A 69,017-nucleotide genomic window follows, 5' to 3' on the forward strand; every position below is an offset into this window, starting at 1 on the left:
CTAGAGCTAATTGTGATTGTGATATGGGGCACCACAAGGAATTAAACTGAGAACATTCTTAATTAGTTCATGAAAATGTCAATATTTACCGATAAAACAAATAGGAATACATAATTATTATTGGGAAGAGTTATCTACATATATAATTTTATCTTTCACATCTATCTAAATTTTTTATCATTGGATCAAACGCATTGAAAAAATCAATGGATAAAAATTAATAAGGGTGTGTGGAAGATAAAAAGGGATGTGTGAATAGCACTACCCTTACTATTATGATTATACACGCATTACCTAATTATGGCGACTAAGCAAAGAGGCCTTTCCACTCCCTTATAACCTAAAGTTGACATTGTTTGACGAGAGAAAACTTAAACTTGTCATTGTCCTAATGTAAACAGACTTGTCTTCGATAGTCCAGCCTATCACGTAGTCCGACTTTTTAAATAATCTTCACCGTTTGATTTCTTAGAATCAATCTTCACTATTTATTTCTCAAACTATTGAGCAGTCCCAAGCTATTGAAGAAAACTTGCAATGTTAACTTGTTTAGAAAATCTCCGAACTATTTTATGCTACTTGTGAATATCATACAAATAAAAATAAATAAATTGTGAGCAAAACGTTGCAATTGCAGTCAAATAGCTGGTGATTCTGCTTGACTGGGGCCACGGGCAAGGTGAAATTCCCCATAATCTCTCCGGACCAGAAAGAAGTAAATAATCGTGGCTTGCCACCAGTTGGGAACTCCCCCCACCTCTGGCGGCCTTTTTTTTTTTTTTTTTTTTGTAAAAAAAAGTATCAAATAAATTGCAATGGAGGAGTGCAAGATTCACTAAATCAAATCAGGCTTCAATTAGTCAATCAGTGGAGATTTGATCTCTGGAAAATCCAAAACTTGTAGATCAATTTTTACTCACCAGGTTGATGTGGCCCATAAAATGGCAAAGACACATCATTGAGAACAAGCCATTTATATAGAATTACCCCACTCTAATTATCACCGAGACCTTTTGGATTACAACCCCACACCTGACGAATTGAGCAGGTGGCCAAGTGGAGACAATATTGATTTTGTTGGAGTGGGCTCATGGCCCGTGTACCTGAAATTTAAGATAGCATCAGAGCCAGGGGATGGGCCCGTACATCCACGTGAACAAGTGGGTCCCCCTTGACCCCGTGCAAATGGGTGAGCCCCGACTTGGCTCCACGTAGGCCAAAATACGCCAGGTAGACGGGCCATGGGCCCATTCCAACAACACCGATATTGTCCCCACTTGCCCACCTGCTCAATCTGTCAGGTGTGGGGTTTTAATACAAAAGGCATCAGTGATAGTTAGAGTGGGGTGATTCTATATAAATGGCTTATTCTCAAGCCTTATAGCCGATGTAGGACAGAGGAATTCTAACATTCCCCCACACGTGAGACCCCATTTTATGGGTCACACGTGAAGTTCCACATATTGACAACCACATGGAGCCAAGTTGGGGCTCACCCGGTCCCGCGGGGCCAATGGGGACCCACCCATTCATGTGGCATCTCTTGGCCTACGTGAAGCCAAGTCGGGGCTCACCCATTCGAGCGGGGTCAAAGGGGACCCACCCGTTCACGTTGATGTACGGGCCCATCCCTTGGCTCTGATACCATCTTAAATTTCAGGTAGACGGACCATAGGCCCACTCTAACAACACCGATACTATCCCCACTTGACCACCTGCTCAATTCGTCAGGTGTGGGGTTTTAATACAAAAAGAATGCCACCAGACTGTAGTACTAAGTGACAACACATCATCTTTTTAATTATTTGGGATGCGCCCGTGTAGTACTAAGTTGCAACGCATCATCTTTTTAATTACTTGGGGTGCGCCCTTGAGAATATTTTTATGTCTATTGGTTTCACACGACAGTACATAATGTGTTTGGAATACAAACTCATAAGAAATTGTTTCTCTTTTGTAAGTAACTTTCTCTCGCTCTCTTTGGCAAGTGCTTGCGATATGCCTTGTTCAACAGTCGATCCGGGATATAAACATGGGTAACTTTTCGAATGAAAAGGTCTTAAAAGGGTTACAATTTCATTACACAAAAAGGACACTACAAGACTTATATTGGCCAAGACACATCTGTTGGTTTGGGGGCTGCATCCAGGGATAGAAAGTTGGTGGACCTAGAAATGATTGAGGGTCCAAACATTGGTGTCATATATGTGATGAGGACCTGTTTGGTTTGCGTTTGTTCGTTAATAAGGGCACTTGGGCAGCTAAAATACAAAATGTGCCCTGCTGTGTATGATATGGACGGTGAAACTGAATTCTCTATGAAGATGCGAAATACCAACGGCTAGATAGTAAGATCTCACGCACCTTTACTATAGCTTCGCAGTGACGACCGTAATCAAATGTGTAGGATAGGTGGGAGGTAGAGACGCGCAACAACCAATCATAAGGGACCACTCTTTCGTCTAAAGATGCTTAACTGATGCATCGATAATTTGCATAGGAGAAGGAGGTGGTTGGATGTGGACAAATTCAAGATAGAGCTTCTCAAGCATTTGTGCATCCTCGTAAGTTCCATGGGTAGGGAAGAAGCACAGTTACGGAATTACCCATAACTTTAGCTTAGATCATAAATATTTCATATTAGGTCACATTTATCATGATATTCGAACTTTAAACATTCTCAAATTTAGATTTGTAATATACAAAAGGCATGTAATTTATAGAATATTACTTACCATTACATGAAACACCTCTCCAATGTCTTGGGAGTTCAACAGAAAAACCCAAATTTCGATCTATTTATTTGCTGATATAAATAGTTGAAAATTTATTTAAATTTAACAACATTTTCTGAATAAAACGAAGACAAATAGTAACATGTTGAGTCAACGTTCAACGTTCACGCGGTAGATGAAAGAGCATGCTCTATCTTCTTTGCCATTGATTGGAGAATAGAGCCACAAAAAGATAGAAAGTCTTCAAATCTCCACCCTTCAATCGGATCACAAACAAATGACCAGTCGATCTTACAACTGGCACAATCGCGGTCATTGACAGACAGCACTTGCATGGTTCCAACATACGACTTGAATCCCATATTATTATCAACGATCTCATAGCTCAAGCACCGTTCGATCGGATCGATCGCTAGTAGCTTCTCTGTGACGCACTTGATGGATCTCTGATCATCGGCAGATAATGATGTTTTACCAAAGGCATCGGGATAGAGTGAAGCGTACCGGATCACACCAGGTTGGTCGGGGACTCCTACTTGATAACAAGTGTCAAGAATTGGGAACCATTTGTGGAAGTTGCAAAAATCTGCCAAGAGAGGCCAAACTTCATCTGCTGCGGGGCCTTGTAGCTCAACAGAGTTTTACCTTCCCATTTGGATTGTTGGATGTGTGTTTCTTCTTCCATGAGAGGCTCATTGATAGCAAGCTTATTAGTGAGCACCCCTTTGAAGGAGAAATTTAGCTTATTAGTTCATGTTAATAGTACGTTTATAACACTACTATATGTTATAATATTAGTGGAGGTAGAGACAAGTGGGGATTATGACAGGTGGTGGAAGAGACAACATAAAGAGCTTGAGGAGGCGAGGGTGGAGGTAGAAGGTGACGGCAACGGAAGAGGATATAGACCATCTTTACAGGAGCGCTAAAACAAGAGATAGCCGGTGCGTAAGTCATAAATTTGATAAACATAAGGTGGAAAGAGAAACAATACAAGATTATCTTGAGTGAAACGAGCAACATATACAGCAAGTTTTTACGTAGAAAGGGGATGAGGAAAACACTACAGGTATGAAACCTAAAAGAACTTACATAAGGAGAAATGTTATTGGTATGAGAGATGGACATATTCTCACCATTGAGGATATGTAGTACGTCTGGGAGAAGGAAAATGAGGGATGTATTTGGGCCAAGCTGGTGCATAGTCTACGGGGGCAGAGAAGGCTGATTGCTGAAAACCCCATGGCTGAGTTTCGGGCTGCTGTTGGTGAAATCCCCACTGCTGGGATTGGGGATGTTGCCAGCGTCAGCCACCGCCTGTATGAGTGCTCCCATTGTTGCGATAATTACCACCTCCGCATCTGAAATGATTTCCACCAGTACTACGCCTTAACGAGGAGTTGTGAGAGGAAGCTTGGCCCGCGGGAGAAGGAGCGGATGCCATGAGAAGAGCCTGCCCGGAATTCAAGTTAGCAGAGGGCTTGGTGTTTTGCTGCTCCAATGAGAAGAGTTTGTGGCGAAGATCTGCAAAAGTAGGGAGCGGGCCATTGATGATTGCCGTGTTGAAACATAAATTAAGAGAGGAATCTGGAGATGAGTTGCAAAGTGAACCCAAAAAAAGAACAAAAATTTACTACTATTATATGAAAAGCCTCTCCAATGTCTCTGGAGTTCAACAAAAACCCCACCAATTTTCAATCTATTTATTCTCTCATTTATTGCCAAATTTTGCATCTTAATTCATAGACATAAAGAAAAAATATTACAAAATTTCCAAGAAGGGTTGAGACTGAGACTCAAATTCATAATCCTTATCCCATTAGAAAAACTTAAATACCTAACCAAAAAACCTTAATAAAATTATAAAAATAAAAAATAAATAAATAAAAAAAAATAAAAAACAAACATGTTACTAACTTGCTAACTTACAAACAAAACACAATCTCCTAACCGTATTATTTTCCAACACAACCCTATTGCAAGAGGGTTGTGAAAGCAAAAGTATAACAGTCCTCCTCTCCTTATAATTTTCATTTCATTCACACTCACCGTACTTGAGGGATACAATATTGTTGTCCAAGTCATATCCAACATTCACGTTTTGTTGTTGGTACATTCCAAAAATGGTATAGTCTGAGCTTCCTTCATTTAGGCTCATGGCCAAGCAGAGATTTCCCTCAGAATTCACAATCCAAGTGTTCTCGTCGCCCAACGGAAAGTCTAGTCCTGTGAAATGGAACACAATTTCCGGCGTTATATCCAATCTGAAACCACTACGATAATTGTAACATAGTGGGAAAAGTCCATCCACATCTGTCACTGGTTTGAAATCCGACAAAGCATTCATCATTCCCAACTTGAACTCAATAAAAGCATCAAATGCAAGCAAAGTAAAAGTTGTTGCTGAATCCATGAAAACTCCTCCTCGGTCTGCCGTCATGTCAAACACTGACCTTGAAATATTGAGCAGTGTTCCATCAATACTAATCCCTTCTAAGCTTAGCTGGTACAAACCATATTGACCGCTCAAAAGCGAAGTTTGCGTCTCTTCTTCCGTGATTACTGCCGCTGAACCAAATCTCACAGAGCTATGGTTACCTTTATCTTTAGAAGGTATGCAATATGAAATACGATGTAATGGAATCTGGCTAACAAGTGAAGAAGGTTGTCTACTTAAACCGACAATTCCCGGTGCAGGGTATCCTGCAGTTGTGTCAACATTAGAGTGACCACAACCAATGATTATATTTTGGAAACTAATGCTACCACTTAATCCATCATCTTCAAGCGTGACGGTTTCTGTGGCAACGTCTCCTTCGGTGAATGATCCGTCCATATAGTTAATCTCATACTTACATTCGCCGTTTGGATTAGGGCAGCGGGCACCTGAGGCTGTGTTGCACACAATCGAGCCACACATTGCCTTCTCATAGCTTTGTGAGCTTGCAGGATTGTATATTGGTATGGTTTGACTGAAACACTGGTCACAAGGCTCACACTGCAGCCAAGTCAAGTGGCTGCCAGTGTCAAAGACTCCGAAGGTGTCAACTTCCGGGGTGCCGACTTTAAACCTCATGATGTAATCTCCTGGGCTTTGATCAATAGGCGCCCAGACGTAACTGCTTGAATAACCGCTCCACGTTTTATTTGACATTAGCCAGTTGAAGTAGTTCTGTCTCGCTATGGTTCTGCGGCCGGATGATTTTATGAGATCAGCACGTGTTGCCCTAGGGTTGTAGAGCGGAGATGCGGGGGAGTCGCGGTGAATGAGACGCGCCTCAAAGCCTTTAACGGATGCTTTAGGAGAAGACATGGAGGAAGGGACGGTGATGATTGAAATTAGTGCAACGAGGGAGAATATTAGTGTTGATGCCATGGTTGGTAGACATGCAGGTCTAAAATTTTAGAGCATTGTTGTATAGCAGGGGGAGGTAATATATAGGGTTGGATCAAGGTCTGTAAAGTGTAATTGATATTTGCTTCAGTGTATGGTAATTGGAAAGAAACCTAGATACGTAGTAGATCAAGTAAGTATTGTGTATTAACCCTATTTAAAGTTATCTTGTACTCCAAGACATTTATATTTCCTTAAATGTATCGAGTAATTGTTTGTAATTTCTTATAAGAATCGAGTAATATTTGTGTAGTGGCAGATGTGGAATTGGGAGAAATCAGTTTCGTTACTTGTAGGGCAAGATGTTAGGATTCTTGTATTAAAAATACGTTTAGTCCCTTCTTCAATTTTATCAATCAAATAAATATTCGGCCAAATCAAACTTAATTAGTCACATGTTTATCTGAAGGGGAAAGTCACATGTTTATTCGGATTTGTCAATCTACAAGTTATAGCTTGTAACGTTATGGAGGACATTGCTATTGTCTACGGATATAAGCTTATTTGATGAATTTCTCAATTGAAGTTGTGTAGTTGTAGTACTATATGCGATGTTCTAAAAATCGCAGGCGGTAATCAGTGGTGGCAGTTTGGGGCTAAGCATTTTTTTTAATTTTAATAAAATTTATTTTATTAATATATAAATAAGTTTATTTATACTTAAGAACAAAATATATATACTTGGGGAACATAAAATGCAAATGAAAGAATATATAAATTATAAAGGGGGTGTGTGGATTATATAAATTATAAAGGGGGTGTGCTATACAAGCATATGTTTTTTTATTTTTCTCACATCTCTTGTTAATTTACGTCATTTGATTTTCTTCAATTCATCTGATCCGACGGTTGAAAATTAAATAAATATAAAATAAGTAAAAATAGATGTGTGGATATCATATCTCATTATAAAGTACTACGGTTTATTGAATAGATGGATATTGAAGTGACCATGGCAAAGAGACGCAAGCAATCGCATGGAGAGAGTGTTTGAGTTCCCCTTCCTTGCTTGATGAGAGTGGGTCATAACCGTAAATTACTTATAAAAAGAATTCACTTAGCCAGTCTAGGTACCCAATGCAATTTTTTTAAGTACTTAGGTATTCGAGCCAACCATCTAGATTGTGTTTAGAACACTAACCATATGCTGCATATAAATAAGGAAAAATGTCTAATATTACTTGGAGAAAATAGGTAGATAACAATTCAGATATCTCATGTTACTGTTGAAGATGGTGGGAGAAAGGACCTTGCATGAGTTTATAAGTAGGATTACCCTCTTTATTGCCAATAAGTTTTATGGTAGAATCTCAAATTTCTTCATTTACAAAGATGATGCCAATGAAAATTACAAGTACCACATATTTAGGTGCCATCATTACTAATAATCCCTAATAAAGCTAGAGTCCCTGCCTATGTGTGTAAATTTGTCCCACGTTTTTAAGTATACCGACATAAATTTGTACACTTGAAGGATGTGACGTTGTTAACTGAAATCATACCCAACATTCACATTCCAGTGCTGGTACATTCCAAAGATAGTAAGACCTGCAAAACTCAAAATAGCCAGTCAGTAGTGTCCTTGAGAATTCACAGCCCAAGTGTTATCCGCACTTACCGGAAACTCCAGTCCCGTGAAATGAAGCACAATTTCCGGCGTTTTATCCGCTTGAAACCGGCTATCATCGTAACAAATTATGAAAATGCCATCATAATCTCCCACTCTACGGAAATCTGATAAAGCATATATGATTACCTTCTCAGCTTACTAAAGCTCCAAATGCAAGCATAGTATGAGTTGTTGCCGAGTCCATGAAAACACCTCCCTCCCCACCTGCGGTCATATTAAAAACTGAACTCGAAACATTGAGCGTTGCGCCATCGACGCTAATGCCCTCTAAGTTTAGATAGTACTAACCATTTTCACCGCTCAACCAAGGTGTTTGAGTTTTTTGCCTCAGTTTCAGTGACCACTGCCAGCCGGTAGTAACCCAATTTTCACGTTGCTGTTATTGTAGATGCCATTATTTTTGGAAGAAATGCAATACGAAAGGTGGGGGTACGAAATCTGACCAACAAGCGAAGAAGGCTCTCTCCTAACTCCTATGTCCCACAACTCCAGGTGGGTGATGACCTGCTTTTGTTTCGACATTGGTGTGACCTCAACTGATAATCATGTTTGTTAAGTTAATGTTACCACTTAATCCATCGTGTTCAAGCATGATTGTCTCCGTGGCAATGTCTCCTTCGGTATCCATCTTGGTACGCAATTTTGTACCGGCATTTGCCTTTCGGATCAGGGCAATGGGCATCTGAGGTTGTATTGCACTCGATGGAGCCGCACATTACCTTCTGATAGCTGTCTGAGTTTGCAGGATCAAATGTTGGTATGCCTTGTTCGTAGCATTTTTCACAAGGCTTACACTGAAACCAAATTAAATCGCTGGCCATGTCGAAAATCCCAAAGGTGTCAACTCTTGGGGTGCCAACTTTGAACCTCATGATGTTGTCTCCATGGTCTCTATCAATCGGCGTGCTGAATGGAATTGCGCCGTGTTTTACCTGACATTAGCCATTTGAAGTAGTTTTGTCTAGCTATGATTCTGCGGCGAGCTGATTTGATGCGATTGGTAGGTGTGGCCTTGAGGTTGTAGAACGGGGATTGAGGAGAGTCGCGATGAATGAGACGTGCCTCAAAACCATGGACCGTTGTCTTAGGAGAAGACATGGACGATGGAGGTATGGTGATCTTGATTGAAATTAGTAAGAGGAGGAGGGAGAATATCAGAGTCGAGGCCATGGTTGCTAGCCCCCGCCTAGCCCTAGGTGTGGAGTTTATAGGGCAGGTTCAAGGTTTATAGTTGGTAATTTTTTGGGGTTGATCTGTATACGATGAAGCAACCTAAGATTGGATGAACTGGTATATAATTACCATACAAGAAATACATTGTATTCTCAAGTTTCTAAATGTGGGGAAAGTATAGATGGTAAGACAACCTAGACATGAATGAATTGTGTTGTGATGACCCCTAACAGAAAAATATGTGTGCACCTGCAATCCTTCACATGAATTTTGTCATCGTCAGTTGTCCATATGAGTAGAAAAATTTAACTTTTTTACATTGTGAGCGTTACATGCATAATTTTAACGAGAAAAACTTGCATGCAACGGAATGTCATTGTGACGGTATTCCAAACTAATCATGTAAACGATTATCAGTAAATGATAAACTTAAAATATCGCTACAATATTAATCCCGTTATATGTAAGTACTTACTACTACTATTACTTCTCCGCATATGTGGCATACTAATGTGTAGAGCATCATATTTGTTCACCCAAAAAATGCTAGCTTTTGAAATCTTTAATTAGTACGACATATGTTACATGTCGTTCTCCTTCATGAACGACGTGTCATAATATACCAACTGACAAATACTGAAAAACCCCTCCAAAATCTCCGCGAAAGCTCTGAATGTAACCTCTCAATCTTCATCCATGGAGGTTCTCTCTCTCACATCACCTTTCCCTTCCAAATCTCCCGTCAAATCTCCGAACAAGAAAACCCCATTTCGGTACAACATTCGCACCTTCGATTTCCACAAAAACCCATCATTTTCCATCTATTTACTCTCCTGTAACAGCAGAAAGTTTCGAGCTTTCGCTCAGTTCGGTGGGCCCACCAGCCGCAGAAACTCGCTGAGGAAGAAGCTCACTGACGGGCAAAAGGTGAACCAGAATTCAATTCCTTTAAACCCAAGTTCTGAATTTCAGTTTTTGAATAGTAATTTTGTTGATTCTGAGAGTCAATTTAGCAATTTGGTTTCTGATGATGGTGCGAAAGAGAGCAAATTTGGTAATGGGGTTGCTGATGATAGTGTAGCTGAAACGGGTAATGTAGAAGAATCGAATTCGAAACGTCTTGGTGATTCGGTTTTGTTGAGTAAATTGGAGAGTTGGATGGAGCAGTATAAGAGGGATACTGAGTACTGGGGCATTGGTTCGGGTCATATTTTTACTGTTGTCCAAGATTCTGATGGTAGTGTGAAAGCAGTTTCGGTTAATGAGGATGAAATCTTGAGGAGAAGCCGGGTTGAGCGAGAAGAATTGGAGGGCTCGGCGGAGGTGAACCTGAAAATTTTGCAGGCGGAGAGTTTAGCTAGAGAGATGGAGAGAGGGAACAATGGGATTCCGAGGAATAGTTCCATAGCCAAGTTTGTTAATGAGGGTGAGGGTGAGGGTCTTGTGAAGGCGATTCAGGGTTTTACTCTTGGACCTGAGTTGATACCAAAGCTATCTCGAGTTGGGAGATTGGTGTTGTATGGTGTCATTGCGTTGTGGGCATTGAAGAAGTTATTCACTTTTGGAAATAAAGAAGAGCGGTACTCGGAATTGGAGAAGGAAATGATGAGGAGAAAGATCAAGGCAAGAAAGGAGAAAGAGATGTTAGAACCGAGCAGTGTGGAAGTTGTTCAAGCAGCTCCAGAACTGCCACTGGGTTCCTTTAAAAAGCCTAGCCTTGACAAGCAAGAACTTATGAAGGTTGTTGTGAGAGAAAAATCATCAAATGGTAACCTGGCTCTACAAGTTTCTCCAAGTTCCATGACTGCTGCTGTGAATACAGATTTTGATGATAAAGTTCATGAAATCAGAAATATGGCCAGGCAAGCGCGAGAAATTGAGAGCAGGGATAGGGATAGAAACGATATTCAGACTCTGAATGATGAAATTTCAGATGGAACTGTGAATGAAAATTCGGATGAAATAGAAACTGTCAAACGGCATGGAGAAGGGGAAGCAAATATTCTAACCAACCTTGTAAATGGAGATTTCAGGCAAAGTGAGGGTCGTGATGATACTTCTTCTATTAAAAAGTTAGACTTTGTTGAGGACGGGCATAATCAAACTTCTAGTATTTTGAATATCGAAGTTTCAGATGATAGGGAAAGCACTAACCGGGATGTAACAGACTGTAAACGGAATTTGCAGTTACCAGACAATGCTCCTTTTAGGGAGTCCAGCAAGTCCAGCAATGGTACCCGTCAAGTCAAACCAAGGGTTATAAGATCAGTGAAAGAAGCTAGGGAGTATCTTTCCAAAAAACATGACAAAACAAAGCTAAATGAAGAGCCCCGATTTGAACCTGTCCCCAGAAGTGATGTTCTTGGAAGGCTACAAAGTGATAAAGACTTTGGTAACAATGGAAGCCAGGGAGGGTTCGTGGTCAATAATGTTTTAGCTCATGTGATTCCAGATGAAACATCAGATCCTCCATCTACCGAAAATGCTTCTGAAGATTATGATCTGAAGGATGAAAAATTTGAAGCTATAAAGAGTGATAAACCTGATGAAACCGAGAAAAGACACTTCATGGACGATGATCAAAAGGAACAGGTTTCTTTAGATCATGAAAGTAGTAACAGTGATTCAATGACAGAACCATCTGTTAAATATGAGAAGTGGATGGAGGAAAACTTTAAGGAATTTGAACCTATAGCTAAGAAGATTGGAGTTGGTTTTAGAGATAATTACATGGTTTCAAAAGGAAAAGCAGATCAAGAATCAATTATGAGTTCGGACATGACTAAGCTTGGATCTAATGAAGAAGATGACAGTGAACATGAATGGATGAAAGATGATAGTCTTAGGGAAATTGTGCTTCAAGTCCGAGACAATGAATTGGCAGGACGGGATCCGTTTCATATGATGGATGCTGAAGATAAGGATGCATTCTTCAAGGGTCTTGAGAAGAAAGTTGAGACAGAGAATAAAAAGCTGACGAAACTGCATGAGTTGCTCCATGCGAACATTGAAAACCTCAATTATGGTGCAGGTAATTTTTGGACACATACCTATTGATCTACTTTTCAGAAAGGGTCAATTTCATTGTACAGCATTCTCACTATGGTGAGATATTTCAAGTTTTTACTGCAACCAGTTCGATAGGCCTCATAGGTTTTCTGGTGGTAGTTTACTCTTCTCTTTGTATTTGTTAGCTAAACCGGTTCCTTACATAACTAGATCCATTGACCGCTTGTTAGGCCGACTATTTGTTAATATAATCTTTCTCTTGGACATGGAAAATGGAGGGCTGTAGTTATGGTAGCTTTTAGGTTTAAATCTTTCCAACTAATGAGAAGATTGGATATTTGATTTTTCTTGAATACATATTTTGCTTGGACTAATATTTTGCTTTCCTTGTAGATGGTATCAGCATCTATGATTCACCAGAGAAAATTATACCCCGCTGGAAAGGTCCCCCAATAGAAAAGAGTCCGGAGTTCTTGAATTATTTGCAAGAGCAGCGGATGGCAATTTTTGCTGAGAATAGTGAGATTTTGGTGAATAAAGATGAGCAGAACTTTCTTCAGAACTCAACAGGATCCCAATCCCATGAGAGTATTGCTGCTACTTCCATAACCAATGACCCAAATAAGAAGGATATTAGCAGTTCAAAGACAATTATAGAAGGGAGTGATGGTTCTGCTAGAACTGGCAAAAAATCAGGAAAGGAGTTTTGGCAACACACGAAAAAATGGTCTCAGGGGTTTTTGGAATCCTACAATGCGGAGACAGACCCAGAAATTAAATCCACTATGAGGGACATGGGGAAGGGTTTAGATCGATGGATCACTGAAAAAGAAATACAGGAAGCTGCTGATCTGATGGACAGAATGCCTGAAAAAAGTAAGGAATTCATGGAAAAGAAACTCAGCAAGCTTAAGAGAGAGATGGAATTGTTTGGGCCACAGGCTGTAGTGAGCAAATACCGTGAATATGCAGAAGATAAGAAAGAAGATTACTTGTGGTGGTTAGATCTGCCTTATGTGCTGGTAAGCTAGATATGCGCTTCGACTTTTCTGCAATTTTTTAAGCTTGATTTGTGCTGTCAGTTCATTCCCCAATAGTTTCATCTTCTGGAATTAGTTGTCATCTAACACTATATTCAAGTTCCAGGAGGTCCTGGGTTTCAAACCTCTAATCCTTATTCCACATCTATTTGGTTTTTAACATCCGCCTTGATTTTAAGCTTTATGTAGATATTTTTCCCCAATACTCAACCAGTAGTTAATTCTCTCTGTACTTACCAGTGCATTGAGCTGTACACAGTTGATAATGAAGAACAAAGGATTGGATTTTATTCATTGGAGATGGCTGCGGATCTTGAATTGGAACCGAAGCCGTACCATGTGATTGCTTTCGAGGACAGTAATGATTGCAAAAATCTCTGTTATATCATCCAGGCTCAAATGGAAACACATGGGAATGGCCATGCCTTTGTTGTTGCCCAGCCACCGAAGGTAAAGAATTAATTTGTTTTCAGTTCTGAAGATCATCATTCTTCAGTTGCAGCTGTTGAAAATTTCTTGCAATTCATGGTCTTAGCAAATTATATTCTCTCAAGAGAGGCCAACTTGGGTGGAATAGCCATTTTATATTTTCAATATCACTCAGTTAACAGGACTCGTAATGTTTTTTCATTTTAAGACGACACTTGAGATGTGAGACTCTATGGTTTTCATAGGTTATCCCACTCACAAATTAAATCTCTTTCCCGACTGCTGTTCAATTGTTCCCCTTCAATTGTTCAGTCTAATCTTTATTGATCTGTTGAGGTGGGTGACCGATTTATCTGAACCGTCCACTTATCTCCTCTCCAGGATGTTTTTCGGGAAGCCAAAACAAATGGCTTCGGTGTAACTGTCATTAGGAAAGGAGAGCTTCCGCTCAATGTGGACCAAACTTTGGAAGAAGTGGAGGATCAGATCAGTGAGATTGGGAGCAAAATATACCATGATAAGATCATGCAGGAGCGCTCTATGGATATAAGCTCGTTGATGAAGGGTGTATTTGGGTTCAGCGGCAAACCTATTATGAAGTAATTTCTTAACTTTAATAAAGTTGTTTCCATACAATACTTACCTGGTTTATGGAACATGATTTCATTGTATTCTGTTTTCGAAGTAGTCACATTTTTGCATCCTGACTATCTTGATCACAGAAAAAGACCAACACAGACGATGAAGAGTGCAATTGGTTTCAGCGGCAAGCCTGCTAAGAAGTAAGTCCGTCAATCTGATGGAGTTGTTTCCATGCAATACTTAACCAGCACGGAACACCAAAGCATTGATTTGTGTTATTTTACCATAGCATTTTATTTTCTTAGTACGAACATTTTCTTACGTCTTGATGTCTTTGATTGCAGAAAAAGATCGAAGAAAATGCTGAAGAAGCCCAGCAAGAAAGAAAGGTGATGCTTCATATGCATGCTCCGAGAGACAACAGTAATCGAGCATGTAAGAAGTTCATGGTAATGTCAAACTCCGCATGCTTATTCCGGTCGCTGCACAAACGCTGGACAAACTCTGTACAAGTACCCGGAGCTCCATGATTTGGTGCCAAGCATTTACCTTTCAGGTTACCTTTTACCGAAGTCACCGTCTCGTGCATTCTTACACCGGCGCAGAAGTTGCAATAGTCAATTGTGCATGTTGCCCATTCTTCTCACCCAAAGACTAGCCATTGCAGCAGTTCGGCTAGCTCCCAATTCCGACTCCGAGTGGTCACTTGCAACAACACATCTTCGGAGCTGGTTCCTTAAATATTAATTCCTATATATTTGCTTTAATTTGTGAATAATTTCCAACCTCATTGGATTTTGCCCTTTTATCTTATTGTAATTCCAACTTAATTTAACAAGCTGGAAAATGCATCGACTGAGTGCACCGGAGTATTAATGGAGTAGGTGGAAGTGACGAGTGTATACGATATGTTTCACCGTAGCATTGGATGCAACGTGGTATTGTAGATTTTGCCCACAGTACATGTGAGTTTCAACGTACCTGATGTGTCCAACAAATCAAATGGCTCATTTAATTCATTAAAACCGAAACAATTCCGATTGTATCAACCACCAATGCCAACAAGTTGCCATTTTCCTATTTGATTCTTAAACATTTATCAAAATATAGTTGTCTGATATGCATTTTTGGAATATGCAGTATCCAGAACAAAAAAAGCATCCCAAACCTAACAAATGAAATTTTCTGTCTTCAAAACAAACTTCAGAGCTATTACAAATGGATTAGAAATTGTCACGAAATGAACCACGAACTTCACTACAAGTCAACCGAAACTGGATTTTGGTCTGTAAGGAAAAGCACGAATACAAAAGAAACTGCGGTCTATAATGAAAAAACGGATACGAAATTGAAGGTGTATGGGCAAAAGGAGGGCTAGTCCTCTTGCTATACAAACATATGTACGCTGATCACATGGTCATACACACTTTATGTACCTATGTTCTCCACATGATTCAGCATCCCGTTACGAAGGTGATCTTGCAATCTCATCAAGGTGACGGTCCATAATTTGGGACACGGCCTCAAGAAAAGCATCTTCACTTGAATCAGGGAGCACAGAATCCTCTGCTTCTTGCACTATCTCCTCAATGACGGATTCCTTGTTCAAGCTTTTTCTGCACATTATGTTTCCTATGGCAAAGGGAGTGAACTGTCTCTCTGCCCCTTTCTTCAACAGCATGGTTGAAATGCGCAGTGTGCGAGCACATTTGCGGGGCATGTACCATCCATGGAACTTCAAAAGGGCAATATCTTCTTCTGCATCCAGTGATTTGATGTAATCAATGACCTCGTCAGCATAAGGCTTGCGTGCTTGTGGCCAATACAACCAGTCAAATGTAATGTCTTCAAACTGCAGGAACAAGACAATGCACATGAAATTAGTATTACAATATCAGAAAACAAAAATGAAAATAAATCTCCTAGATAATGTCATGGCAATGAGCTGATGACTATATGATGCAGATAGATTTCAGGAAAACGAGAAAAGAAACGCCAAAAACAATAACAAAATGACAACAAGGACAAATCACTGCCAGTTAATAAAAGTTTAAGTGAATGTACTTACCGTTTCAGGTAAGCAGTACCCATGATCAATTGGAATCAGCACAGTCCGGCCATCTTCACCCTCTTTGCCCAGCAAAATGTTTCCTGCATGCCTGTCCGCATTTGCCAATCTGATATCCAAAACAGAAATCTTATGCACTTCCTCAGTTGGGAAAGCTGCAGGGCCCATGTCTTCACAACTTCCACTATTCTCCATGAACTTCTGCAAGGACCCGACCTTAACAGTTGCATCCCCAGGATGGTTGAACACTTTATGAAAGCACTTGACAATAAATGTTGGGGGGACCCCAGCAAAGCCCTTTGCATTACCAAACAGCATGCGATGCCCACCCAATGGATGATCCAAGAGGTAAGCAGCCACTTCTCTAAGTGCTCCTTCTCCAACTCTTGTTCCCCTTTTCAATCCTTCACCATCCAATGACAATGGCAGCCCCCTCGGATTGTTTTGAGCCATAGGCTCCTCATCAATTGGCTTAAAAACAGATACATGCTTTTGACCTGAAGAGTCTGGCATAAAATACGCTCCTCCAGTACCCTCCATGGACCTAATTGGATAACTCCCACTATGTAGTCCGTCAGACGTGTCATTAACCATGTCCCAAATCTGGGAAGGTAATTCAATCTTGGAGTTAACAATGACAGGCTCCAACCAAAAACCCCTGTCAGGAGGTTTTCTCGGCACAACTTCATAACCTCTCTTAAAGTCATGCTGACCAGCTTCATACTGTCGCTTCACATTATCTCCACCAACTTCATAATTTTTTCCATCATCCAACTGTGATGCCACAACTGACAATTCAAAGTTCTTCTCAACTGGTCTGGCCCTAACTTTTGCAGACTTCCGAACCAACAGATGTAAGACAGCATCATTATGTTTACATAAGTCATCAATAAGTCTCTGATCTTCAAGTAGTTTCCCATCACACACAACTTCTTGTTTTTCTAGATCAACAAACTCTTTATTCTTCTTTGCAATCTTTTGTTTCACATATCCAACATCTTTACCACGTTCGACATGGAAGGTAAACTCTTTCCCACAAGTTGTTTGGACATTGATCTCTTGAAGGTCAGAAAGCCTAAGGACCAAATGTAGAATATTCCCATCCGTTACCCCGTATTCCCGGAGTATGGAATTGCTCCTAGCCAGTTCTCTACCTCCACAAACTAACTTTTGCTTCTTAGCAACAAACCCTTTGTAGGTTTGTATCCTAAGCTTCACTGACTCAATAGAGTCCGATTCCAAAACACTCATGGGAGTAGTTGACCCAGACACAGAGAGATATATCAATATCGATTCATCCAAAGACATACACGGTTGGGGAAACCCGGGCTCACTGTGAGCCGGAGTAAGAGTAGCAATACCGGCGGACGACATTATGCTCTTAATTCGAAATTTTCCAAGAAGGTCAAAAAGCTCTTCAAATCAATGCAGAACTTTCAAACCCTAGGAAAACTATACACATATTTACAAGAATGCAGCCATATCTAACCCTAAATTGACCACCCGATTAATACCCAGATGATCAAACAAACCCTAGATTCAATTTTCACAAACTATACAACAAAAGGAACAAACTTGAATACCCTCCTCCCCTCCAAAAGAAAAGGGAAAAAGTACCCACAGATCCAACCCCTATAAATCCATCACCTACAAACCGAAATTACAGAACCCAAGTAAAAATCCAAGAACCCACAAACCAATCGGCAAAACAAAATCCTACAAATTGGAGCCAGCAAATTACCAATAACAAGTTACAGGGGCAAATCAATAACAAAGATCACGATTCTTACCGAGAAGGAAGAACCGGAAAGAAGGGAGTGACTGAAGAGAATTCAGCTCGATTGCGATTTGTCGTGTAGCAGCTTAGGGTACGTAATTCGGGGGAAAATGAGAGAGGAAGAGGAAGGAAGAAGCGTGTAGACGGTGAGATGTGAGGAGTGGAGAGAGGAGAGGTGAGGTGTTGGATTTTGACGACGAATAAGTAATTTATATTTTTAATTAATTAATTAAATTGCCGTGGGAATGTTCGCAGAAGCAACGCGACAGACAGTTGAAGTGCTGACCAAGTTAAGGAGAAAGACGGTGGGAAAAGTTAAACGCCCTTTAAGCAGCGTGGCTTGCCCAATTAGGAAAAGCCACGTGTCTAATTGCTGATTAATCGGTGATTAATTTTGTTTGGAATTATTAGAAATGACTGAGTAAAAAAAAGAACCAGCCTTTTCGACCAAACAAAAAGAATATTCTTTTTTGTTGAATGAAAGAAAGTAAGGATCCGATTGCCACATTTTGAAATTTTAAAAACTCAAATGCCAAATTGTAAAGGAAATATTAGAATATAATTTTTTTTTTTTTTTAACAAGCGATATTATCCAGACTAGGGGATGAGTTTAACCTTACAATATGCTAGTAATAATATAGTTTAAATTCGTATTCTGCGAGAATCAAACCTAATAAAAAATTAGATGGCTTAATCATCCCGCTGGTTCACAGAGACCAGCATGGCTTGCAATTATTGAGAAAATTTTTTTTTTTTTCCGAAAGTTTTAAAGATGATAAAGTAGTTTTTATTCTCTAATTCTTGTATATGTGGCGCTTTTTTTTTTTTTTTTTTTTTTTTTTTCGTATTCTGAAGTTTTATTCCATGTGATATTCTTCAACAAGATTTTTTATCGAGCTCTGTATTTTTAGGGTACGATGTTGGTCTATTTGTGTTGTTGTTTTGGATTGCATTGTATATATTTTGTTTTATATGTATTTTTTCTTGAGAATTGTTATTGGTACTCTAAAATTCTTATTTTACACTCCAAACTTTCTATATTTAGAAAGAAAAATACATTTGTGAGGAGTGTAAAATGAGATTTTTGGAGTACTAATAACACTTCTCTTTTTCTTTTGTGAACGAGCGATATTATCTACGCTAAAGGGGAAGAAGGTGGGCTTAGTCTCACAATGAGCAAGTAATAATTTGTCTAAATTCGCTTTTAGCAAGAATCGAAACTAAGACCTTTGTTTTGTTTTGTCTCATGATAACTTATTTAGGAACATGTCTTTTTAAGACGCAACTTTTATTCCTAATAGTTACGTTTGAGTTTAGGATAACTTTTTATTTTAAAATTTCTACTCTTTATTGGTGTTTGAATAAAACATTTTTTCCAAACAAAAAAATTGGTATAATTACCCTTTTGGACTTCGCAATCAAGGCTAGTTGAGTCGTATTGGACCGATTTTGGAAGGTTGGGCTTACACGAAGCAACTAAGACACTCGCTCTGCTTCCCTTTCAAAAAGTCTATGTGAAGAGAGAGATCAAAAAAAAAAAAAAAGAGAGGAAATACTCCTAATTAGATCCAAAATTTAGTTGTTTCCGTCCTTGTTTCCATCTCAACATGTGGTCTCACGACTTTGTAATAACCTTCTTAATTCTATTCTAAGCATTCTCGAATCGGTATCTTTACCTTTAAACTTAATTATCTATAATGGTGCATATCTCTTTACACCTAATCACGTGACGAGAGAGATATAGAAAGGGCTGTGTGCCCTTGTTAAACCCGAGGTTTTGCCATCTTGGACACACTTCCAACACACAAAAATTGTGTTTGCATTATTCGTAATGCTTTCCATTTGAAAACATCCTAGTATGACCTTACAAATAAGTGAACTTCAACAATTAAGGCAGACGGAACAGAGCAATTAGAACCTCCTATATCCATGGTGTTAAGCATGCCGCCAGCGTTCATCCTAAAGCTGGATCGAACTCTCCATGAGATTCATGGTTGCATTGTACAGTTTTTGTGTTCGTATACAAAGCGGACTCGGAATAGTCTTCCACTCAAGCCATGACTTGTAGGCTAACAGATATGTTCAGCACAAAGCTAATTTTTTCCACACTCCAAGCACGCTTCTGCAAATTCTCTATATTTCCTGCAGGAAGCAACCTTTCTGGTTTCTTGCCTATTTTAGGTCATGGTTTAGATCTTTCTGCTTTATTGTTCAGCACAAAGCTGGGAAATGCTAGAGTTATGTCCCTGCAGAGAGAACGTACGCATACGGACATTGTTAAAAAGCCAAGCAAAACCAAAAACTTCTTCGAAAACTAGAACACCAATGAACCGGCATATCAGACACATGCTTGTGGTGCAAGAGATAACGAGGATGACCTAAAATATGCGATACTTGTTCAGCGATTTACAAAACACTAACTAAAGTTTGCAGAACGCAGGTTTAGGTTTTAGGACTTACATTAAGTATGGAAGAGTCATGTTTTTCAGCAAAGAAGGGTTTTGTGCTGCGTATTCCTTCCACTCTTCCTCGTCAATTTTACCATCCGCTTTTCCATCTGCATCCTTGATTGTCCGAAACATACAAGAAAGTTACAATCATCGAGATCACAAACTGGGGAAGTGCAATCATCAAAGATAAACGGAGTCAAAATCCTTACCTTGTCCACAATCATTTCGACAATATCATCTGAAAGAACGAGATCAGACTCGTCTAAAAGCGCCAGCACCATCTCCTTCAACTGTTTTAAAAATTGTATCATTTGAAGCAAAATCACGATTCATGAAGGAGCAAACAAGAACTTAAACCTCAAGGACTTTTAGCTAAAGGAGAAACCAAGTCGAGTGGACTTACCTCTTCGTGCTCGATGTAACCAGTGCGCCTCAGATCATATAACTTAAAAGCATCTGCCATATCAATGTATGTATCAATTTTAGTGCCTACACATTTAAGTTAAGACATGCTAATGCTACTGCCAATTGAAAACTGAAAATTTTCGAACACATGGGAATTGGCGAATGCATCACGAGTCGAGTTCTTACATGTAGTTTTGACTGAGTCAGAGTTTTTGGGTGGAAAACGCTCAATATTTGCAAATACGGCCATTGTCGTCGACATAAAAAATATCAAATATCTACAAAGCATGGCAGAACAAAGAAATTTTAGGAATTAGAATCCTAATGCAAACACTTCAGTATACATTAGCACATGAAAAATCAAAATCATGCTTTTTTTTTTTTTTTTTTTTAAATGAATACAACATTATTTACAAAAGGGGAGGGGAATAATTTAAGCTTCACACTGAGCTTGCCATAATAATACTTTGACAAGAATCGAACTTAAGGTCTCTTACTTACAAGTGAAGAAGAATATCATTAGATCACAAAATCATGCATGTTAAGAGAGTGAATTAATTTAAGACCACATATTTACCTTGTCTAAAAAGAGGTTCCTCTTTTTGTGATTTTGGAAATGGGCAAGCCGGAGCTCTTCCTGTTGATAATAAGCATCAAATTATAAAAGCAGTAGAAAAAAAGGTCAATTTTTCCAAATTATTCTTTAGAATTAATGCAAAGTAAAATCAAATATTAGTAAACAAATACTTCAAATTCTGAAGAAAAAAGAGGGAAACAGACCTTGTGTATGAGCCCGTCTTTAACTTCAGAACTGCCCACTCTCAGAAACTGCCATTTCCCAAAACATCAGTACAACATCAGATTATCAAACTTAATTCTAACAAAATCAACCAATATATTTTCCATCGATGAATGTTTAAATTAAGAGGCTGTTTGATAACCATTTCGTTTTCAATCTGAAAACTTATTTAGTTACCAACTTCAATTACGAAAACTTCAGCTCGATTTTTTATAACTAAAAAAAAACGCTTTTGGATTTTGGTTTTCAATTTTCAAAAAGAAAGTAAAAACGAAAAGCTAAAATGGTTATCAGGCGCATGGGGTTTGGGAAGCAAGAACAGCATGATGCTCGTCCAACCCAGATGATCCTGAACTGGCACGTTGGCCAGCTTTTGCTCTCCTTTTCTTTGAGATGGAGGAGCCCATTAAAATAATGGAACTTCCTCTTCCTCCTCTTCTTCTTGTTTTACTTCTTCCTGCAGTTTCTGGATTTCAACCTTTGGTTTTTATTTTCTCGTAATTTGACTTGGAGAAAATATCTGTAGGGTTCTTCAAATTTTCGTATGGATTAAGAGGCAAAGATGGAGCCGAACAAACAATTACAGGTTTCTTGTTCGATTCAATCTAAGGTTGTAAGCAAACGGTAATCGAACTCGTGTCAGCTAAATGCGAGGATCACGGCTTCCTCATCATCAAAATATAAAGAACAGAGAAATGCCAAGAGACTACGAGAAATGGATTCTCAGGATTCTCCGCCACTTCACCGTTTTATATTAACTTTTTAGGCTAATAATATAAATTATTGTGTCAAAAGTATGAGATGGGAGAAAGTTCCACTTTATAGAAAATCTCTTTAGCATTTCTCTAAAAGATAAAAAATAATATGAATCCTCTCCGGATCCTCTTTATGAGAATCTCAATGATCCATAAATCATGTCCGTTCATTATATATCGTGTGATCATAAATTATTTTTAAAAAAAAATTATTTAAAATTAAATATAAATAGTACTTGAAGAAAACTAACCGCACGATGTTCGATGAACAAACACAATTTATGAATTCTCAAAATCCTTACAAAAAAATCCGAAGATGATCCTTTCTCGACAAAACAAAACCCAACTCTCAAGTTATTTGATATCTTATGTTTCGAGAATTTACGCTACCATCACTCATGTGCTCTTTCGTGATGTTTATGATAAGCGATATTACTATTGTTACACTGTAAGTTGTAATAAGAAGAGAAGTGAGCGTTTAAATTCGAGATGCAGTAAGTTAAAGAAAAAGACCTAACTCAAACAAGTCTCGCTAGTAGCTATAGCTCGAACGAAATAAAATCAAATGCTTGATTAATTACTACTTTGATCCATTTTTCGCAAAGAAGAAAAAATGTCAGCCGTGTTGGTTGAAAGGTAAAATGAAATAATCTTGCAGCTTCTTCTATGGAGACAAAGCCAAGGTCGTCAACTATTCACAGAATCATACACAGATTGCTTACAGAGTTACAGCAGTCCCCGTTCAAGCCAAATTTCAGGCCAACTTCTTGGGAATCCTGAAACATCTTACAACAAATTTCCGGCCCTGTGAATACATTTCTGAAATTTGTTCATAGTCAGTGAGGGCCGGGGATCGGTTTTGCGAGGGACAAAATAACATTGCTATCATCAACTTTTTGAACCAACGTCTCTCTGGTTTTGAATGAAGAATTAAAGTAGAATGACTTATCTGGCCATGTCAACACCAGAATGATGTGTGTCAACAAAAATCCGACCGAAATTACCTGCAAGGTCAGTTCAGGAGGCAACCAAGCTGCCCTGACAACAAACGCAAGCGACCACAATGCCGAGGAGAGCTCCACCAATAACCTGGGAGGGAGTGTGGCCAAGGAGTTCCTTGAGCTTTTTCTGGCTGATGGGATGCCCTTCGAACAAGTACTCAACGACTATGTTAAGGACCTGTGTCAAAAGAATTAAAAATATATATGAAAATGTATACAACACGGCAGCAGGAAGTAATAACTATCAAAGCCCAACATATATGCACAGAGGGTTCTCTGGCGAAAAACATATTGAAGGGTTCAAAGATGACTAAAATGGCAAGAGATTGCTCGAGATTACAAAGGATTGTCCCCTCATTCATACATACTATAGATATTAATACCGCCTTAAATTTCTCTTTCAGTTCTATGAGAAGTTAAAAAAACGAAGGTTTCCTAGTTATTGAACCTGACCTAAAGCTACATACACTCCCCAAAAATAAACTTCGCCGGAAGTAAAGCCCAAAAGTTCAAGTTTTCTATATTGTTTCAGCTTTCAAATAATTTTTAGGATCAACTGGGAGCTGCAAAAAATTCTCACAATATGCCCATATTCCCTTGTTTACAGATGATCAAAGCGTAGTATTCAAACGCATTGCACACTCAACAGGCCAGGCAGAGAAGTAATAACTGATATAACAGAAATATAGTTAGAGGGGCATTATTGTAAGTAGGTTATATGGCTATATAAGGGATTGTATAGCTATCATTTCCTTAAGTTCATTTGTATACATTTTCTTCATTCAATCAAATACAATCTCTCTGGTTTTCTCTCTATCAATTTCCTCTTCCTTTGTACCAACTTTATCTTTTGCAATGTAGTTAATATGGTATCAGAGCCACCAAGGCTCACGCCATGGATCTTGGTGGTCGATTGCTTTCTATCTTTCTGCATTACTCTCTTTCGTTTCCGCGTTTTTCCGTATTCGTAATACAATAGCTCTTTCTTTATTTCTTTCTCTGTAAACTTCTCTGAGATTTCGCATAGGTTTCCTTTGATTTCATCTGGGTTTCACTACAAATTTTGACTGGGGCTTCGAGCTAGAGCAAATTGGGCTGCTGAAGAAAGATTTTCCTGGAAGTGATACAGGGCTGCTTGATCTCTACTCCGAGAGTTGAACCTACTTCCTCGGCTTGGCTAGTCAGACAACTGTGGGCCGCTTGATTATGTTGTCGAGCATGGCAGCGTCCATCACTCCCTGCCTCTGCGATGCCATTCGATTGGGTTTTCAGATCCTCCCTCGAACGGCTCGGATTTCTCCTTGCAAGAAACCAGAAATCCCAACTGCGAAAAAGGGTTGGTCTGATCCTTGGTGATCTTTCGTTCTTCCGTCGCATGATTTGTAGTTGATTAGTTCTTGTGGATGATTTGATGTTCTTGGTGGAGTTTCTTGGTGCTAGAATTACAGGGTTTCAGTAGAGCAAAGGTCTATGCATTCTACCTGTTTGTTGATTTGCATCAGTAAGAATTTTTTTTTTTTTTTCTATTTGATGAATTCCAAGGCCGATTGTCATCGTCAACTAGCTTGCTCATCGGTTTCTTGAAGAATTGTTGATTGTGGAGGCTTAAAGATTTGGTTTTGGTTCAATTTCTAGTGCAGATCAGGTGATTCGGTTCTTCGAATTGATGCTTATGTCTATAATATTTTTCAAGTATTTTTGGTTGTGGCTTGTGTTGCTTTTGGAAGTATATTTGTTCAAGATTTGGGTATTCTATTTGTGTTTCTGTTGTGCTCCCATTTTCAAGAATATTGTTGGATTATGTAAAATGGCGCTACCAGTTGGAGTTTTCTTTGGGTATTCAATAAGGTGAATTGTCGTGATTTGTGCCTTGGTGCGATGCGTTTTGAAGATGAGTTCTGATTGCAGCTTATTTTGTGTATCAAGTATTTTGGGTTTTGAAGATGAGTTTGTTAGCATTGTTTCCGGTTTTTGTGAGTGGAGGATGTTGTTGCCCGTGCAGAGGATGAAAGTACTAGTTACATATTACCAAACAAATGGATCTGAACTTCTGTTACCTGGTCAGTCTGTCAGCAATTCGACTAATGGTGATTTATCTGTAGTTTCACCCACTCTTAGCAGTATAAAATGGAGTATGAGGGGTTTGCATTTTGTGCCTCTGAACTTGTAAGAAATGGACAAGGCAACTCTCCTGAAAGTGGCAGTCCCATGCTAGTGAATCTTAGGCAGAACAGTGTGCCGGGGTAAAGCAGAGAAGCAAGCAACAATGCCTGTTTACTGGTCAATTCGAGTGCTGGGTTTCTTGAAGATTTTGCGCTTGGAGTTATGCACATGTTCGATCTCTGGTGTAAATCAGGTGATTTTGCTCTTGGTATCCCTATGCAAATCTATAATGTTGTCTGAGAAGTTTACTGTGATTTGAGAATTTGGAGCTCTCTGATATGAAAAATTTGTGCAATATCTACAATTTCTGTGAATTGGACTTTCTATGATTTCGTTTTGTGTGAAGAATGAAGACGGTTGTTTGATTAGTATACTGAGGAGTATTATATTTGAGATTTATGTAATTTGAGAAAAGCAACGGAGTGTCAATCTCTGGTGAAAAGTGAAAAGGAGTATCAATCTCCTATGACAAGAAAGTGTCAGTCTTTCTTGGTAGAAATCAGTATAATTTTTTTTTTTTTTTTGTTAGGTTTCATGTCAGCAAAGTGAAAAGGAGTGTCATTCTCCTTGGTTGATTTGGGTTCTTGGAGTGTCATTCTCCTTGGTAGATTTAGTTTCTTGGAGTGTCATTCTCCATTGTTGATTTGGTTTCTTGGAGTGTCATTCTCCAAGTACTTAGTGAGTTCTTGGTTGCATTCAAGGGAATTCAAGAAGCACATCACCGGTTTGCAGCAAATCAGAGGTTCCAAAAAGGGTCCAGTCACAGTACCTTAATGTCAACAACTCCAGACTATTATACACTGCTCCAAACTGCAAGAGACAGGGGTTGAAGCAGTGCAGACATCTTCGTTTTCGTAGTTCCAGATCAGTCTCAAATACCTAGTTAGCTCAAACTTCACTTGGATCCTCCAAGTTTAGTTTGAGGGGGGAGTAATAACTGATATAACAGAAATATAGTTAGAGGGGCATTATTGTAAGTAGGTTATATGGCTATATAAGGGATTGTATAGCTATCATTTCCTTAAGTTCATTTGTATACATTTTCTTCATTCAATCAAATACAATCTCTCTGGTTTTCTCTCTATCAATTTCCTCTTCCTTTGTACCAACTTTATCTTTTGCAATGTAGTTAATAAGAAGAAACTATTAAAACTTGCTGAACTTGTGAATGCATTGCAGGAGGACTGCAACTCGAACGTGAAACAAAAAAGAGGAAGGATGTTGCATTGTGCTTTGGCACTGCGCTTCATGAATTGTTCACATAGATGATTGCTTGAACACTACCTATCAGCAACCTCATTAACTCTAAAACCCCAATAATCTAAAACCAAGGTCATCCCCGATCCTATCCAACTAAAGGCCAACCACACCAACGTCTTAATCGATTAACCTTAAACCTCCATACTCGATAATCACATTCAACTGTATGATCTAGATTCTAGTCACCCTTAATCCTCAGTAAAATATTAGCTCCTAATTTGTAATTATATTTCATTAACTTCATTGTACTCACCTCATCCATTGGGACCACTAGAAGTTCCATAACTCCTTCCTACCAATATGCAATATTACACTAATCAATCATACCAAAAGTACCTCTTGAAACCAATAACATCTCAAATAAATTACAGATATATGCAAAAAATAAAAAACTACATGCACAACACTGGGAACAAAAATAGAAAGAACGGAAATTTACTGCTTACCTCTGCTTGCATACCAGCATGCCGTCGAACACCAATAGCATCATACATAACAATGAGACTGAACCCCAAACTAACCGGAAAAAGCGAGTCCGCGACACCGTGACAGAGCGCCACAGACGTCGTCAATGCCGTGCACAACGCCGAGTGCGACGACGGCATACCTCCGGAGGAATACAATATTCTGAAATCCCACTTCCTCTCCACAAAGAAGTTCAGCAAAACCTTCATTGACTGCGCCATAAACCATGCGAAAAACCCCGAAACAAAGGTCGGATTCGCAGCCAATTGCGCCACGAAAGGACTAATTTTCACCTTGGCATTGGTCGTCACGCTCAGCAGCGCCACCCCAATCCCGCTATTGTGTAAAAAGTCATTGCTTTTTGCTTCCACGAAACTCTCTGGCCCTCTGTAAGCCTGCAGGAAAGAAACCCACTTCTGGGTTCGTGAGGAGGCCAAGACTCTGATGCTTTGGAGGACCGGGACCAAAACCCAGAGGGGATTTCGGGGGAAATTATGAGAATCCCATCTGGGTTTTGGGTATTTTGGATTGGAAGGCGGTCTGTGGGAGCAGGAGATTGAAGACGTTGAAGTTCTGAGTTTTCTGGAGTGAGAGAATCTGAAGAAGGAGAAGGAGGAGGTTGCTGCGGCGGTGGTGGATTGAAAGGGGCTGAGATTAAAGGAAGTGAGAGAGTGTTTCGTTACAACTGAGTCCATGAGAGGATTTGGGTTTCAGTCAGCATTTCACAGAGAGAGAGAGAGGATGTGAGAAGGTGGTGGAAGCAGAGTCTGGGAACAGTGAAGGAATGGTGAATTTATATGGGAAGAGAATTTGTGGCGGAGAAGAAGGCGTATGGGTTGATTTTACGGTATTGCCATTGGACGTCCAAATGGGGAAGGAATATGCTAGAGAGTCTTGAGTACCATTTTTTCTCTTAGGTTTTTATTTTGGACTTCTTTGGAAATTGATACACGAATGTTCTCGCACTTACGTCCTGTCCACTCGCACTTACGTCCTGTCCACTCTCACTAACGGGTAATGGGACCAGAATTTGAACTTGTACAATACTTTTGTTCACTCAATTCTAAGGCCATTTTGTCAGTATGTCGGGAATACAATCAATACATTAAGAATCATAATTCAAGTAATTAGATGCTTAAATAAAATGTTTAATTATTTGTATTATGATATTCGATGTACTACGTCATACTGAAATAGAGCCAACGCACTAACTTAACCAGTTTGCACAAGGTGGAGCCCAAGCACAATGTTGGCCCGTACCTACAAAGTAAACTACATTTGGCAAGCCCGTTAAGTATATTGACATTGGAATTTTATTGGAGATTCCCGATTATGATGAGTTTAGGATGAAAACGGGACATTTTGGGTTATTTGGCACTCCATTAAAAGTGGCCGAATTAAGATTGTTTTTCTATTATTATTAAAGGATTGCTTTTGCAAACCAAACTGGAAATTACTAGTCTTTTGTATATATCGAACAAATCGACAGTTTTTGCAACTAGTAAATTTTGAGGATGAACCATTCAATTATTTAATATATGTAAATAATAAAACGATCTCAAACTTGATTGATTTTTCTTGCAGAGAACTAAACATAAATGGTTATAATTATGACATTTATATAATAACAATACGTTAATCACATGTGGATGGACAAGAAAATGTGTTATCCTTTCTTAATTCTTATTTAATCAACTAAAGTGGGGTTGAGACTTAGAACATGTGGCTTTAGTGATAGAGAGCAATGTGGGACCATGATTTTTTAGGGCCGAAGTAAGATAGATTGGGAATGGTCATGCACCTAATAGTTCCAATCGGATTGAGTTGCTCAAACGGACCAGCGATGCCACCATATCTTGCTATACTTCATAAAGGTAAGCGAAGTCCACCTACTTGTTCTTTTACAGGTAATCGGATTTGCCTAGCTTCTCTGTCTACTATAGTGTGCAAATTTGGTTCCGACAAGCACTTATACACTCGATATTATAATATATTTATACTACAATATATTTACAATAAGGGAGAGATGACAAATAAAATTGAAACTGAACTCATAAAACCTGTCACGTACAAATAAAAAAAAATATCACTAGATTGTAAATTTTGAATAGACCATTGAATATGGAGACGAATATGGGAAAACCAAATTTTGCCAGGCGGTTTTCGATATGGTTAGGAGTTGGGCTTAAAAAATGAATTCGGTTAAAGCCCATAAAAAGGTTTAGATCCGGTAGAATCGGTCCACGCATCTCTTTGGGCTTTTAATCTAAAACTTGCCCAATTTTCAAACTTTGGACGCATCGGAAATTTTCGCACCAACGACCCGGAATTCCACCACCCCTCCAAAATTCTGTTATTTCTATCTCTCTCTACGCTGCCACCTCCTACCGATCCTCGAAACGACTCGACTCAGCGATCCGAAACGTCCGTCCGATGGAGAATCTGATATCGCTGGTGAACAAAATACAGCGGGCGTGCACGGCCCTCGGCGACCACGGCGAGGAGGGCGCCATGCCCACTCTCTGGGACTCCTTGCCCGCCATCGCCGTCGTTGGCGGCCAGGTCTCTCATTTCTCATATCTCCCTCTCAAATTTCACGCTTTCTTGAATTCAATCTCATCGAGTTTCTCGTTTCTCGTTTCTCGTCTCTCGTTTCCTTTCTTGATTCGACAGAGCTCCGGCAAGTCTTCGGTGTTGGAGAGCGTCGTAGGCAAGGACTTTCTTCCTCGCGGTTCAGGTACTGCATGAAACCCCGTCGTTTTGGGTTTCTAACGTGAACGCATTGGTTTTCCGGTTCGGGTTTTGATTCGAATACGTTGCGTTCAGGAATTGTTACGCGGCGTCCTCTGGTTTTGCAGCTGCATAAGATCGACGAAGGAAGAGAATACGCTGAATTTATGCACCTCCCGAGGAAGCGGTTCACTGATTTTGGTAATTTCCTTCTTCTTCTTCTTCTTCGTTGTTCCTGCAAATTGTTTCGGTTTCTTGACCTGCGTTGCAAATGTTGATCTTGTTTCTTTGTGTATGTGTAGCTGCCGTGAGGCAGGAGATATCTGATGAAACCGACAGAGAGACTGGCCGCTCGAAGGCAATTTCTACCGTTCCTATCCATCTTAGTATCTTCTCCCCTAACGGTGAGATAGAATTGTCGAAAACTTTGAATCGTTGGATTTGACATTCACAAAAATCAGAATGTAGCTAATCGGTTTGATCGGTTTGATCGGTTTGGAGCTCACAAAGTTTTTCTAGTCGTTTTAGTTCTCTTTCACTAAGTTTTTCGCAGTCATCTTTACTATTTGTTTAATCTTGGCAGTTGTGAACTTGACATTGATCGATCTTCCTGGGCTCACAAAAGTCGCTGTTGGTGAGTTAAATTCCTTTAAGAATTTTCATGTAGGGTTGGATAAATTCCCTTGGAAGTTGGCACCTTATGTAAGTTGACATTGTGTCGATTTTTGTGGTCTTGTAGATGGTCAAGCGGAGAGCACAGTGAAGGACATTGAGGATATGGTTAGGTCCTTCATCGAGAAAGTAATCTTCTTACTGTGTTGTTAAGAACATTTATGAGCTATTAGATTACGAGACTTGTATGTTGGTGTTTCTATGAGATGTTCAGTGAGTTTATGTTTCATCTCATGAAATATGCTTAACTTATTGGAACAATATGCCTTTTCTTGCCAGCCCAACTGTATTATTTTGGCAATTTCCCCTGCCAACCAAGATCTTGCTACTTCTGATGCAATTAAGATCTCTCGTGAAGTCGATCCTAAAGGTAAGATTGCTACATGGTGGGGATGATTAATAAGCCTACTTAATTCCAAAAATTTAAAAAAATAAAAAAAATAAAGAATAATAAGATTGAGCAGGTGAACAAATTTGACAAGTTGTAAACAGGAAGGGTGAAGATGTGAAAACGAACGAAAAAGATAAGAAGATGAGTTTTAATTTGTAGCAGTGAGGTGAAAGCAGGATATCAAGATTTCATATGTTTAAGTTTTGTTTCCTCTGGTTTTGAGAAATGCTCTCGTCTTCGGATGACCAAAACATATGCCATTTCAAAAGTGGCAGATTTCACTAATTAGGAGTATTTTCCATGTACACACATTTATTTTAAATTTGGTTCCATTTCTCAGGGGAGAGGACATTTGGAGTTCTGACAAAGATTGATCTTATGGACCAGGGTACAAATGCAGTTGATGTAAGTCACTTCTGAATTCATAGCCAAAAGAGGAAAAAGGAAGAGAAAAAAAGAGCACAAACCTGTTTGCCTTTAAGATGTGGAATCAAAGCAGTTTACCTGCTTGGTGACATTTTATTGTCTTGTTTTAGGATCCCTTGTTTTAGGTCTGTGAAACCTAATGTTATGAGTAAATTGTAAGGGCGATGCTCTGAGATCATCAATGCTGCACGCATGTTTTCACGATCTGTTTTGTACTCAAAAAGTCTCATTACAGTATCGTTATGGCTGCCTACATGAGAGTTTCCAGTTCCTAGGGTTTATTTTACTTTTACTTTTCAGATTTTGGAAGGAAGATCATATAAGCTACAGTTCCCCTGGATTGGCATTGTCAATCGCTCCCAAGCTGATATAAACAAGAGTGTTGATATGATTGCTGCTAGGCGTCGAGAGCGTGAATATTTTTCTAGTAGCCCAGAGTACAGGCATCTTGCAAACAGGATGGGCTCTGAGCATTTAGGCAGGGTGCTTTCTAAGGTATGCAATTTGCTCTTATAGATTATAAAGTTAGAGAAGCATACTTAAGAGATCCAGTCTGCTTCCTTTTAATGATACATTTGCAATGGTGGTCAGTTTTTTTTTGTTTTTTTGTTTTTTGTTTTTTGTTTCACTGATAAACTTCTTACCTATCACTCAACGTAATCAAACTTTCAGCATCTAGAAGTTGTCATCAAGTCTCGAATTCCAGGCCTTCAGTCTCTTGTCAGCAAAACTATTGGTGAACTAGAGGCAGAACTAAGCCGACTCGGGAAGCCTATTGCTGCTGATGCTGGAGTAAGGATATACATATACATAGTTCCTTTTGTCTTATCCTTTCCTTTTTTCCATGATAAGTAATGTATACCTAGCCAAGTTTTCTTGGGTGGTCTATATTGTTGTATTGTATGTATTACAATAAGCATTGTTAATGTCAGTTTGATCGTTTTTTTTAACATGCAGGGAAAATTATATGTGATCATGGAAATCTCTCGTACTTTCGATCAGATATTTAAAGAACATCTGGATGGCGTGTATGTATTGTGCTATCATTGTCTTTTTTGAAGTTAATTGGACAGTTTGTTTTCATCTCATTCTGGTTTCCCTATTCAACCTTGGGATTTATGATAATTTTCAATTTCTCCAGGCGCTCTGGTGGTGAGAAAGTTTATGGAGTCTTTGACAATCAATTTCCAGCTGCTTTGAAACGGTTGCAGTTTGACAAGTATCTTTCAATGGATAACATCAGAAAGCTAATCACTGAAGCAGATGGATACCAGCCTCATCTAATTGCTCCTGAACAAGGTTATCGTCGCCTTATTGAATCTTCCTTGATTTGCATCAGAGGTCCTGCAGAGATGGCTGTTGATGCGGTATGCATACATATCTTCGCATGTAACTCCTTAGGCAATTAAACCATGGGAATGTTTTTCTCCATATAAAACTGATACTGCACAAGTAAGCTATTGCCCTAGTTTCCATGTGGCCAAAAGACTTTCTTATCTGAGGCAAAAATGCTTCTTTACAGCATGTGATGCGCGCACGAATGTGTTAATAATATGAGATGTTGATTTTTGTATTTGCATTCGGCACTATCTTTCGTTTGTTTTAATTCTCCAACTGTTAATTCCAGCGCTGGTGCTAGCATCAATTTTTTCCATTACAAACATGTATAATGTGTCAGTGCTTCGAATCATTTTGCTTAATTGTCTCTCATCATGATTTCAGGTTCATGGCATATTGAAGGATCTGGCTCAGAAATCCATCAACGAGACTACGGTAAGTTCATTACCTTGTATTCATGAATTCTGTCTGTAAATTAGGAATCTAGGATATTTTGTCAGCATTGCTTATCATTCCTCATTTGTCCCTAAACATGACTAATCTTTTCTCCTAATATATGGTTCTTCTTTGGTATGTAGGAACTAAAGCAGTATCCCACTTTAAGAGTAGAAGTTGCGAATGCAGCATTTGAGTCGCTGGAAAGGATGAAAGAAGAAAGCAAGAGAGCAACTCTACAGCTAGTAGATATGGAATGTGGTTACCTAACAGTTGACTTTTTCCGCAAGCTTCCTCAAGATATTGACAAGGGAGGAAATCCGACACACTCACTCTTCGATAGATACAATGATGCATACCTCCGGCGGGTTGGTGAGTTGCTCTCTAACTCTAAATACCTCTATAATCATATCCAAGATTTGAATCACTTAAGAAGAACTGGGAGATACAATTTTAAAACGATACATATTCATGGCCCGTTTGACAACCATTTCATTCTACCGTCACTTCATCATTAGATTTATCAGGTTATGTGGTTGCACTGATGATCACGGGTTTTTTGTGTTTGAAACAAACAGGACACAATGTGTTAAGCTATGTCAACATGGTTTGTTCGAGTTTAAGGATTGCTATTCCAAAGTCCATCGTCTACTGTCAAGTACGAGAGGCCAAACGCTGCTTGCTCGATCATTTCTTCGCAGAGTTGGGTGCAAAGGAGGTGAGGATTGTTCCCTACAAGCGTGAAATTTTACAAAAAGCATTGAAAAGAACAAAGAAACTAAGCTAGGTTGAATTAGAATTATGCTAATAAGATTTTCAAAACTATTTACTTTTCGTTGCAGACAAGACAGTTGGCCAAATTGCTGGACGAGGATCCGGCGGTAATGCAGAGGCGTACATTGCTTGCAAAGAGGCTAGAGTTGTACAGAAGTGCCCAGTCTGAGATTGAAGCAGTTGCTTGGTCCAAGTAGGAAGAGAGAGAAAGAGGAAAGGTGAATAATTTCTTTGTTAGGAGTTAGAATTTAGTAATTAGGATGGCAGTAGTTCTTTTGATTCATGATTAGTTACTAATTCTTTTTTCATTAATTACCATGAGGAGTGAAAAAAAGAGCGATTAGCTTTAGCTTTGTTACCTTTGCTTCGTGGCTTAGGTAATTTCTGTCATCACCTTAATGACGCCCATTCTAATTATATTGGGTTAACTTTCTTGTTAAGAAAGAGCTTATTAAAGGTTTCTTATCATTTTCTATTCAGCGATATAGTTTAGACAATTTTCTGCAATTAAAGTTAAGTTAGACAAACTTAATTACATACGAAAAATTATCAAGTCAGATACATGAGTACCGTAATTATGTCCTAAATATGCAAACTTGTCTGTGGTCGTATTAATTTCTCAATAAAACAGAATTAAAGGGTTTCATGAGCATCGTGAATTTTTGAAGTGCGAATAACAACACTCATGTAAAATGCTTGTACTATTTCATTTGTCTCCTTTTAGATTCAACTGCACGAAAGGGTCTGAAGGGGAGTTCACGCAATATAGGAGGGGTCTCAAGAGGAATTCGAGCATTGCTTGAGAGGCTTTGTCGAGAGTATAAATCTTTTGCTTATAAGAAGTTGTGTTACTCTCCAAATTGTCAATTGGTTATGGTGGAACTTTAACTTCTTGCATGATCTGCACGTTTCTCCATGCCACTTAATTTGTGTTGTCCACATGTTACTCCTGAAAATTCACCACATGCGAGCAAGTGTATTGAGAGTATGAATCTCTTGCATGTGCTTATAAGAGTTGAGGTACTTTTCATATTGTCAATTGATTTTATGACGGAATCCCAACTTGCTTCAACTCCAACACTGCTCAAGGGAGAAACCTGTTGCGCAACTAAAATGGGAATTTGAGATGAAAGATCCTGGGAAAACTCAACGCTACTTGGTTTGGAGATAGAGCATTGTTCGAATGGTATTCAGGTCCATCAATTGAACTACACCAAAAAGGTGTTGCGACTGTAGATGCAAAATGAGAACAATTTCGTCCTAAAAATGAGGATGAAAAGGTCTTGGAACCCGAAGTTCCATACTTAAAGTGCAATAAAAGATTTATTGTACTTGGCTTAATGCACTAGACTAGAAATCTCCTTTGTGTGAATCTTTTGGCAAGATACAATAGTGCGCCTACACACAAACACTAGATAGTGTTAATGACATCATGCATTACCTTACTGGTACAATGGATATAGACTTATTCTGTCCCTACACATCACCGAGCGGATCAAACCCTCCTAATCCTTGGAATAATATCCGCCTTGTTGGTTATATATTGACGTTGGTTATATATTTGACCCACACAAGGCTCTTCCTCAAACGAGTTATGTCTGTAGCATTGGATGTACTGCAATATCTTAGAGATCAATCAAACAACAATTGGTTGCTACGTCTTTAAATCACGATGAGATTCTAGCCCTACACGAAGCATCGCGTGAATGTTTCTATAGGAGGGGCCTGATTGATCACATAAGAACCTCATGCGGTTTTTCTTCCATTGTTGATGTTCCAACAACAATTCATGAAGACAACGTTGTAGGTATTGACCAATTAAAGAAAGGATACATCAAAGGCGGCAATACCGAGCATATTGCCTTGAAGTTTTTCTTCGCTCATTAACAACAAGAATATCAGAAGATCGAAGTCAAGAAGATCCGATCCAAGGACAACCTTGTTAACCTATTCACGAAGTCACTGTCAAAGTCTACTTTTCATAAACTTGTTCAAGGAATTGGATTGCGTAAGCTTTCAGATTTGCATCACCGGTAGCTCTCTTGGGGAGTTTTATTGAACTTTGGGGGAGTTCCTAAAGCATACTCACATGACCTTATAGCACTCTTTTCCCTACGAACAAGAGCATTTTTTTCTATTGAGTTTTTGACATCTTGATGAGGTTTTGACAAGGCACCTACTTTGGGTTAGTCGTACGCATGTGTTTGTTGATGATCATCTTCGAAATGTGAGACAACAACATCTTGCATTAACTCAAGGGGAGTGTTATTCATGAAGACTTGATGCAACTATTTCTTAAGTTGTACACACTCAAGGGAGAGTGTTGTGAATAATATTATTAATTAAGAATGTAATTGTGTAAACTTAAAGTAGAATCTCAAGGGGGAGTGTTATTGATGAAGACTTGATGCGACTATTTCTTAAGTTGTACACACCCAAGGGAGAGTGTTGTGAATAATATTATTAATCAAGAATGTAATTGTGTAAACTTAAAGTAGAATCCCAATTGGATTTGGAGATCAAATCCTCATACGCTTTGTATTACATGTAAGGCAAGTAAGCCCATCATGATTAATATAAATAATATCCGCCTTGTTGGTTATATATTTGACCCACACAAGGCTCTTCCTCAAACAAGTTATGTCTGTAGCATTGGATGTACTGCAATATCTTAGAGATCAATCAAACAATAGTTGGTTGCTACGTCTTTAAATCACGTTGAGATTCTAGCCCTACACGAAGCATCACGTGAATGTTTCTAGTTGAGGGGCATGATTGATCACATAAGAACCTCATGTGATTTTTCTTCCATCGTTGATGTTCCAACAACAATTCATGAAGACAACGTTGCAGGTATCGACCAATTAAAGAAAGGATACATCAAAGGCGGCAATACCGAGCATATTGCCTTGATGTTTTTCTTCACTCATTAACAACAAGAGCATCAGAAGATCGAAGTCAATAAGATCTGATCCAAGGACAACCTTGTTAACCTATTCACGAAGTCACTGCCAAATTCTACTTTTCAGAAACTTGTTCAAGGAATTTGGATTGCGTAAGCTTTCAGATTTGCATCATTGGTAGCTCTCTTGGGGAGTTTTATTGAACTTTGGGGGAGTTCCTAAAGCATACTCACATGACCTTGTAGCACTCTTTTCCCTAACAGGAACGTTTTTTCTACTGAGTTTTTGTTATCCTGATGAGGTTTTGACAAGGCACCTACTTTGGGTTGGTCGTATGCATGTGTTTGCTAATGATCATCTTTGAAATGTGAGATAACGACATCTTGCATTAACTCAAGGGGAGTGTTATTCATGAAGAGTGCGACTACTTTTTAAGTTGTACACACTCAAGGGAAAGTGTTGTGAATAATATTATTAATTAAGAATGTAATTGTGTAAACCTAAAGTAGAATCCCAATAGGATTTGGAGATCAAATCCTCATACGCCCATCATGATTAATATAAATAAAGATACAAGGCCTCGAGGTGAACATAAAATTCTCATACACCTGAGCCTTTCTCTCTTCGTGTTGTCGCCTCTCTCTCTCACCCAATTTCATATATAATTTAGTTTACAACATTTATAAGTTATATTGTAATTGTTTCATTTCAATAATATTACATAACTCATTCTTTCTTCTTCTTCTTTTTTTTTTCAAAAAAAAACCCATAAAAATGTGATTTATAAAGGTTGTGAATCAAATCTCATAAACGACATTTGTTGATTAATACAGAAAAATAAAAATTAATGAGACTTTGCTCTACTTCATTACCTCCTTCACCGTTGGAAGGTTTCTACCCAATAATTAAACATATTGATCCAAGTAAGTTCACAATAAGTTTTTAGTGTGTACCAAAAACAGGGAATTGGATCCTCTCCGAGGCAAATCCTCGGGATCCTCTTGACCCAATAACACGGGCTGTTGGATTTTGATCTAACCGCTACAAACAGAGGGTTCTTTAAAAGTTATAATAATTGTAGCTGTTGGATCAAAATTCAATGACCCGTATTAGTGAGTTAGGAGGATCGTGAGGCTTTGCCTTGGAGAGGATCCAATTTCCAAAAACAGAAGCATCTAGTCAAACTATGAGTTTCCCAATTATAGACAAATGATTTTCCCGCATATTTTGCTCTAGGATTTTCCGGCATTAACACGGTTTGACTACGGACGTATGATCACCGCGTCAATAACCAGCTCCAATCATGCTTCATTGCTCCTGAGCTTCTCCTCTTTATATTTATATCGTCACCAACAAAACGAAAACCAAACAAACAAAAGAAAAGACAAGTACATACATCAACTGTAGAACACAAACAAATCCAAGGCTACAATAAACGATTTAATTCTTGTCCTGAACCCGAACAAAACCACGTTCTGATGCCCCGGTTCTAACTGTTTTTATTCATCTTCTATTTGCTGTGGTTAGTGCGAAGTTTCGAAGAAACGAGTTATAATACTCAGATCATAGGGACTATGAGGATGATAGAATGGTCTGCAGAATCTGCTTTAAAAGCTTATTTTGATACCCTAAAACTGGTATGTACGTTTCCTGCTCCCTCTTTCTTTCTTTGTAAATTTCTCTGTTTTGTGTTTTCCCCCAATTTGTTTAAGAGTATTAGAACCAATGATTGATTCTACTGGTCCTTTGGGTTTCTTGGTTCATATTTTTTGGAAATGGGTGTAACCATGAAAAAACATTTGTGTTTCTTAGGGTTTTGTTGCCCTTAAATATCACTACATAAATGGGACTTAAAATCGTATGAGTCGTTTGACCATTTTTTTTTTCTTTTGGTAAAGCGATAGATTTTGCATGTTAAATTCTCTGCTAAAATGTTACTTCATCAATTGTCTACATTGATAGTTTGACTTGTTTTAGTAAAACGATATATTTTGTATGTTATATTTTCAAACTGCTAAAAGGTTACTTCATCAATTTGTTTAAGAGTATTAGAACCAATGATTGATTCTACTGGTCCTCTGGGTTTCTTGGTTCATATTTTTTGGAAATGGGTGTAACCATGAAAAAACATTTGTGTTTCTTAGGGTTTTGTTGCCTTTAAATATCACTACAGAAATGGGACTTAAAATCGTATGAGACGTTTGACCATTTTTCTTTTCTTTTGGTAAAGTGATAGATTTTGCATGCTAAATTCTCTGCTAAAATGTTACTTTATCAATTGTCTAGACCGATAGTTTGACATGCAACATGTGGCGAAGTCAAATGAAACAACATTTTTCATACATACTGCCCTCATTTTTCAATTTTGTACCTTTTTTCTTGTGTTGTTCAAAGGCTTAATGAAGAATGTAAGCCAATGTTTCCAATGTGCTAACTCCAATTCGTATTCATTTCTGCAGTGCAATGACCGTGGGGGACAATGTGTCTCGTGGAAAACACAAGAGCCAGGCAGCAATGAATTTGTTTCAGCCTTGGCTGCCGGCATGAAAGCCAAACTCATGGTGGAGGTGACCTCGACTGTTTCACCATCAACGATAGCCTTAGCAGTTGCTGCAAAACACACAGGAGGAAAACTGGTTTGCATTCTTCCCGAGCCAGTCCTCAATGAATCAAAGAAAGTAATCAGAGACTTAGGCCTTAAAGACTTGGTGGAGTTCAAGACTAGTGACCCTTCTGAGCTGTTGTCGAATTACAAGAACATTGATTTCTCTATGGTTGATTGCAAGAATGATGATTACACAAGGCTGCTGAAGTTGCTAGATGTTAACCCTAGAAAATCAGTGGTTGTGGCTAATAACTTGGTTGGTGAAAGAAAAGGGTTGGAAGGGCATTTGGGAGTGACGGAAAAGTGGGCTCCGGTGAGGTCTACGAAGAATTCCATCGGGAAAGGAATGGAGGTCACCATGATTGGGAAGAACACTGAGGTAGGCAAGGGATGTTGGCGTGGAGGAAGTAAGAGGAGGAGTGGTAAGAGTAAATGGGTTGTCAAGGTTGATGAGAAGAGTGGTGAGGACCATATCTTTAGGGTGCCTGGCTAACGGCTAAATCACTTTTCATGTTTTCTTTCGCTATCAAACTTACAAGGGGGAGAAGAATGATGAGGATATCTTTTTAATTTATACGTGAACTCTCCAAACAAATCTGTGCAGTGATCAGTGATATCAAGGTTAAAAATGTCACTGTATCTAAGGATGGAGTTAGAAACTTTCTTTAGTGGGGGCGACCTTAACCTCTAGTTATACTAGAGGAAAAAAAAAATCATGATAGTAGAGTTTCTTCTATAATTTCATTGCTTTTCTTTTTCTTCTCAAATTTCATTAAGCCAACTTGTAGGCATTTTTTCACAATAATAGCTTTCTGTACATATTATTTAAAATTTCAACTAATCACTTAAAGTACTCAAAAACGATAAATTCAAGTTCCATAAGCCTCGTGATTGTTTTTCCTCTACACAAAACTTCAATGTAGGCAGCTGCCCCCAGTGGGCCCTAGCGGCCTGTCCTTGATTGCATCCCATCATGAATGAGCAGGGTGGAGACTTTGGATGTGTTCATTCATGGCTGATACTGCGGTGCACCCCCTCAATAGTTGCCTCAGTGTGCAGGTTCTAGCAAGGAACTTTGCATTTGAAAGCTGCCTGAAATTTATGGGAGAATCTTAGTCATCTCGGTTCTATATCTCTTCACGTATTAAGAGAGATAACAAAGGATATATAATCGGTTACAGGGCCGCTACCTGACCATGAAAAAGTAACTATTATTTGTCATCATGTAGTAAAACAGAGTCCAAGAGATCTAGCCATTAAGTTGTTGACTTTACTTTTTGTATGAAGCCTCTAATTCTTTGCATTGCTTAAAAGCTCATCAATAATCATTGCACATCAAGTGAACTTCTTTACCCGTTTTGCACTTATAGTGTAGTTGTGCCTGTTACATTTGGTTTAGGGCGTGAGATGCTTTTGAATGCAATTATAGGCCCTTAATTATGGTATCTTGTAATACACAAGAAGTCGACTTCAAAGTTTCATCTCATTCATATGCAACCATCATATATGGTTTACAAATTCTCATATACGTTTTTGTCTAACATCTAAGTAATAAAATTGTATTTTTTAATTACATTGGAGGCAATCGAATATTTGATCATCTTAATTTTAACCCACTATTCCGCTCTCTCTCACTGCTTGTTATAACTTCTACAGTAAACAAAATGGTACTTTTTTTTGTTACATTAGAGGGTTCCGAGACTCCTAAACTTAGTATACTCCTACGTCCATCACCCTTCCCAACCTCACTACAGGACTAACCCTTGTGGCTTAACATACTATTTGCAATATAATGACATACTATTTGCAATATAATGACATATTATTTGCAATATAATGACATACTATTTGCAATATAATGAAGTCTCGCCCAACAAAATATTATTGTGTGTGTGCGTGTGGGGTGGTGGTGGGGGTTGTTTAGTTTGCAAGAATTGGAAGAAATGGCTATTACTAAGATATAATGTCTTAAAAATTTGGTTAGAATTAAACCACTGTAAACACTTCACATCTGCCAACACCAACCAGCATCCCCACCACCACCAACCACTTTCCATTTTCCTTCAAACCCAAGAGACTAAAACCTGCCAACCTCCTGAATGCGCCTCTCTTTCACAATTTACATCGTCCATGGTATTGTCACTGCCTGTTCTAGCCTTAGATCGCATTCCTAGTTCTTGGTCTTTCCAATGGTGAGCTTGGGGTCTTGGCCGGTTTTTGCTTCGAGGTTTGCTTTCAGGCTATGTATTCTGATCCTTGTCTTGGAGGCCAAGTTTGATGTTATGGCTGCTGATGGCAGTTATGTTCCGGGGGTTAATAGCGCTGGTGGGGGCAATGATGCATCGCAGCTTTGTGACAATGATCTGAGCAGTTTTATGCTACCACCATATAGTAATTCATCATCTGATCTAGTCTGCAGACCTATTTGGAACACTTTTGTTTTGAGAGTAAGTTTTTCCTCAATCTTGATTTCATTGTTAAGTTGGTTCTATAGAGAAATAATTTATGCACACCTGCTCTCTTTCTGCACACTCCTGTTCATTTTTGTCCTTTGATTCTTATTTAATTTATTCAATTCGAATGTTAGAATAAACAAAGGTGCACGGGAAGAAAAGACTTGTGCGGAAATCATTATACTTTTCTAAACTACATTTGCAAACGTATAATTAAATCAAGCTAGCTATTTCTTTCATTTTTTTGGTTGTTGCAGTACTCTCAGACAGAAGATCACGTCGTGAACATTATATTATCCGCTGTATACACTACAGGATGGGTAGGAATAGGATTTTCCAAAGATGGAATGATGGTTGGTTCAAGTGCAATAGTGGGATGGATTAACAAAAAAGGCGAAGCAAGAATTAAGCAATACTATTTGCAAGGCTCCAAGGTGTCACTAGTCATCCCAGACAAAGGTGAATTGCCACTCACTGGCATTCCTGCTTCTGTTGTGCTTCATGGACCTAGAATTTACTTGGCTTTTCAGATGAAATTCCAAGCTCATCTTGCTCGTCAGCCAATCATCTTGGCTGTCGGAAGCGGTTACCCCAAGCACCACCACCTAACCATACACAACGATAAAACAACCGTCATGTTCGATTTTTCTGCAGGCTCCGCATCTGTGCGAGAGGCACCTAGTCATCTTGGGCAAATGAAGAAGAACCATGGAATATTGGCTATATTTGGATGGGGTCTAATAATTCCTATTGGGGCAATTGTGCCAAGATACTTGAAGCACAAGGAACCTTTGTGGTACTATCTCCATTCAATTATTCAATTTGTTGGATTTGTGATTGGGCTTGCAGCTGTGGTACTTGGCCAGAAACTCTATACTAAAATAGGAGCCAACTTTCCAACGCATAGAGGCATAGGGATTTTTGTTCTTGTACTTAGCATCCTTCAGGTTTGTCCCTCACCACTAAATCTATTACATACTATTTAGACGCACAAAACTAGCACACATGTTGACACATTCTCCTACAGAGGGGAGGGTCCTATCATTGCACGTGAATTGACCCAAAAAAATATCATTCCACGTGAGACCCTTATGTTTTAGAGAATTTGTCAACAAATGTATCAAGTTTGTGTATCTAAGTAGCACTATAATCAATTCATTACGCGTTAAAAATATTTCATGTTCCACAAAGGAATTGTAATTTGATATTTCTGAGTTTCTGATTAGAGGTAAATTTCAGATATTGGCATTTTTCCTAAGGCCCAACAAGGATGCCAAGAACATTAGAAAGTACTGGAATTGGTACCACCACTGGCTTGGAAGGTTTGCACTCTTCTTTGCAGCCGTGAACATAGTTCTGGGGATCAAGATTGGAGGTGAAGGAAATGACTGGAAGATTGGTTACGGATTTCTTCTCGGCGTAATTCTTGTCTCAGTAATTCTGTTAGAAGTATTGGCAAGGATGAGAAGAACAGAGAAGGATGATATTACTCCAAACTTCCAAATGAATCCAGTCCAATTATAGGCAGCGAGAAAGATTCAAGTTCTCTAAGTCTCTAGGAGGTTTCTCTCTCGTTTTTCTTCCTTTTCTTTTCTTCGTTTTTGTAATGCATGATATCACAGTGAGTAAAATACAGAATGAAAAAAAAAAAAAAAAAAAAAAAAATTGTATGAAATAGCTACGCGTATTTTTTGACATATATGAATGACAAATACATGTATAATATGTATGTACAATTGAGGTGCATAGTAAAAGCTAAGAGAGAAGTCGGAAGTGTTTTTCAGCATGATCCACTATCAATATCACCAATATTATCTTAACTTAATCACATATTACTAGCTGTTGGGTTTTATCGTAAAAAGTTTCGATGATATTAAAGGTGAAAACACTTCATATATTAATTAAATATTATTTTGTCATATGACAAATATGCGATCATCTTCTCAAACATCTGTAAAGTATATTGTTGCTCTAGAATAAGAACGATCTACTTTTTTATCACATCTACCTAATAGTATGATCTGATTCACATTGGTATGCATGAAAACATCAATATGAGAAAGGCAATATTGGGCGTTTGCGACCTAAACTCTAAGCCATAACATAAGCGATTAATGTGATGTAATTATTGATTTATAAGTTTGAGGTCTTAGCTAAGGTGCAACCTACGGGAACTAGGTTTCGGAATTGGAAATATTACATTTCCTACGTTTGGTAAATTTTTATATTTATTTATGAAGGATTTGTTTATTATTTTTTAAGTACTTTATTATAAGCTTAAACTCGTCTTTAAGGAGTGAACTGAACATGAATTAAAATTTCAGTAAGTGTTCATGTAATTTCTCAAACTTGGAGGGAATTTTGTGTTAGTGTAATTAGATACCAGTTTTATTTTTTTACAAGTAAAAATATCTCTCATGTGAATTACATGAGAAAGAAGTCACTCAAACATCCAAAAAAAAAGTATGAAATGTGGCTATATAATGAAATGGCTTTGATATTTTGCAGCAAAAGTATTGATGTTTCCTATCATACCTTACAGTTTTATTGTATTTTGATTTAAGGTGTTGGAGTAAACTAATTTAATAGGATACAGCCGGATAGCTTTACTTTTCATAGATACTAGCCTCTTACCACATGCGCATGCGTGTATCAATTGGCTTTTTTATTATTATTTTTTTAAAAAAGTTATAATAAAGTTAGTTATGGGAGAGGTTTTTTTTTTGTAAATTTCTTATTTTATTTGAAAATTTAATGCTAAAGGGCAATTTTGGGATTTTGAATTTTTCACCATTTTAGGGCTCGTGGTACCAAGTTGATTGGAAGATAGCTTCGTGATTTAGTCCGTTAGCAAACTTAATCTAAAAGTGATTTTTTCGTTTATTGTCCCTTAAATGGAGGGTAAAAATATATTTTGATGTGTGCACCTTCTCCTTCTTGTCTATGTGTTTCACAATGTCACCATTGAACAACCAATCAACTCCGAGAACCCCAAAGACGTCTTTCTCCCAGCTCGCTCAATTTGTCTCCGACACTCCTCCCACTCTCGTAAAAAATTAATATAGATTCCACATAAAAAAGACATAAAAACAGACCTTCCACTCTCTACTGAAACACTTCAAACCCTACTCTAAAACCAAGCTTCCCACTCCTTTTCCTTATGAGAGAGAAAATGCTATGCAATCCTATGAACTTACAATTGTACTCTTCTCAGAGATCAAATCGTTACCCCCAGAAAATGCCATCAAAATAATGGGCTATCTTCTCATTCAAGATATTGCTGAGAAGGATTTGATTCGCTTAGTGTATGGTCCGGAGACTAAAATCTAGTTGGTACTTTCGTCAAACAAATCGTCTGCATATTCGACTCCCTCAGTGCTAAATCCCATAACCAATCATAGGCACTCTCAATGACGAAGCGGCACTCTCAATGACGAAGCAATGTCGGAAGTTCAATGGTGGTGCCTGGAAACGCGCAAAGACAAAGAATAAGAAGGTGCATATGTCAAAAAAATATCCCATCTAGTATAAAATAAGCTTTTGATAAGCTCACTTTGAAGAGAGTTTAATGTACCCATATTTACACTCAGTTTGTCCATATTCAAAAATATTTAGATTTAAAATTTAATTAATTTTTGGTGTTTAAATCCGAATTATAAAAAACTTTGAACCGAAAAGATGACACAAACAATAACATCAATCTTTCCAGAGAAAAGATTTGTTGACTGAATAGAATCAAACAAGGCATGGTGAAAAAATTATATTGAGAAATAAAATAAAATATCTGAACTTTTGACGGTGGTTTCACTACATTATTGTAAAAACAACAATATATCACATGTTAATAAAGTTAATACTCATCTAAAATTAGATAAAGAAATGAAGAAAAAGAAATAATAATTAGGTCATATACAATTTATCCAAATTAAAAATCAAAATCCCATTTATTGTAACCAAAATAAGAACTGGTATCAGTTTTGAATGCTGTGGTCCGATAATCCAAAAATAACAAAATTTCTCATATGTGATGAACCAAAATTGTCACCCCGTAAAAACCCTTCCCACACAAGTCGCAAAACATAAGCTTCCTACTGCAAACCTGCACATCCACAGTTTCACAAATGTATATACGTTCAGTGAGAAGACATGCTTACCTTGCCTACAAAATACTAACAAGACAGAAGACGAAAAGGAAATACGAACAAATGGAACCGGTTATGAACTTTTAACCGAAAAATAGAACTGGAAGCACACTGGATAGACAATAAAGAGGCACTAAACCATGTTATATATACGGCATATCGTCTATTTTAGTGTTTCCCAAGTTCTATTTTTATTAAAAGGTCGTATCTATATATGCATATTTCATGAAGAAAGAACCATAAATTGTTAGAAGAACGTATAGCCAGACCTCTAACCTGAATTCATTTTTTGAGGACCATGTGTAAGCAGAAACTAACGTGCTTTGTTAACAAAAGAGCCACAAAAGATCAAGTGATTCTTTTCAAGAATCCAGCTTTTTTCTAGAAAATCCGGCTGCCCTGATCGGTAGCAAAAGCAAATTGGCGTTAAGTAGCAGTAGCTGTGCAATTTTCACTTGATGAACAGCTGGTGGCTTTGGTAGCATCATTCCCTCTGACTACTCTGTTACATATGACTTTGAAGGACTGTGAGCCATACGGTCGACTGAGCAAACTGATAGGCATTCGCAGAGTCTGCTTTCGGTTTCTCCTACCCCTCATCAAAATGCTGAAGGTTTTCTCTCCATCGTTTGTTCGTTCACCGCTACTTGCAGCATTTCCATTTGGGTTGTCAGTTGGTTCGCTCTGAGCATGCTCAACCCTGCAAAGGTTTGAAGGACCATTTTCCTTTACACTTTCAACTGCATTGCTCATTGCCTCTGACGTCATAAGGTTCACTTCTTGCTTAGTTTCCTCCAAATTGTCAATGGTCGCTGGCAGAACTGGAGCAGAATCATCATTGTGAAATTTTGGCTCCACTGTCGGTTCAGAAATTGGCTCAGCAACAGGTGTAGGGGCAGAGAAATCCATTGGATGACAGCCAGGCCAAACTGGACTATGAACAAACTCGGGAACATGGGGGTTCACATTATGCCATGCAAAATGATTTGGATGAAACCCGCTGGTAGCAACGGGAAAGGCACTGGTTCGGATTACTTGGGGTTGACTGTAAGGAGGGTACATAAAAGGCAATGGTTGTATGATGTTTGGGGTTGCAGGAGGAGAATGGTATGGGTGGTGAGGGGAGGAGCACATTGGATTGACCGTGGGTAAGACAGTACCAGGCCCTGGATGAAGATTCATGTTTACTGGCCAAGGTGCAACAGTTGGGACATTACCTGCACCCGAAGGTATGGCAATGTTCAGGGAAACCGGAGCAGCACGTGCAGCAGATGGTGAGGGATTGAATGGAGCTGCTGAGGCAGACAGCTTCTTACTGGGCAGTCCCCGAGTATCAACTGAACTCGCAGCATCGTCTACACCTTGCATGGTAGAGTTGGAGTCATGCAGTTCACAAGTACCAGATGGATCCGTCTCACAGATTCCCTTGGGAGAACCCAAAGATTTTGGCACTCCGTCTGTCAATAAGTTATCTTCTACCACTTCATCAATCTTAACACCGCTGGATCCGTGTCCATCCAAACTCTCAAATACCATCAGTGAAGACTTATCTTCCTTTGCATCGTTTGAAATAACTTCTCCTTTCTTCTCAGCAGCTCCGGTTTCCTCTGGTACGTGGTCTGTCGTAACCAATACAGAGTCCAACACAGAGTCCTTTTCTTCAAGTACATTTCCTAACTCAGTTGTGTTTGGTTTGGAATCTCCTTTGACTTCAGTTGTTTCTTCTTCATGAACTCGGACACCATGTTCCTGATTATCAGGAATGTTGTACTGGGTTTGAAATTTCCCAATAGTACCTGGTGGAGCCAATGCTACTTCCTTGTAAGAAGGAGACTTCCCAAGACTGACTACGGAATTTTTTACTGGGCCAATTCCATGTGGTGAAGCGTTTTGACTAGGTGCTGATGGAGAACTCAAACTTTTGCCACCGTTAGAGGGCTCTTCGGTATCTACTTTGGTAGACAAAGGCATAGACTTGACTCTGTATGTTACACCTTTAACTATTCTCCGTCCAAACTTAGTACCTTGGGAGGGTTTTGCAGTGTGATTGTCTGCATAACTTCCGTGAGATGTTGGCCTTTTCTTTACAAGATAATAACTACTGTTTTGATTAATATTCTTCACTGAAGAATAGTCCACGTCACTTTCAACATACTTTTTCTGGTAATTATAGACCTTGCCAATAGTTGCCCGCCGCTGCTTTAGACGCCGCCCATATGAGCCAGCTGATCTAGGTCTTTGAACTGATTGCCACCCATCATCACCACCTTCAATGTATGTTTCAGAAGATATCTGATCGAAAACATTTGAATTTTCCTCTGCAACCTCTTCCACAACGTGCTGAGGTTCAACCAGAGGAGAGCTGTTCTCCTGGATAACATCTGTTCTATCACTTGGTTCAAGTACATTCGCCTCCTGACCCTCTTCGTCTGAACCCTCTTTTGTGGTTTCTTTTGAAGACTCATCAGAACTAGCTGAGCTGATAGTTTGGATGGATTTTTCCTTCAACTGCACAAAAAATTGAAATAGTTTGCTCATGTGCATGACAATGAGAATAGGGAGTGCAAAGAAAGTGTGTCTTCTAGCAGGGCATGGTATCTCTATCTGAACACTAGAAATGTTCCTTGAAATTTCACACAAAATGGCCAAAATGGGGGCGGGATAGTTCTTATTCGGTTCAAAGTTGAATTAATAATTTTTTTTTCCCAGTAGGTGTGCTTCAGCTTGTTACCAATGATGAAGACCTTGCACTCAAGCAGGTTTTGTTGGGGTTTATCCATTTTAATAAAGGCTTCTATCAGTTCCAAGAGTAACCAATTTTCCAACAACAACAATTTGGATATTTCTACTTACACTTGTTAAGATCCCAGATTTCTTATGAACCAAGGATGGGTTGAACCCATAACCACGACGAAAACTCTATTTTTCAAGAAGGGAAGAAATAACAGAAACTGAAAAAAGATAAAAGAATTGGCAAACAAAACCACAAATGAAAATGGGTCTGAACTCCAAACGTACCTTTGTTAAGTAGCTTTTCCTCTTTCCTGCCATCGCTCTCCCTTTGGCACCATGAGCTGGACTAATGTAGTCAAGCAAATCTGATACACTGCCAAGTTTAGAACAATATGGTATTAGAAAGGATTTAAGGCAAGAAGTCCGTAGCGGCAATGCATGTAAAGGATCCGCTAATTCATCTTAGCCAGAGTAATTGTCTCCCGACCGGAAAATTCAAAAGGAATAAATTCAATATCAAGGCAAGTTTCTCGAAGTGGCATGCAGGCATGGAAAAGGGTCACCTCTTACCATCAAATCCTCATTTTCACACTTCCAAATCAACAATTCAAGTGCATAGGTAAATGAAAATTACAGCCGTGTGGTTAGGCATAAAAACAGGAGCAGAAAGTACATTATAACTTCAGCGATCCAAATAACGTTAACAATGCTATCAAACCTTAAGTGGCCTTTGCTGGCAATAGATGCATCAGGCTTTCGAGTCCCATTTCTTGCAGCTTCTTGCTGTTCGAAAGCCTTGGACTCAAAGTATTCAAGCCAAGCAGCAGCATCCTGCAGTGTTTGGTAAAACATTTTTGAATGGTTAATCCTTTAGGAGGTAAAAGAGTTTTAAGAGAAAGGATGGGCTAAACCAAGATGAGGGTATACTTGTGTCCGTAAGTCATCTGGGCCAAGCTTTGCTCGCAGAATTTGCAAAGTTGTCTGCTCATGCTGAACGCTTAAAGGGTAAGCTTCCATCAAAGAGAGAGCAATTGCAATAGCGTGGTAACTTGCTGCTGTCTGGAGAGATTTAACATTAAAATGGTTAAATTCTCAAATATACAAAATAAACAATTTACAATTTACTGTATTAAATCAAATTTCCAGCGGTACATCTGTGAAGGTGTTAAGACGTGAAGTTTCACTGGTTGTTTACTTGTTAAAAACTGAGTCCTCATTTTTGGAGCTAACTGTTTAATTACCGCAGCATCTGACCTTGAACATTGTGATAGCTTATAAGCTTTAGGACATAAATAAATTAAACAACAAACAAATGAACGAATACACAACCTGAATATGGTCCGGGCCGAGTAACCTTTGATTACACTTCAAAGCTTTGTGTAGATATCGAAGGGCAACATGTACATTTCCCAGGCCTTCCTCCATCATAGCCACATTGATGTATGTTGCAGCAGTGTTTGGATGAGATGGTCCACATGTGAGATGCAAAAGATACAGAGCACGCTTTACATACCTGAACAGCAGAAATTGTGAGCTTGTACTTGTGAGTAATTTAAAAAATAACGCGTATCCTAATGAATGTACAGAGTATGCAGCTTGCAGCTATGACTCATTACTAATTTATCTCCCTGTTTTCTATGCCTTTAAATGGAAATACATCAACAATGAACAAGAAAAGGGACAGAGCAGGTTTTCTGCCCCAATAACTAGCCCCATAGGTTGGATCTGTGAAACAAAAATGGCAAACAGCTTGCATCCACAAGATCGAGAGAGCAACCCATTCACATCATCACTTTGAAAATTATTCCCCTAAACACATAAACTGTGATGTTATATACATCGGGATCACTTTGAACAAGGAAAAAGCATACTTGAGAGCCAGCTCCGTATGTTGAAGTCTGTAATAGAACACAGCAAGATCCCCATAACTCTTCATGGTGTCTGGATGGTCAAGCCCTAATTCTCTCTCGTTGATATCCAGGGCTTTTTGCTGATAAATTGTAGCCTGTAATGGGAACACATCATTGGTCATCCACAACACAAAACCTTTACAAAATGAAAGACAAACTTTCCATATTTTCCACACTTCTGCACATTCCGTTCCACCTTCAACAATAAAAATAGGAAACCATATGTAGCCAATCCCCCAATTTAAAATCTGCTTGACCCAGAAAGTAACAGTTATATATGTCCCAGAAACACCATAACAGAAGGGATAGGAACAGACCTGATTAAAGTCTCCAGTGTGATATAAAACTACAGCAAGGAGGCTGTAAGCTCCTGCTGTCATTCGATGGTATGGACCACAAACTGCTACCAGCTTTGCAAGAGCCTGCAAATTTCACAGTACAGCCAGTAACCAACTAGAATATTAATATAAAAAGGTGAAAGAAAACCTTCCAGCACCAGTCTGCGTACCTTAGTGCCAAATGCAACTGCATCTTCAAGTTTTCCCTTATCTAAAGCTGTTTTTGATGATTCTAGGAGTTGCCTACCATCTGCCGAAGAGCAAGCAGCTTGCTGAAAAAAGTAGAAGAAAAGGTTAAATTACTAAAGATGGACAATCACTCTTATCCCTTCTAAAAATCGAAAGATAGGAAAACAGATGCTTCTAATATTTTATGTCCAGTCGTCACCTTATGCACTGGGACTAGGCTGACAATATCTGAACTTTGGAACGGATTTGGAGAATCCATATCAAAATCCCTTGGAACCATCTCAATACCCACCTAAATTTGGGGGGTGGGGGATAGGGGGAAGAGAAAGCAAAATGTCAGTGTAAACTTAAAAATACAGTATAATAAAAGTTAGTGTAAAATTACAAAGCCAGAAATCAAGAATGTGGGCCATCTCCAGAATCTAATATGCAGTGTCATGATATATACCTTGTGACATAATCCACGTAGAATCGCAAATCTCCTCACATCTTCATAGTTGAAGCTGTTAATATCCCATCCATATCTCTTTTGCAAGAATACCTCCAGCCATTTCCGCACAAGAGAATGAACATTACAAGACTTATTTAATTCTTCATTATCCGAAACCCCCAGCATAAGATTTAATGCAGCAGCAATTGAAACAGCCATTTTCTCAGTGCTACCAACGGCAGCAATCACTGCCTGAAGTATGTGCTTAAAAGCTCGCACTATCATCTCATGAATGCAAAGGGACTGCACATGGGATAGCTTCTCCGAAAGCTTGACCTATAAAGAAATAAAAGTCATTTCGTTCAATATGATAACCTATTTAAGCAGCATTCCACGTATCATCTACATATAGCTTTTCAAAATTTTCTTAAGAGTTTCAGTTTGGAGATGAGAGGCAATGCAAGTTAATATCTTCTATTAGTGAAATGCTTAAAGAAGATTAGAGCTTTGATGCCTTATAAATAACGTGACTGGTTAACACTGTCTCACAGTCACCAGTGCATAATAAAGGGAGGGCTAGCTCGAGATATTCTGAAAATTACCATGATCTTTGTTCATTTTTGTTTCTTCTATTACATCAAAGCCACGTAAACAAACTACCCCCACAAATCTGACTACAGAGTATAGTTAATGAAGTTCAGAAGGGACATAAACACCAAGCAAAACTGAGGACACAAAAGAAATTGATTCTTAGGTAGATGAATAATATGAGACATGTATTAAAATATGAAAACCCTAAGTTAGAAGCACACTTACAACATGCCCCAGAGAGTGCATCCGAAGACCTCTAGTATGCATGAAATCAGTCAAGGTCCGACCATCAACTGGTGAAAGTTCCAAGGAACCAAAATCTGCTACCTGCATTATACGAATATTTTATAGAAACAAGAATCATCAAACATTACTTCCATGCAAAAAGATAACAAGCTTTAAGAAAAAAAAATCTTTACCAGTTTGGGAAGAGCAACTTCAGAGTAATACTTCTGAGACAAGTCGATCAGTTCTTGCAGAGACTGTCAAGCACACAATACATTAGTACACAATGTGTAGTACAAATAAGTAAATTCTAAAGCCTCTAGTGAAACCTATAATGTATTACCTTGCAGTGAAGTCCAGTTTCTGAATCTTTTAGTCGAGCAAAGGCAGCATCAGACAACATCTCTGTCAACACAAGCTCATTTTCTTTGGCATTAGTCTCAAGCTTTGATTCCAAAGAAGGGGATATACTATTTTCAACTTCCGCAACAACACCATCTGCATGAGACTTTGAGCTTTCAGATTGCAGCTTGGTATTGCCTCCATCTGATTTTTTCTTGCTGTTCTTAAGGGATTTAAGAGGTGTCCCAAGTCCCTCAACCTTCAACTCATTTTTAGCCTTCTCGTTTGACGGTTTCTTATCTTTGTCTGCATTTTTTTGGTCTTGCAAGTGTTGTATCCAGCAAGCTCCAAGTTCCCATCTCACAAAATTATCAGAATCTAGCTCCTCTTTCTCAAGCTTAGCAAGACTCTCTTCTAACACCCCCTCAACAAAAACACACGAGGCTGAAAGATCTTCGTGTTCCAGAGTTTGCATAAGTGATGCCGGTTTATTCTGCTCTGAAGGTATTGTCTTGTGAAGTAGTAATCTTAAACTGCAAAAAAACAAGATACTAGTTAGGCTCTTATACTGAAAACTCCTTGACAAAAGGTTGGTAGCTTTACATAATACTGACACATTATTGGGCTCTTATACTGAAAACTCCATGACAAAAGGTTGGTAGCTTTACATAATACTCACTGACACATTATTGCGTACCTGTTGATATTAAGGGCATTGGCACCACCTTCATGTTGATCAACAAATTCAATGCTCTGAGATGGAGAACCAACTTTCTTATTTTCTTTCCCCTCAACCTTGACAACTGCAATGTAACCACAATATCTGACATTGACAACACCTAGAGTGTTGACATCCTGCACACAATATTTAGCAAGAATGACCTCAACCGCACCAAAGTTACAAAATAAATCGCATACGGTAGAGACAAAGATTATTGATCAACAACACTATTTCAGAAATAACTTACGTGGGCAGCAGTATTTTCATCTGCAGTGATCCCTTTCAGAAGGTTTCGTTGCGCTAGATTCGCTTTATCCACTCCAGTTGCTTGAATTCCATCAATTTTAGTATCTACCTTACAGCTTGCATTAGAAACATCTTTCATAACTGTGACATTCAAGTCCCCTACACTCTCGGAGTAAAGAATCTCACTGTTTGGAACTGAACAAGTCAATTCCGGTTTTCCCATTACATGCTGCACAGCCTTAATGGCTCTAAAAATGGAAACATCGACGAATAGGCTGTGAAGAAGGAATGCTTTCCTATCACGTATCTGCCTCTCCTCGGCTGTCTTGCAAGGCATGGATGCAATATGCCAAAACTCATTAGCCCAAGGGATCAGATCAAATTTCCCATCTCTTCCTAGACCACCACCATTTCCACCCCAAGTTTCATCCTCCACGGGGAGAGCAGGGAAAACTGATGGTGACTGCGCTGAAACAGGTGGTACAAGCCACGTGTTTGCTCTAAACCCATAAGGAAGATTCCCAAACTGCAAAATATCAAAGAAAATCAATTACAAAATACAGAAAGGATAACACAAAGACTCATACAAGAAAGCATAATGAGTGATCCCATACCTTATTCCGTTCCGAAAATGCTTTCAAGAGCTCATCATAAGCCTGAAATATGAGAAATTAAATATTCACATGTTCAATACACAAATGAAAAGTTAGAAATAGAATAAATGCAAATCACTAGAGAAACTCAAAAGCTTTACTAACATTGTCGAAGGCTCTACTAAGCTGCCGTAGCAAATCGACGAGGTTGTGACACAGAACCCGCTGCTTCCCTACGCTATAAAACCCCTTTCGGCAAGCTTCAACAAGAACCACCTTCCCATTGCAAAGCTTCACCTGAAAAATTGCCAATATACACAATGTATTTCGATGATCAGACCCAAAAATAGATAAATAAATTGTCTTTGGGTGCCTGTGGATTGTGCAGACGAAGGTCTTACCTCTAGAGAAAAAATGTGATCATCCGCCGCTATCTCATCGACTTGCCGTTTCGCCGCCCTTCGAATAACTGCAAAATTCATAAGCATTTACACTCAATTTTTCAAAAATTCAAAATTCTGCTTCCAAATACACAGATAAATACGTACATACGTATACACGTAGAGAGAGAGGGAGGGAGGAGAGAAAGTACATTGCAAAGGGGGAGTGAGGTGGGAGAGAGAGAAGAAGTCGTAGAAAGAACCAAGCTTGAGGCAGGAGTGGCTCATCTCGGTCTCCGAGTCCCCCACCACGTCTCGCTTATCGGTTCCGGTAGAAACTTGAGACTTGGAAGCGTTGACGGCGGCGGCGGTCGTGGCGTTGGATTTCTTGGAGCTCTTATCCTGCGCAACCGGCGCATTTTTACCGGAGCCAGTTGAAGGAGCATCGAGCTTCGAGCTTTGGTCCTTCGCCGGCAAAGACGACGCTCCGAAGCTCGTCGTGCAGGCAACGATGTCGAGCAAGCGTCTAACGTGCGCCGTGGCGCGCTGTTCATTGTAGTCCTCTGAGAAAAACAGAGCACAGAGAGTGAGAAATTTGACTGAGGAAGAAGAAGCATAATACGACGACGTTCGGACACTCTGGCCCAATGGGCCCTCAATGGTCCAATTCCAACGGGCCATAAAGATCATAAAGAGTGGAGATAAAACGACGTCGGAATACGTTTTGACTATTACCTTCCACCAACGTCAGAACGCACGGCTTCAGTGCGGAGACGTGCACCGTGTCCTTCAATTGTTGCCCTCTTACCTGCCATGAACGACAATAACATTATGGTCGTTTATTCTCCTTTTTTGCTTTTTTTGGTCACAATGGTCGTTTATTCTCCTTTAGCAACGACCGTAATGCCTTCTGATTTGGTCTTGTACTAACACTAAATTCTAACAAAATGCAAAGGGATTGAATTCCTTCAACTACATCCCATTTTTGATACTTACCTAAAAGGTAAAATCGAAACTTTGAAATAATAATGATAAAAAGAAAGAAGAAATAATGTGGGTAATGGAAATTACCTCATGAGATAGTGAAAAGTTCGTAATGTTACAAGTTTCTGTGTTTACTGATAACAGCTGACGAACATCGATAATTCTATCTGTCGATATTCCCTGCTCAAAACTATCCTGTTATTTTACATATATAAAATTCTGATGCATAAATCGATCTTTATAAAGAATATGTAATCAGTAAATATAGTAGATTCAACGTCAATAGATACAAAATAATATAACTTTTGTCATTACATTCTAGCCCTAAAAAACTAACTTCAATCATGGGAAAGTAGGTGAAAGTGTTTAGGAGTTCGTACATATTCAAATCCAACCAATGAACAAGTTTAAGAACGAAACATATGCTCTTAACCAATGTCTTCCAAAGAGTACAAGTAACATGACAGACAGAAACACTTAGGAATTTAGCTTTTTTAAATTAAAAAATTATAATCCAACAACCTTCAAAACGATACTGCTTTCATCAGGAAGGTTCACAGTGATGTCCATAACAACAGGAAGAACTGCAGAGCAAAAAAAACAACGACAAATGATTAATTAGTTAACTTAATCGGTGCTTAACTTAAGTAATCCAAATTAGCAATTTGAATAAGAAATATAAGATAATGATAAATACCCTTCTCTTCTTTCTTCTTCTTGTCTCCTTTTCCCTTTCCACGGCTGTTTCTGGGCGCCATTTTTGCAGCTTGTTCTTGAATGAATGAGCTTAAACTTGAACTTGCTTAATTACTATCCTAAACATATATATTAATTCATTAAAACAGTGTTAATAAGATTGGAAAAAACTAGGATAAGGTTTAAAGCATAAGGCAATACTAACCACAAATTAGTAATCCACTAATCCATAAACTCATAAAGTTAGCACAAAAACATATAGCCAAATTGAAGATTAAGTGAAAAATATACAATTAAAGAAAACACTGAAAACTTTGAACATTTACCGAGTATTTGAAAAGAAAGTGGAAGACTTTGTTTTTCTAAGTGTTGAAAACAAGGAGCTTGTTTCACCAATTAATAGCCATGCATATAGAAAACCATAATTAAGATAATAAATATGCAGAAGAAGATATGGAGGAAAGCTTGCTCTTTCTTTCTCTTTCTATATCAATTTCTCTCTCTAAATTTGGAGCTCGAGAGTTTTGGATAACGAGGAGAGGAAGAAGAACACAGTGGAAGATAATGGGGAAATGAAGGAGGAAAAAAAAGGTGGAGAAGGATAAATAAAAGATATGGAGAGAGATGGTGTGATAAGGAAGGAAGGGCGGAGATTTAACAGTCAGAAGAATGTACTTGGCATTTTATGCCAGTTTTCTGGCTTATACAGAAACAATTATCAATTTGTATCCATTTGTTTTGTGGGATAAGTATTTTCATTTTCTGTGTTTCTTTTTTAACAAAGCGATATTTTAATTAATTTAAACAATGAAACGTAGAGAATTCGAACTTGAATGCAAAAAAGGTGCATTGTTTGGCTAACTTGATTACAAGCAGTCTACAATTGCTTTGTCTTTCATTTTACATGATGATGTTCGATTCGAAAATGTAGAATTTTGGTTAAACACATATAACATAAGTCAATTATATTCCATAATAATTAGGTATAAACTCGTCAAGTAGGTTTGCATTTTCGTTTTCTTTTTAATTCAACTAGCTAATTTTAATAACTTAAATTTATTGAGGTGTAAATTATTATTTTTATTATTATTAATATTATTATAACAAGTATATATCTAATGGGGAAAGGGTTGGCAACTATTTGGATGTTTATGCTGCACTTAGTAATTTAGGGCAAAAGTTGGGGCCCAGTGCATTGATGGGTCCACTCAGAGTTGGTGCCATGTCAGTAAATCACAAAATTATTGAGCCTGTTTACTTACCATGAAATCGGAATGGTTTTCTTGGTAAAATGATCGTAATAAATCAGTAAAAGTTCAGATTTGAGGAGGTAAATAATAACAATCTGTCTCCCATGGAGTTGTAGTTCCAGTGGGGCAACAGTATTTTTCTTAACAGTTCATATCTTGTGTTTGATTTCCCCTCTCGATATTTCTCACGTTCGGTTTCTTCTCTTTTGTTATTGCTTGTATTATAAAATTGTAAGTGGAAATGCCGTCTGATAGCCGTTTCATTTTGAATTCATAGCTTTCACTTTTTTATTGATAATAAAGAGTAAATATGATGGGAGAAAAAAATGTATGAGCAATGGTGGGAAGAAAATGGAAAAAAAAAAAAATACATTAAAATAGTATTAAAAGCGAAAATACATTTTTATTCCATTCTATTTATAACAACAAGAAAAAGTTCTTTGAAAAATGGTACTATAAGACCAACCCTAAGAATGTTTGAGGGAAAAATCATCACGGGGTGGCTCAGTAGTTGGAGACGAATTACAGACTCATATTCCACATAGCACATCTTGAGTTTGATTCCTGGTGCTGGTGAATCACACGATGGAGGGCAGGAGAGGATGAAATGCCTTCATGAGTCTTCTGGATCCTGAAAAAGTGGATCGTCGTGACGAATCTGCTAGCTGATCCAATTTTTTTTTTTTTAATGAATGTTTTAGGGGTGGAGCCAAAAAAGTAATGAAATGATATAAAAAAAATTAAAAAAAAATATTAATCATGTATACGTCTCTAGGTTAAAGAAAAAGTACCAAAATAGTTCACATACAATACAACCAGACATATATGAATGAATGTCTCGAGTAAGCCACCACTCCAGTCCTTGAGAATCATGTTTTGGTTTGTAACTTGGACTAGACCTTTGAATTGTTTGGATCCTCATATTTTAAATTTTATTTTCTTTGGGTATTACAGTTGCACCGTCATATAATGTTGTTGATTGATATGGTATATAAAATTATTGAGAATCATGTTTTGGTTTGTAAGAGCGTCTCAATAAGGGACTCTATATGGGATTAGAAAACTGGTGGATATAGCTCAATTTAGAGCTCCAAGAAATCTTTGAGAGAATTTCTGCCAATAAAGGGCTTTATATATTTCGGGCTTTATATGAAGCTAATATATTTTATTTTGTTGTAATTTGATTGCACAATAAATTTATTTTTGTCTTAACTTTTCTTAACTTGATTTTTGGAGCGCTATCTTAAATTTTAATTTATGAATTTTTTAACCTAAAAAATTCAAATTCTGACAAAGTTAGATTTCATCATTTATGCACTGTTGCAGTGACACACCCCGATCGAGATCAGGGCATGCTGGCCGTCACGTGGAAGTGACGTAACCATGTGCACAGTGTGGAAGCTAATAAAATAATAATAAAAGTACGAATAAATAAAAACCAGCTATACACAATGTAAGAACCTACATGTGCAAGCGTGAAAAACAAGTTCAGAGCACGAAGACCTAATGCAGTCCGGAAGAAACAACATACAAAAACACACCCAAAGGTGGTCCTACACTAGTGATAATCTGTCAGATATGCCGGGAAAATCCTCCGAGGAGCCACCAAGATTGCTAGCCAACTAGAACCTGGAGGGGCGCAAAACAAAAAGTGTGAGTGGGCAAAAACAAAGTTTTTCAAAAACCATTTCATAAATAAGTTCTAACCCTTCGCCGTAAAACCTGTATACTTCCCAGAAAAGTAGAATATACATACATATATATATAAGTCATGCTCAGAAATATGCCATGCTAAATGCCTCGAATAAATGCAAATGCTCAGAAATGTCAAAGCAATGCCATGTAATCTATCAGCCGGAGTCACCTAACGTGACATGTACGGCTGAATCTAGAGCTCAAATCTCCATCTCACTAACTATACCTGCACACGAGTCGGAACCACCTAAAGTGGTCTGTACGACAGGACTGGGTGTAATATAAGTACGCTCAAGTGCTACGATCACGTGAAAGCTGGGCGAATAATCGCAGGTCACCTACGAGTCGGAACCAACTAAAGTGGTATGTACGACAGGACTGTGCACCTAACTTGGATCCAAGATGAGCGTGTGGTGCGGGAGGTGAACATCACGTGAAGGACTGTGCCCAACTCTGGGCGGGAGCACTAACACCGAGGGTGCAGGTTATGAGCTCTCTATGCATCTCAAACCACTACTGAATATAAGCATAAACCATAACTTACCTGGCACTTACCTGTGCGTCCACAGCACCAACATATATATATATATATATATATATATATATATGTATATATGCAACTAATAATGTGTAAATAAATGGCAAACAATAAGCATGGCATATAAACGAATAAACGTTTCAATCCATTTTCTGGGAAAACATAAGTATATAGGTATATACGGAAAACCAAAAGCCTACTCACTGGTATGTAGAAGGGTCGTAACCCCCTTGCCTCGAATGACCGTACTCGTCTTCGGGATAGGTCTCACCTATATGCGAAACAACTATAAAAACGTTAATTTTAAAACACATAACCAACATCACGAAATAACTTCTCATACAATGCTCAAATGGGGTGTATGAATACATCAACGTGACCTACTCAACCTCAGGAACATCCCCATATTTTCAGAAAAATTTTCCACCGCCGCACGCTCCGGCCAAGGCACGACCACACGCGCCGGCCACGCGCAGGCATGTACCTGGCACACTAACGGCATCAGTTAACGCCGTCAGGAATATTCCGTTAACTCTGACGGATTCCGTTAACGCCGTTAGGAATATTCCGTCCAAACTGACGGAATATTCTGTCATCTTCTCCGGCGAGGCTCCGGCGTCGGAAAATAGGGAAAACTTTAAAACCTTGTATCTCACTCGTTTTTCAACCAAATTTCACAAAATTGGTACCAAAATGAAGCTTACAACAAGAGGAACAAATCCATACCACTTTCAAGCACTAAAACACACGGGATCTCGCCGGGAAAACACCACCAACTCCGGCCAACCTTGTAACTCATGATCCCGACGTCCAAAACCTTCAAACGAACCACCCCGAGCCTCCTAAGGACCTCACCAAGCTTCCTACAAGCTTGAAATTCCCAAAAACACAAGAATTAACGTGTGCATGAACAGTGACCAAATCGGGGTATCTCGAGTTCGACGTGAAAACGAAGGATCCTTACCTGAAATGGGTATGGTTGAACTCCCAAGGACCTCACGAGCACGAATATGTAATTTGTTTCCTAGATCTGTGAAGGTTTGGATGGTTTTGGTTGTCGTCCGTACAAAAAGAATAGGAATGGGAGAGAGAGAGGGCTCGGGACAGGGATGCAGGACAGGGAAAAGGGTGAGGGGGTGTAGGAGAGTGTGTGTGGTCCAAAACCAGCCAAGCAACACCCAAAAACAACCACACAACGAAACAACCATGCTAGGGGCAAAATCGTCATTTCACCCTTACGGTACGAAAAGTCCGGGACGGGCTGTCACATGTAGGCTCTCTTATCTCAATCTCATTCGTTGGTTTATTTCTATGAAATCAGACAAGATAAGATTTCATTTCATAACAACTAATGGATGTGTTTATCTTATATCAATCTCATATGTTGGTTTGTTTCTCTGATTGACACGTTTTCCAAAATCAAACAAGATTTTCATTTCATAACAACCATTGGATAGGCTTATAATCTAGAAAATTAAACACAAAGCACAACATTTTTTTCTAATCAATCACACAAAAAATAATCGTTGTTTGTATATGTTTTCTTAATCAAACAAACGGTTGAAAATAAATCCTTAAAATCCTAAACGGTTGAAAAATAAACTCTTAAAATCATGTTTTGGAATTAAAAATGGGGCTCACCCATTTCTAAAATATATAAAATAAAAATAAATAAATAAAAGATTGGACCCTCAATTTGGTGTGAATCCCCCTACTTTTTGAGACTAGATGTAGTCTAACTCTTTGTTACTCAAGGATTGAAGTTACTAGCCCATGTGGTGAATGTAGCTCCATTTTTCAGCCCATTGGGGATGAAAATTTTCATTGAAGCAACAAATGTGGTAGCCTCAAGAAGAATAAAGCTCTCATTGGAGATGCTCCAACTTGGACTAGACCTTCGAATTGTTTGAATCCTCAAATTCGAAATTTTATTTTCTTTAAGTGTTACAGTTGCACCATCATATAGTGTTGTTAATTGACATGGTATATAAAATTATTGAGCAACGAGGTCAATATTGTATGGAGTTAGGCTATAATATTTTTTTTTTTAATGAACAATATATCTATACTAAGGGGGTGAGAAAGTGAGTTAAGCCTCATAATGGGCTAGCAATAATGTGGTTCAAATTTGTCTTTGCCGAGAATCGAACTTGAGACCTCCGACTTACCACTTACCAGTGAAAATGAATATCACTATATCATAATACTAAATTGTTATAATATAATAATTAAACGCACATATCATAATATTAGTAGATTGATAACATTACGTATAATGTGATAACTACACTAAAAAAAATTTACAATTGAGTTTAAGTCCGTTCAATTTTATTGCGTTGGTAAAAGATTTGGGTTTGTATTGATGGTGGTTAATAAATAATTAATTGGGGGGAGTTGAGTTGAGTTGATTTCAGCTGCCCGGAAATACTAATGAAATCTCATTGGGAATGTGGAAGTGGGTTAAGTCTTATAATAGGCTAGCAATAATGTGGTTTAAATTCACCTTTAGCGAGAATCGAACCTAAGACCTCTCATTTACAAGTAAAGAGGAATATCACTAGAGCGTAGTACTAAGTAGCACATGTCATGTGCATTTTAAGGTATCATAGAACCTTGGTATTTCTATGTAGGTTACTATATTTTTTGAATTAAAAATTAAAATTTGTAGTTGTTTATATTAAAGAGATTTAAATAAAACCCATAATTTGTGAGATTAAAAATATTAAAATTTAAATTATTACTCTTCAATATATTTTGTGTGTGTGTGTGTGTCTATATATATCCAAAACATTCTTCAAAGCCACACAAAAAAAAAAAAGAAAAAAAAAAGAAGATATTAGGCTTAATAACATTAGTAAATTTCTTCGATTAAACTTGACATGAATACATTCTCAAATCAACGAAAAAAAATGTGCCTATATTTAGCTATTTCAATTGAAGATGACCTAATTCTCTTCATTGTTTGCATGGTTCATAATTTTCCAGCATTACTTTTTGTAACCAAAAAAATTGTAAACGAACCACCCGGTGTACTTTCCTTATACCTACTAATCATTTTCCACAAGATTTGGACCTCTTTTTTTTTAACAAAGATTAGTATAGTATTTCTTTCCTTGACAAGAAAATTTGTTCAGTCTACTTATAATTGATTTTAGAGAACCTCTATGGCACGAGGGAATTTTTTTTATTAATAATCATTAAGCAAGATACAGTAAAAAGATGTATAGTCAAATCCATTTAATTAGCAAAAATTCTCAACGAGCTAGGGTGCTTGAATAAAATCATGTTTACCTTAGCTTGCTCAAAACAATCCGAAGTAGACAAAGTGAAATATGCAAGTCTATACTATAATTATTCAACAGAAAGAGTAATAGTGATTTTCGCATGCTCCTTCTTTTTTTTTTTTCTGTAAACTTCTTTTGTTTGTTTTTGTTTTTGTTCTCTTTTAATTTACTTCTTCCAACGAACATAAATTAAAAATCACTTACTCAGACGGTTTAGTCGACGATGACGTAGCTATTGTACCATAAATGGCATAAGCCTAGCATTTTTACTACAACTTACTTCTCAAGATATTATTTTTCAAATGATAATTTAATAACAAATTAATATAATGAAGAATATAAAACTATTTTCATCTCAAGCATTTTTGTTGCTTGCTCTTCTCCCACGACATCGATTATCTCTTTTCTTTTTTTCTTCTTTTTTATTTATTTAAACAAATAATATTATCTAAACTAATAAAAAGGGATAGACTTAATTTTATAATTGTTTAATAATAATGTGGTTCAAATTACACATGCTTATCATAACGCTAAGATCGAATATAATCAAATCTAACAGTAAAAAGAAAGATCTAAAGGTCCAAATTTAAATCCAATGGCTAAAATAATTAAAAAAATTATTTAACTCAAAATTCACCCAAATTTAGTAATTTTTCAATATTTATCGGAATTTAAATATTTTTAGGTTAAAATGTTCATAAAATAAAATTATGATAGTGTACATAATTTTTTTTAAATTACTATAAAAGAAAAAATTAGTCTAAATTTATTCCTTAATAATCTCAGGCTAACAAATTTAGGTCAGAAGGGTTGGAGTAAAAAAATTGTTTCTGAGCTAAAAATTTTAGGTTTTAGCCCAAGGGTTGAAGATGGTCTAAGGAAATGAATTTTCATTTAAAAAAATAAAATTAGGGATTAGTGGTGGGGCGCACACCACATCGAACTTCAACGATTCAAACTGTCTATTTTTTCAAGTTGCACCTCACATATCATCCTTACAAAATATTAGCCAAATCAGAAATATTTGAGACATCAACTTGAGTTCAATAAAATTGACGAATACTTTGTTCTAAAAAGCGTTAAATCACCGTAACAATTAAATAGTCAAATAGTTTCGGATTGAAACAAATTTTTGCAAGGATGATCTATGAATTAAGGCTTATAAAATAGATGGTTCAGATCGTTGAAATTCGATATGATGTGAGACATACAACTAATTTCCATTTCCTTCTGTTAAAGGGCCGATATATATATATATATATATATATATATATATATTTAATTTTGGAAATTATTGAAACCCAGTGGAAAAGATGATGCAGTTTGCAACACTAAAACCCAAATTATATGGTTAGGTCAACTAGTGGGCACTTAAACAATTTGAGTGGGGCGGTCATTTGATTTGTTTTCTGTACTTTTTTGGAAAATTAGAAAAAAGAACGCGTCTTAAGTTAAATTATAACTTCTTTACGAGAATATTTTGTCAACCATTTCTTTATTACTTAGTGTTTCACACACCAAAATAAGCCACACCATTGGACGGTAGTATCCGAAAACGAGATTGATAAAAAAAATGTGGTGTCACGGATTTATTCATATGTAATATTTTGATTTTTCGAATGCCAAACAAATGAAATTTTTTTTATATTAACACGATCTTGAAACCTATTCATATTATAACATGTGCTTTATTTAAATTGTCACGATAGGAATTGTTTGAGATTACTGTTGGAAGGTCTAAAAATGTTTTCTGTCTACGTTTGGTATAAAAACTTACAATTTAGGAATTCAAGTGCTTCCTGAAAAAAAATGGTTATGAAGGTAAGTGTTTTTATAGAAGTAACCAAACATGCCATTACTTGTAACATTAATTTTAACTTGGCATACAAGTTTTTGCCCATGTATAATCATTTTGTGTACAATCTCACTTGACCAATTGGAGTAAACGCTAATTTCACTCCAAACAAACTTGAAAAAAAACTTGGTTGCAAGTGCCTAATCTTATCCAAAATATCATGTTCTAAAACTTGAGCTTGCATCTTCCAACTATTAAGTGAAATTGAATACGATAAGATTATAATACCCCTACACGTGAAGCAGGGACCAAGTTAGACAAGTTGAAGAAACTTGAACAATAGATAGACCAAATTGGTATTAGAAGTAAACCACAATGATAAACGTGACGAAATTGAAGCCTTTATAAGCAACCGTTTATAACTTTTGACCTTAAATTATACTCTCTATTTATCGTTTATTTATATTATAACACATGAGTTATTTCCAAGCAAACTACAAAGTCATGAAAGCAAAAAAAGTGGGAGTGATGATTCATGATCCTGATTGGAACCATTTACTCATTCTTCGGTGAACTTTTTGTGAGTGTATATCCCTCGTCTATGGCCGGCGTCACTTTTCCATTTTAGAAGCTCTATTAATTCAACACTCATATTTATTTAAGGTGGAAAAGTTTTTTTTTTTTTTTTCCCCCTAAATTTTTTAATATTTTTGAATTATTAAAAATATATACGTGAAAATAAACAATAAACTAATTAAATTAATTTAATCAATTTCATTCAAATGAATGCATAGGTTAAAATCGGCATGATAAACACGGCCCAAATAAGAACAGTAACTGTTTTTTTTTATTACATCGATATATTTTTACACAAAGAGAAGAAGAAATTCGGCTAAGCCATATAATAAGCAACCTAATTTGTTATTAAATTCGTCATTCATTAGATTTGAGCCTAAGACCTAAAAATTCGCCATCCACTAGATTTGAACCTAAGACCTCTCATTTCTAGGTAAAAAGAAATACTACTAGACCAAGGACGATAGCTGTTATTGACACTTTAAAAATATAATTGTGCACTTTAAACTTACTAGATGTAAAAGAAAAAAAAAATACACTTACCAAAAGTGTCCAATAAAAATTTTAAAGTACCAATAATAATTCTCATAGGTAACCCCTTCTTTTTTTCAAATCACTTGCTCAAAACCTACGCATTTGAAACTCTAAACGATAGATATACTACATTTGGAGTCCAACTTCAATGCAATGTAGCACTCAGTTACTCGTGTTTTAGCCATTAGATTTAATTTCTAAAAATGTTAGACCTTCTATTTTCAATCTCATCCATCTATTTTCCGTATGAGAGAGAGCGTGTGTGTCGCGCCCGCTGATACATTGTCATCTTTAGAAAAGAACAAGCAAATGCAATGTCATTATCTTGAATATTTCAGATATCAAAACAACATTGGCCTCTTTTTTTCTTAAATAAGCACTACATATCACTCTAGGTACAACGTTTGCAGCTCAGGAAAACTGACATTTCTTTACTATTTTACACAATTCAGAGCATGTCAAAGGATGCTGCCAGAGCTGAGATTGCTCAAATTTCATTTCACACTATTGTGTTCTCTTCTTGTCCAGAACTTGAATACCTGAGTCATAAACTGATTCAGACGATGTACGGGTTGATCCCGGCTAGACCGCCTCCTAAACAAGGCACAACACGCAATACTTTGCACAGAGTTAACTCGAAATATATGGTCAAACGCTCAAATGAACAAGTAATCACATCAACCTTTAGAACACGATGCGAAGGCCATGTTGAACCAAACAGTAATGCCTATACCTTCATGTGACGTGTTTGTGAAAAATGGATGCGGGAATCAAATCTGAATGTAGCAAATGGCTTCAAGGTGAAAAAAGAGGCGATTAACTGTGGAGGAGGAGACAAATAGAATCTTGGTAGCTCTAGAAACTGTTGGGTTTTTTCTAGCCCATGATAAGTTGTCCTAAGTCTATAAGGAATTATAGTCTTAGAGGAATTGTTTTCCCAATTGGAGTTGTTTTCCCAATTGGAGTTAGTTTCTCAATTAAAGAAGGATTCATAACTAGATTCCAATTAGGATTAGTAATCCTTATTGAAGAAGACCTTTATTATGTCTATATAAAGGAGCTATTGTACTAGTTTTGGGACGGGGAGCAAAACAATAAATTGTATACCACTCTAGGGATTAGAGTGAGAGAATATTGTAAAGTGTGTGTGAGAGAAAAGAAAAGAGATAGTGTATTTCTTGTTCTTGTTCTTTTAGGTTTTTCGTCAAGTCCTAGTTCTAGAGATTTGGCAAGATTATTGGTTGTACTCATTATTGATATAGTGAAAGATTGTTGTTGCTGTCCCATGGACGTAAGCACATACTGCCGAACCACGTAAATTCTTGGTGTTATTTATCTTGGTTATTTGTTTTCGATTTCCGGAGTTTGTTCTTGTTTTTCCCATTCTTAAAACGTGATATTCTCAACAAGTGGTATCAGAGCCTGGTTTGGCTGATATCCGTTTAGAATGGAGGGTGCAATTATGATGAAACTCACTCGTTCCAACTGGGTTACGTGGAAATCAAGAATGGAGGACATGCTTTATTGTAAAGATCTCCATGAGCCAATTGAAGGTATTAATAGCAAGCCAGAAAATATGTCTGCTGCCAATTGGACCAAGATGAATCGTAAAACTATTGGTACGATTAGACAATGGGTGGATGAGAGCATCTATCACCATGTGTCTAAAGAAACTGATGCGCAAGCTCTTTGGAAGAAGTTAGAATCCCTCTTCGAGAAGAAGACCGCTGCCAAGAAAGCATTCCTTATCAAAGAGCTTGTCAACATGAAGTACGCGGAAGACGTTAGTGTAACCGAGCACTTGAACAACTTTCAGAACATGATCAATCAGGTAGCCACTATAGGTTTGAATATTGAAGAAGAGCTGCTAGCACTTTTATTGCTAGGATCCTTGCCAGATAGTTGGGAAACTTTCATCGTAACTATAAGCAATTCGGCTTCTAATGGCGTATTGTCTATGGATGCTGTTAAGGATAGCATGTTTAATGAAGAAACAAGGAGAAAAGCTTCAGGTGCAGGCGCTGGAGCTGGACAACTCTTTGTCATAGAGAAAAGAGGCAAAAATTCTGGTGAGACAAGATTCAATGGCAACTGCCACTATTGTGGGAAAAAGGGTCACATGAAGAAGCATTGTCGTAAATGGAAAAAGGAACAAAAGGATGGGAACAATACTGCAGGTGTTGTGACTTACGATGAAGAGCTTCTTTAATGCAAATGATTGATGGTTTTCTGGCAAAGAAGTCTATAATTGCCTTTGCCAATGACGATGGGTATTGCGATCAGGGGGAGCCTGGTTAAGAGAAGTCTAATCAAGAGGATCTTGGTTAATGAGTAGTTCGATCAAGGGGAGCTTGATTATGGGTAGTTCGATCAGGGGGAGTCTGGTCATGAAAAGTTCGATCAATGGGAGTTTGGTCAAGAGGAGCAATCCTATTTCGGTATACCTTCCTCATGGTCTGGAGGGGGAGATTGTTGGGTTTTTTCTAGCCCATGATAAGTTGTCCTAAGTCTATAAGGAATTATAGTCTTAGAGGAATTGTTTTCCCAATTGGAGTTGTTTTCCCAATTGGAGTTAGTTTCTCAATTAAAGAAGGATTCATAACTAGATTCCAATTAGGATTAGTAATCCTTATTGAAGAAGACCTTTATTATGTCTATATAAAGGAGCTATTGTACTAGTTTTGGGACGGGGAGCAAAACAATAAATTGTATACCACTCTAGGGATTAGAGTGAGAGAATATTGTAAAGTGTGTGTGAGAGAAAAGAAAAGAGATAGTGTATTTCTTGTTCTTGTTCTTTTAGGTTTTTCGTCAAGTCCTAGTTCTAGAGATTTGGCAAGATTATTGGTTGTACTCATTATTGATATAGTGAAAGATTGTTGTTGCTGTCCCATGGACGTAAGCACATACTGCCGAACCACGTAAATTCTTGGTGTTATTTATCTTGGTTATTTGTTTTCGAT

At 38.0% G+C, this 69,017-nt stretch overlaps 9 protein-coding genes, 1 long non-coding RNA gene and 1 pseudogene across 12 annotated transcripts in view; 4 read left to right on the plus strand and 7 right to left on the minus strand.

The window, feature by feature from the left end:
- Window positions 1-2,788: 2,788 nt before the first annotated feature.
- LOC148699115 (lachrymatory-factor synthase-like) lies at window positions 2,789-3,420 on the minus strand (annotated as a pseudogene).
- A 1,350-nt stretch (window positions 3,421-4,770) lies between these two features.
- Window positions 4,771-6,111, minus strand: LOC137719778 (putative aspartic protease At2g35615). Its single transcript, XM_068458800.2, has one exon. It carries the CDS (start codon window positions 6,109-6,111, stop codon window positions 4,771-4,773), a length of 1,341 nt encoding a protein of 446 aa, XP_068314901.2.
- Window positions 6,112-9,565: 3,454 nt separating this feature from the next.
- Window positions 9,566-14,954, plus strand: LOC137719650 (uncharacterized). Its single transcript, XM_068458686.2, has 6 exons — window positions 9,566-11,963; window positions 12,335-12,963; window positions 13,222-13,431; window positions 13,792-14,009; window positions 14,133-14,192; window positions 14,337-14,954. The coding sequence occupies exons 1-6, from the start codon at window positions 9,629-9,631 to the stop codon at window positions 14,383-14,385; spliced, it is 3,501 nt and encodes a 1,166-aa protein (XP_068314787.2). The 5' UTR covers window positions 9,566-9,628; the 3' UTR covers window positions 14,386-14,954.
- A 198-nt stretch (window positions 14,955-15,152) lies between these two features.
- Window positions 15,153-18,129, minus strand: LOC137719651 (phosphatidylinositol 4-kinase gamma 4). The gene is made up of 2 exons (XM_068458687.2): window positions 16,061-18,129; window positions 15,153-15,844 (listed from the first exon to the last, which is right to left on the minus strand). The coding sequence occupies exons 1-2, from the start codon at window positions 17,432-17,434 to the stop codon at window positions 15,458-15,460; spliced, it is 1,761 nt and encodes a 586-aa protein (XP_068314788.2). The 5' UTR covers window positions 17,435-18,129; the 3' UTR covers window positions 15,153-15,457.
- A 1,610-nt stretch (window positions 18,130-19,739) lies between these two features.
- LOC137719780 (calcineurin B-like protein 7) lies at window positions 19,740-20,947 on the minus strand. The gene is made up of 5 exons (XM_068458803.2): window positions 20,879-20,947; window positions 20,691-20,743; window positions 20,497-20,577; window positions 20,298-20,401; window positions 19,740-20,083 (listed from the first exon to the last, which is right to left on the minus strand). Exons 1-5 carry the CDS (start codon window positions 20,940-20,942, stop codon window positions 20,020-20,022), a joined length of 366 nt encoding a protein of 121 aa, XP_068314904.2. The 5' UTR covers window positions 20,943-20,947; the 3' UTR covers window positions 19,740-20,019.
- Window positions 20,948-22,871: 1,924 nt separating this feature from the next.
- LOC137721135 (uncharacterized) lies at window positions 22,872-28,031 on the minus strand. Its single transcript, XM_068460248.2, has 2 exons — window positions 27,117-28,031; window positions 22,872-23,425 (listed from the first exon to the last, which is right to left on the minus strand). The coding sequence occupies exons 1-2, from the start codon at window positions 27,828-27,830 to the stop codon at window positions 23,264-23,266; spliced, it is 876 nt and encodes a 291-aa protein (XP_068316349.2). The 5' UTR covers window positions 27,831-28,031; the 3' UTR covers window positions 22,872-23,263.
- Window positions 28,032-29,503: 1,472 nt separating this feature from the next.
- Window positions 29,504-34,963, plus strand: LOC137721016 (phragmoplastin DRP1B). Its single transcript, XM_068460143.2, has 17 exons — window positions 29,504-29,697; window positions 29,809-29,872; window positions 29,962-30,066; window positions 30,168-30,269; window positions 30,449-30,499; window positions 30,605-30,666; window positions 30,817-30,907; window positions 31,269-31,333; window positions 31,655-31,849; window positions 32,027-32,146; window positions 32,312-32,382; window positions 32,496-32,721; window positions 33,077-33,127; window positions 33,271-33,499; window positions 33,706-33,845; window positions 33,970-34,119; window positions 34,626-34,963. Exons 1-16 carry the CDS (start codon window positions 29,569-29,571, stop codon window positions 34,096-34,098), a joined length of 1,830 nt encoding a protein of 609 aa, XP_068316244.1. The 5' UTR covers window positions 29,504-29,568; the 3' UTR covers window positions 34,099-34,119; window positions 34,626-34,963.
- A 3,225-nt stretch (window positions 34,964-38,188) lies between these two features.
- On the plus strand, window positions 38,189-40,266 carry LOC137719781 (uncharacterized). The gene is made up of 2 exons (XM_068458804.2): window positions 38,189-38,441; window positions 39,264-40,266. The coding sequence occupies exons 1-2, from the start codon at window positions 38,379-38,381 to the stop codon at window positions 39,900-39,902; spliced, it is 702 nt and encodes a 233-aa protein (XP_068314905.2). The 5' UTR covers window positions 38,189-38,378; the 3' UTR covers window positions 39,903-40,266.
- A 1,131-nt stretch (window positions 40,267-41,397) lies between these two features.
- LOC137719515 (cytochrome b561 and DOMON domain-containing protein At3g61750) lies at window positions 41,398-43,648 on the plus strand. The gene is made up of 3 exons (XM_068458560.2): window positions 41,398-41,856; window positions 42,120-42,809; window positions 43,102-43,648. Exons 1-3 carry the CDS (start codon window positions 41,599-41,601, stop codon window positions 43,384-43,386), a joined length of 1,233 nt encoding a protein of 410 aa, XP_068314661.2. The 5' UTR covers window positions 41,398-41,598; the 3' UTR covers window positions 43,387-43,648.
- A 2,139-nt stretch (window positions 43,649-45,787) lies between these two features.
- On the minus strand, window positions 45,788-57,008 carry LOC137719607 (protein REDUCED CHLOROPLAST COVERAGE 1). 3 transcript variants are annotated; one of them, XM_068458641.2, is made up of 25 exons: window positions 56,709-57,008; window positions 56,384-56,501; window positions 56,209-56,270; window positions 55,774-55,866; window positions 55,438-55,510; window positions 54,915-55,265; window positions 54,724-54,791; window positions 54,488-54,619; window positions 54,344-54,385; window positions 53,731-54,255; window positions 53,460-53,617; window positions 52,764-53,295; window positions 52,615-52,677; window positions 52,421-52,522; window positions 51,623-51,940; window positions 51,374-51,466; window positions 51,156-51,257; window positions 50,965-51,069; window positions 50,609-50,742; window positions 50,067-50,250; window positions 49,665-49,796; window positions 49,456-49,568; window positions 49,023-49,110; window positions 46,281-48,512; window positions 45,788-45,961 (listed from the first exon to the last, which is right to left on the minus strand). In XM_068458641.2, the coding sequence occupies exons 2-24, from the start codon at window positions 56,442-56,444 to the stop codon at window positions 46,431-46,433; spliced, it is 5,613 nt and encodes a 1,870-aa protein (XP_068314742.2). In that variant the 5' UTR covers window positions 56,445-56,501; window positions 56,709-57,008; the 3' UTR covers window positions 45,788-45,961; window positions 46,281-46,430. The 3 variants fall into 3 exon arrangements, with proteins under 3 accessions (XP_068314742.2, XP_068314744.2, XP_068314743.2); XM_068458643.2 differs by having other exon boundaries at window positions 46,274-48,512; XM_068458642.2 differs by having other exon boundaries at window positions 56,384-56,496; window positions 56,709-56,834.
- Window positions 57,009-66,267: 9,259 nt separating this feature from the next.
- Window positions 66,268-69,017, minus strand: part of LOC148699116 (uncharacterized) — a 4,359-nt gene continuing 1,609 nt past the window's right edge. The window contains exon 3 of the long non-coding RNA XR_015964080.1: window positions 66,268-66,916. This is a non-coding gene — a long non-coding RNA (uncharacterized LOC148699116). The remainder of the gene's footprint in view (window positions 66,917-69,017) is intronic.

Source organism: Pyrus communis, chromosome 1 (genome assembly GCF_041283825.1).
Source record: "Pyrus communis isolate YQ-2024b chromosome 1, ASM4128382v1, whole genome shotgun sequence".
NCBI lineage: Eukaryota > Viridiplantae > Streptophyta > Magnoliopsida > Rosales > Rosaceae > Pyrus > Pyrus communis.

Coding starts and splice junctions, on each gene's coding strand:
- LOC137721016 (XM_068460143.2), top strand. CDS start 29,569: ATGGAGAATCTGATATCGCTGGTGAACAAAATACAGCGGGCGTGCACG. Junction 29,873..29,961: donor CTTTCTTCCTCGCGGTTCAG/GTACTGCATGAA, acceptor CGTTGCGTTCAG/GAATTGTTACGCGGCGTCCT. Junction 33,500..33,705: donor TGCATACCTCCGGCGGGTTG/GTGAGTTGCTCT, acceptor TGAAACAAACAG/GACACAATGTGTTAAGCTAT.
- LOC137719781 (XM_068458804.2), top strand. CDS start 38,379: ATGAGGATGATAGAATGGTCTGCAGAATCTGCTTTAAAAGCTTATTTT. Junction 38,442..39,263: donor ATTTTGATACCCTAAAACTG/GTATGTACGTTT, acceptor TCATTTCTGCAG/TGCAATGACCGTGGGGGACA.
- LOC137719651 (XM_068458687.2), bottom strand. CDS start 17,434: ATGTCGTCCGCCGGTATTGCTACTCTTACTCCGGCTCACAGTGAGCCC. Junction 15,845..16,060: donor GGTACTGCTTACCTGAAACG/GTAAGTACATTC, acceptor TTGTTCCTGCAG/TTTGAAGACATTACATTTGA.
- LOC137719780 (XM_068458803.2), bottom strand. CDS start 20,942: ATGGCCGTATTTGCAAATATTGAGCGTTTTCCACCCAAAAACTCTGAC. Junction 20,578..20,690: donor GTTACATCGAGCACGAAGAG/GTAAGTCCACTC, acceptor TTTTTAAAACAG/TTGAAGGAGATGGTGCTGGC. Junction 20,084..20,297: donor ATGACTCTTCCATACTTAAT/GTAAGTCCTAAA, acceptor TTCTCTCTGCAG/GGACATAACTCTAGCATTTC.
- LOC137719515 (XM_068458560.2), top strand. CDS start 41,599: ATGGTGAGCTTGGGGTCTTGGCCGGTTTTTGCTTCGAGGTTTGCTTTC. Junction 41,857..42,119: donor GGAACACTTTTGTTTTGAGA/GTAAGTTTTTCC, acceptor TGGTTGTTGCAG/TACTCTCAGACAGAAGATCA. Junction 42,810..43,101: donor TTGTACTTAGCATCCTTCAG/GTTTGTCCCTCA, acceptor GGTAAATTTCAG/ATATTGGCATTTTTCCTAAG.
- LOC137719650 (XM_068458686.2), top strand. CDS start 9,629: ATGGAGGTTCTCTCTCTCACATCACCTTTCCCTTCCAAATCTCCCGTC. Junction 12,964..13,221: donor TAGATCTGCCTTATGTGCTG/GTAAGCTAGATA, acceptor TGTACTTACCAG/TGCATTGAGCTGTACACAGT. Junction 14,193..14,336: donor AGCGGCAAGCCTGCTAAGAA/GTAAGTCCGTCA, acceptor CTTTGATTGCAG/AAAAAGATCGAAGAAAATGC.
- LOC137719607 (XM_068458641.2), bottom strand. CDS start 56,444: ATGGCGCCCAGAAACAGCCGTGGAAAGGGAAAAGGAGACAAGAAGAAG. Junction 53,296..53,459: donor AATGCCCTTAATATCAACAG/GTACGCAATAAT, acceptor GTTTTTTTGCAG/TTTAAGATTACTACTTCACA. Junction 51,941..52,420: donor TGCACTCTCTGGGGCATGTT/GTAAGTGTGCTT, acceptor ATTTCTTTATAG/GTCAAGCTTTCGGAGAAGCT.
- LOC137721135 (XM_068460248.2), bottom strand. CDS start 27,830: ATGGACTCAGTTGTAACGAAACACTCTCTCACTTCCTTTAATCTCAGC. Junction 23,426..27,116: donor ATGCTGGTATGCAAGCAGAG/GTAAGCAGTAAA, acceptor CTTTTGACACAG/GTCCTTAACATAGTCGTTGA.
- LOC137719778 (XM_068458800.2), bottom strand. CDS start 6,111: ATGGCATCAACACTAATATTCTCCCTCGTTGCACTAATTTCAATCATC.